We start from the raw sequence: 72,089 nt of genomic DNA on the forward strand, positions 1-72,089 counted from the left end.
ACCTGTGATGGAGTAGAAAACTCCTTTAGGAAGTCCTGCTCTGATACCAATTCAAAAAAAACAGGAGTATGAACTGCTATGATTAATAGCAGTTAACACGTCAAAATAATTACTCTTGATTCAGAACCTTTCAAACAAATCTTACAGACTTTGTTTGATCAGAATAACTCGCAGTCAACAACCTGACTCGACACTGACCGATTCTTAAATCTACCCAAAAGCTCACAATCTCTCAAGTTCTTTTTATGAACTTATACAATCACTCACCACAGTTACTGAATCTTACTCGAAACTACAGTGCTCTCTTTTGGCTCTATTGCGGCCAACCCTAATATTTTCTTCTTACTCCCTTATATATGTCTTTGCGGAAGATCTATTTGAGATATTACATGCCACTAATCGAATCTTGCATATCTTGCTTAGTTGATACTCTGGTTATATAGTTTCCACTTCTTGATCTTACAAGATCAAGCCACATCATCCAGCTTATTTCTCCTTTCTTCAATAGAATCGATTGTCCTCGTCTTAGTGAACTCTTTCCTCAAAACCTTGTGCTTACACATTGGACTGCAAAGTGAGTCTTGATCTTCAAAGATGACTCTTATTCTTTATTTCCGTCACTTTATTTGGGCACAAGATAAAGTGCATTATCCTGAGCCTTCTTGAACTTGTATTAGACTCAAAGTGGGCTTGATTGGATACTTATCATCACCAACCAAATTATGAATACTCTCCGTGTTCAAAACATTTTGAATCAGCCCGTTAAATGTCTCTTTAAACTGCTTAGTTTTTTTCTCTTGTGACTGGTCCAGCTGGTATGTACAATGCCTCCTCTTCATGATCTTTGCTGTTCATGATGTCCTCATCATTAAGATCGCTTAGTTTATGTGAACATCTTTATGCATATAAGCTAAATAAATGGTGTTCTAGGACTAAATTGAATTGTGATCCAAATTCTCGTTTAGTTTGGTTTTTATTTTTTAATGTAGGTTTGAAACACTGATTACACCCATTTTAGACAAGCTGATATTAAATTGTTTCGGTTCATGAATCTTGTAGCACATTTTTGTGTTCGAGCAAGGACGACTTACGTTTCATGGGTTTAACATAATTGTTTCATTCTTCAACAGTCGCGCAAACCAAAACAGCAAAACTCCATGTATATAATTTTTCTAAGCATAAATTAAGATAAAACATTTAATTTCTTAATACATCATGTGGAATATTCTTTGCATTTAGCTACTTAGCTTGCTAAAATAATGAATATAATTGCATCATGGACATTAAAATCTACTTTGCATGAATAATTTGGTAGTTGTTATTAGTGCTTGGTCAAGATCTTATCATGTGATCCATGAGACACACCGATCCATCTTCCTAATAGAAATATTATTATGTCTATAAATAATCAAAAATATCAACTTGACATTTAAGATTGTTCTAACGACACAATCGAAAAAGACAACACTAAGGAGAGGAAAAAGTTCCGCTCCACGGACCACCGCTACGTTCGCTCATCATGCCCACATCTTCTTAGAGATGTCAAACGGGCCAGCCCGCGTCCAAATAGCCCAATCCGATGCGGTTTTAATTTTTTATTGGGCTTTGCGGGCTGGCCCATCGCGGATTGCGGTCCTAGAATCTATTGTCCAAGTCCAACCCGCATATAATTTACGGGTTAGCGGGCTGGCCCGCGGATTCTTTGTATTTTCTCTTTATTTTCTCTTTATTTTCTTTTTATACAGCTCAATTTTTTCATTATAGTTTAGTTACTCGTGTCTAATTGTCTATGTTGTATAAAGTAATGATTTGAATTGAAACAACAAGCATCATTCAACTTAAAAGCAATATTTTGAAACTCTAACTGAAATTCAAACTAAATCACCAACAATCCAATAAAAAAAATTTCAAGAATCTGAGAAGCAAAAGAAGAATGAAATCTAAGAAAGTATGAAAGTAACATAAGTTAAAATCAGAGAAAGCAAGAAAAACAAAAATCCTAGAAGAAACGAAGTTCAAACTAACACTTTTAACTTAAATCTCAAATTCAAGAAGCAAAACCAAAATTAATAATTCTTCAATTTTTGTCTTCATCCTCAGTTTCATCTTCGTCCTCATCTTCATCATTGAGAATGGATTGGAAAGATGGTAGTGTCTTATCTTCACTATCAGATTCTTCCTCCTCTTCTGCATATATGATTAAATTAAGTTAGTGAACCTAATAAGTTATGATTAAGTAAGTGTAAAGATTATGACAAAAAAATTATTTACCATTTTCATATGCTTCAAATCCCTTTAACCAATTGCGACTACATATCAAAGCTTGCACGTTTTTGGGAAGAAGCCGGCTTCTGTATTTGTTCAAAACGCGAGCTCCAATGCTAAAAGAGGATTCCGAAGCTACTGTCGTAATGGGTATACTAAGCAGATCGCAAGCCATTAAAAAAAGCTCACCATATCTTTTTGAGTTAATTTTCCAATAATCCAGGATGTCGAGATCGATATCGTCTAATGCTGGTTCATCAAGATACAATTCCAGAGAAGTCTTCCCACTAACAGCAACACTTGACCTGCGAAAGGCAAAGAAATCCTGAAAGCAAAAAAAACAAAAAAAAAAACCATAACTACGTTTATATACGTGAAGAACAAAGGATTTTTGCTTCAAGTAAATTCATGAGACTGCAAAAAAAAAAAGACGAAAATCCACCCAGCTTGCAAACAAAGAATCATAACTACATTTATAAATCCTGAAAGCAAAAAAAATGTAAGGCAAAGAAATCCACCCAGCTTGTATTACGTTTGTATTACGTTTGAAATCCACCCAGCCTATATTACGTTTATATACGTAAATTCCACCCAGCTTGCAAACAAAAAGGCGAAAGAAATATTTAAAAAATGGAGCACACTTGCAAACGACGTTGTCTACTTGACATAATATTATAACGAAAAACAACAACTATAATGTGGAGCACACTTGCAAAAAACAAGCATCATTCAATGTAAAAGCCAAACGTGGAGCACACTTCCAACTCAACTATAATGTTATACTAGATCATAAGAGATAAAACTTGCAAACTTAATCTAGATAATAAGACACATAAATAACATAAGAAAATTACTTACATCGTAATTCATAAAGCTCCCAATTTGTGCACCATCTTTTGCATTAGTTTCTCGTGACTGTGTAGATGGTGATGGAGATTTCGTCTTTTTCTCATATGATTCATAAAGCACTCGCAGTTTTGTACGCAAGTTTTCCATCTTTGCTTGATAAGTTCTCATATCAAGCTTGGCAAAACAAAAGTCCACAAGTGTAAGCTTTAACCGTGGATCAAAGACGGTAGCCATTGCAAAAACATCACTAACTTCTTCCCAATACTTATCAAACTTCTCCTTCATTGGTATAATCATTTTTCTGATAATTTCATCTGGGTTTAATTCATTCACTGTCAACCAGTTTTGAATCGTCCAAACTTGCATAAAGTACAAGTTAGAAGTTGGATATGTCGAACCTGACATAAGCCGAGTGATCTCATTAAACGGCTTCAGAAAAACAGAAATCTCTTTTGCTCGATTCCATTCTTCATCTGTAGGAAAGAACTTGTAATTTTTCCCATCAATCCTTGCAAGGTGAGAAAAAGCAGCTTGGAACTCGATAGCCCTATCAAGCATTTGGTAAGTCGAATTCCATCTCGTTTGCACATCCAAAAGCAAACCTTTATTCTTGTCTAAACGCACAGCATCAACGCATTTTCCAAATAGTATCTCACGAGACTCGGATACAGTTACATACTTGATACTCTCCCTGATTTTATGCAAGGAATCACCAATAACTTTCAGCCCGTCTTGCACAATAAGGTTAAGTATGTGAGCTGCACATCTAACATGGAAAAATTCTCCTCCACACAGCAAATCATCTCGTATAACAAGCTGGGATTTCAAAATGTCTTGCATTGAATCGTTGCTAGTAGCGTTGTCTACTGTGATCGAAAAAACCTTTTTCTGAATTCCCCATTCTTCCCAAGACTCAAGAAGCTTCATTGCTAAATTGATACCTGTATGTGGTGGTGGGAGAGCACAAAATGCAAGGATTTTGTTGTTCAGCTTCCAGTTTCGGTCAATGTAATGTGCCGTGATACACATGTAGCCTTCATGCGTGATTGCAGACCACAAGTCAGTTGTAAAGCTGATTCGTCCAGGAAGACTAGCTAGTTCATTCTTTAACTTAGCTGTCTCATTCTCATAGAACCGATACACATCTTTTGCGGCTGTGTTGCGACTTATGAACTTAACATCAGCATTCAAATATCTCCAAACTTCTCTGACTCTTTCGTACTCAACATAAGCATACGGCAAATCATGCTGAATAATTGTCTTAGCTACCATCTCACGAAAAACAAAGTGATCAATCTTCCGTGCTTGTAATTTAGCGTTTGCAGTTATCAACATGTCACCAACGTCTTTAACTTTGGGCGTAAGGGTGCATTTTTTACTATGCCTTCTTAGAGTATTAGTACCACTTTTGTGAGAATCATGCTTATACTCCTTCTTACAATGTTTGCACTGTGCTTTTTGCTCACCATCTTTCTTAGTGAACACTACAAAATCATCCCACACCTCCGACCACTTCCTACTCTCTGTTTTTTTTTTCTGATTTGCTGAATTTCCTTTCTTATCATCACCTAATTCATCTTCAGAATCAGACTCAACAATCTTTTCCTTTCTCTGATTTTTCTCAGCCTCATACGCCCTTTTCCTCCTTTTATTCGCCCCAAATTCTTTGCCTTTGCCATCACTCACCTCAGCCGGATCTCTCTTCCTAGACTCAGGCGTGAGTTCTGTTTCAGCATCACAATTTTCAGTATCATCCAATTTTTTATTCGTGTTATTCAGTTGAGACAACTTACTTTTGCCACCATCAAGTGTTGCCTGAAACAGATTTTTCTTTCTTTTACTCGCCTGAGAAACACTGCCGCCTTTGCCAACATGATTCACGATGATCAAGATCTCAAAGTTTGAACTCTCTTTCTCAATCTCTAAAACACTTTGTCTGCGTCTCTCAAACTCTCTGTCTCAGCCGAATGAGTAAGCCGCTAAATTATGTTAATAATAGTAGGGTTTTAAGTTTAGATAAAAGTGACTCCAATTGGTGCAATTTGCAAAAGGTTTTAAGATATTATAAAATAAAATTTCAAATCTATACGTTGTCTATGTATTGATAAACGTAACATAAACGTTGTGAGCTTAGAGTATTCCACAAATAGTTTGGTTAACAGTTTCCAGTGCATTGATTTGCATAGAAATTAAAGCAAGTAAGGATTTTTACCTCCTTAACGATCTCTGAGACCTTGAACAAAAAAAGAGGAAGCAGATCAATCTTGCAACATATGTAAGGTAGAGTAGTAGAAGATTGCATAAATCAAGCATGGGAATTATTCTATCTATACGTACCCTTGTACACATGTTGCCTTTGAAAAAAATTCTGCTAAAGTTTCTACTGCAATGGCCAAAAGTCTGAAAAGAAAATCACTTTACAGCATTTTGCATAGTAGTGAACCTAAAGGAAGGATCAGGAAGCTATACCAGATATGAAAACAAAGTTCGGATCAAATTAGGTAGAGAGAAAGTTTCTGACTAAGAGCATTCAAGTAGTTACATGAGATCATACATTCCTTTCACTGTAAAGAGCAATTAGGTAGTATCATTACATGAATTCTGGTAAGTTTCAAATGTTGAACTTTCTTAAGCGCTGTGTATACAAAGTTGCACACCCAGAATCAATCTTCCCTCGGCCCAGATCCGAAGCCACGGAGAAGACGCCGACGCAGCGACGCTGAACTAAAGGTCGCGCTTTTTGATCAGCTTTCTTGTGAAAATCAAAACAGCTTCTCAAATCTCAAGGTTAAGCCATTGTGCTTTTCAAAAGTGAATATTCGACCATTGCAGCTCTCAAAGCTCAGTAAGCCAAAATGGGGACCAAGAACGAAATAAATTTGAAGAAAAAAGTTTACATTTCGAACAATTTTCTCTAAACAGATCGCAGATTCACACAAAAGAGATGAGAAACAAAATTTTGCGGTTCAACCCGCGAACCCGCAAAATCCGCTTCGGGTCAACCTGCATAGCCCAACTTCCGCACGGGTCAAACCCGCAAGGCCCGCTTTTTATTTGGACAGATATTTTTAGGCCCAGGCCCGCACCGCTTGTGTTTTACTTGGGCCGAGCCCGCGGAGATGATCTCCTCATTATTATTACTAGTGCTTTTCTGTACGGATCTATCTCTTTCCCATAATACTTTTTTTTTTGGTATGCGACGGGGAAAAATTGTCCCCCTTATTTATTGAAATTAATCAAACTACAAACAAATGTTTCGCGGGCACGCAAACCTTCTAGCATCCTCCAATAATACAGAACTCAAACAATCCGGACAAGAATCCAACAAAAACATGCCTAACGGCCGAGAAAATGCATTGTTAGCTAATCCATCCACAAGACGATTAGCCTCCAATACACATGTGTGATACAGACTATCCAGTCCTTCGAGAGAAAGACATAGCACAAACGTACTAGGAATGACAGGGGATGAGTATCACTGATCCCTGTCCTTAGAAAACCCACCACCATCTCTGAATCCACTTCCAACTCCACTCGAGTATACACTCTCTCCCAAGCGATGTATAACCCGTCGTATACCCCCTCCCCCCCCCCCCACAATTCCCTGAATGGTGCCGTGCACTTGGATCCATTGTCCCTCTCCATCTCGTAAGTCTCCTCCTACCGTTGCCAGCCCTGGGTTCCAATGAGAAGCCCCATCAGTGTTTAACCTAACCCAACCCTCCCTCGGACAAGTCCACACAATCAATCTTTCCACCCTTAACACCTCTTTAGGACCATCACCGGCTAGGAGTTTAGCCCTATAGACCTCCAACGCTAACTCCTTAACAAACCGAACTCTGTCTTGAAACTTTCTATTCTCTCCAAATACATTTCCACATCTCCATTTCCAACCCCACCATACCGCCATACCAAACAAAGTAGCCCACGGGCACGCAGTGCTCCCTGCAACATCTCCCAAATTCCCATATATCCATTCAAATAAGGTTTGATCAAAGAATAATCTGCGCTTACTTGGAGGAACAATGTGCTGCTAAATACCCTCCATCGCTGGACAATCTCTTAAAACGTGTAGGATTGTCTCCTCTCCGCTTTTACAAACTTGACAAAGATCTGAGTCACATAGATGCCTTCTCCTTCTTTCAGAATTAGTCATGATGACTCGATTCACCACCTGCCAGAGAAACACTCTCACCCTCTCCGGGACCATAGCCGTCCACACTCTACCAAACAAGGCCTCCATATTAGGTTTTGGAGACGCATCCCCTGTTAAATAAGCAAATGCTGATTTCACAGAAAATCGACCAGTCGGGTCTACTCTCCACGAGAGCTTATCCTTTGCTCCTGTTACCGTATCCACCACCATAGCCGCAAGATTCAACACAACAAATTGAGGAACAAAGGGCTCAATACGTGTCAGGACCTGTCCCCTCAATCCATAAATCCCGTACTTTCAAATCGATTAACTCCAAGGGTAAATCACTAGTAGTCAATTCCATGATCGGCCCATTCAGTAACCATTTATCCTTCCAAAAATTGATCGATCTTCCATCCCCAAGGACCCAACCTATACCCGGGATCACCACTTCCCTTAAACCCACACCAACACTCCGCCAAGTTGAGGACCAATTGTTCTTCACCAAGGTCCATGAATTTTCGTGAATGTCCCCTACCTTATATTTACTCCTCACCACTCGTGCCCACAAACTTGTAGTATCATGAAGCACTCGCCATCCAATCTTTGCTAACAAAACTTTGTTCATTTCCTTCGCTGGTCTAATCCCAAGCCCTCCTTTGCCTTTTGGCAGACAAATTCTCTTCCAAGACATAAGGTGTTGCTTTCGCTTTTCTGATGTACTGCCCCATACATACATTCTGGAGATTTTGTCCAGTCTAGCCAGAGTTGATTTTGGCAGACAAATAGTACTCATGAAGTGAACTGCTATAGATGAAAGTACTGATTTCGTTAGAGTATTATTCTCCCTGCCAAACTCAGAACTCGGCCCTTCCATATAGCTAACCGTGAAGAAACCCTTTCTAAATTTTCTCCATATGTATCCTTATTCAATCGTTTGTGTAATATAGGCATACCAAAATATTTGCCTAGATCACATGTTGCTCCAATATCTTACTTCTGTTTGTATTGAAACATTTCTTTCATTTAGATATTACCAATATCTTACTTCTTATCTTTTCATTATATTCAATAGCAAAAATAACATTGTTGACAGATAAAAGAAAAAGAAAAAAAATAAAACAAAATATTTAGAAGGAGATGCTCTTAGGGATACTTAAGTGAATAACTAAATCTCAATAAAGTGTGAAGAATATAGCCATGGATATACAAAAATTAAGAAAATAACAAATGACCAGTTTTTTGGACGATTTTATCCTCTTTAACACATATATAGAAAGTCTATCTACAATACATATTGTTACCCCATAAATTTTTTTTTTCTGTTAGAAACATCCTATTAATTAATTCAATTTTGTATATATACAAAAAAAACTGATATATTTTCATGTCTAACATGATTGGATTTTTTAAAAACTAACAAAAATTTCTTTCCATACGTGAATAGTATCACCAGTAACATAACAAGTCTATTTTTTATCAATAACAAATCTATTTTTTTTATCAGAAAACCACAATGAAAAAAGTTCTTCTGTTATAAATCAGTATCTGAAAACAAAATAATAGATATTCTATACAAATCGACAATCTATAGACATTATATACACTACAAGAAAACATGTCATATTCGTACGAAACTTCCTATGAAAATATTTGGTAAGAATATTTTTAACCAATTTCTTACGCAATTATGACAAAAAATAGAAATAGTAGGAAATATGTAAGGAATTTCCTACGAAATAAAATGCTAAAAAGTGGTAGGATATATCCAACCAATAACCTACCAAATTTCTATTCGTAGAAACTAAAGTCAAAATTTGGTAAGAAAGTGGTAGGATCCAATTGACTGTTATGTTGGTGGAAATTTTATAGGAAATTGTCCTACGGATTTTCTACAAAGTATTTTTTGTAGAAAAATTGTAGGAGTCTTGTAGGAAACTATGTCTTCTGGTTTGTCCTACATCGAAAAGCTAAAAAAATTTAGATGAAGAAATTGCACTATAAATAGAGCAAAATTAAAATTTTCTACGGATTTCTTACGAAATATTGTTTGTAAAACAATTGTAGGAATTCCGTAGGAAAAAATATGTCTTTTAGTTTTTCACACATCGACAAACTAAGATAATTTAGTTGAAAAAATTGCACTATAAATAAGAGTCCTCACCTTCTCTTTCTCTCTAATTAACAACTACTCAATTAAGTTATAGGTTCATAGTAATTGATGAACTTATTTTGTTTATATATATTTTATTAATCAAATTTATAATTATATTTTAATTTAAATTAAATTTCTGATATTAATTCTATTTTTTATTTTATAAAATCATTTTTATTATATTGGTAGGCAATTGGTAGAAAATATTAGTAGGAAATAGGTAGGTAATGTTTCGTAGAAAATTGGAAGGAACACAAATCGAGAGAAAATTGTAGTAATTTGGTAGGAAAATTTCTGCCAAAATCCTACCAAAATTTCCGTCGAAATTTTTTTACCAACATTTTCGTAGGAAATTTTCTACCATTTTCCTACCTTTTATAATTTCGACAGCCGATTTCCTATGAAAAAATTTTGTAGGAATTTGGTAAGAAAAGACAGTTTCTTACGATTTTCCGATGATATTTTCTGTAGGTTTTCCATAGATTCTTGTAGTGATATGAATCTGGGTACTCGTTGATATGGTCCCTGATGTGGGCAGCAAGCTCCCATTGGCTAATTTCTGGTGAGAATTCATGTGCGAGAGAGACTGTAGCGGACTGGTGGTATTGAGTCGGGGAGAGGCTGCGGCGGGGAAGAAGATTGCATGAGCAGGTTATCGACAACAACATGGTGTAACAATGGTGAAGAAGGTGGAGCATGACATGACTTTTGATAATCAATTGAAATTGAAATTCAGATATAAAAAACAATCAGTTAAGATTCCAAAGCAAAAGAGAAGACATATAAATTAATCAAATATATTGAAATGAATTTAAAATTATAAAACTTATGTAAATTATGTGAAAGAAAATTAAAATTAGTATCAGAGATTAGAGCAGCAGGTGCAAGCCAGAGCAGGAAGGAGAAAAGGAAAGTTGAAGGAGAAGACAGTGGTTGGAGCGGCAGATACAAGATGGCAAAGAGAGGAGCACTGCGTGAGAGAATGAGGGGAAGAGCAAAAGAGGGCAAAAATAAAAAGTAAAAATAAAAATAAAAAATAAAGAAAGGGTAAAAGTGTATTAATATTGTGTTACTATATTTTTTGGTTAGTTTGTGAATTATAGTTTATTTGATGGTTATTGAATGAAATTTCCCATGCTCTTAAGTCTAAACTCTTGAGGTTAGTTAAGATAAACAACAACAAAAAAAAAATTCTTTAGGCCGAAAAGAAATTAGCTGGTAAGCATGTAGCCGGTATCACAGTAACTAACCTATTAAATACTTTAAGTGTATTTAATATTACTTACATAGTATTTGAAAGTGGATGCATTTGCAGGGCATTTCTAACTGGTTGATAGCAATTACCGTAGTGGTTTAACATACAACTTATCAAACTATAAGTTTATATAAGAATAAAACTATATAAGTGTAATAAAAATAAAAAAATTAATTATGTATAAATCATATAACAACCAATGCAATATACATTTTAATTATTTCCTGGAAAAAGTTTTTGATTATAGCAATTGCAAACAGTACAATGCAATTTGTTTTTTACATACAGCCTAAGTTTTTAGAACGGTTTAGTAATCCAAACCGCTTGTACCAAGTTAACATACATAACATCATAAGGATAGATCCGTGCACTTCGTACCAAGTTGTCGGCCTTAATGTTCTTTGCGCGTGATATATGAGTTATCGAAAAATAGGTGAAAGCTTCCTTGTTCTTTGCAAACTCCTCCAAATATAATCCAAAAGCTGGCCATTTGCTCAGGTGTCGACACCATCTTCACCAATTTAGAACAGTCTGTTGCGAAAGCTACCTCCGTCTTCTGCTTCGCACTCATGCAAAGCATTGCCCAGATAAGAGCTTCTAGTTCTGCATGAAGTGGAGTTAAGCTACGCCGTACATTCCTTGCTCCTATTATATTTTCCTCAATTCCATCTTTAAAATAGTATCACTCTAGCCCGGATGTCTTGTCCATTGCTTTCCAAGATCCATCTATAACACCACCATCCCCCATAGTGGGGGCTCGTGGAGGGGATACTTCTTATTTGGAAATTTGTTTCCACCTCACTTTGTTGTGCCTCTTCCCAAAGTACTCCTTCCGTTTTCGCAATTCTTAATGTAACTTTGTGGATCTTTTTCCGTATTTAAGTATAATTTTATGTTCCCTGGTTTCCAAATATAACACACTATCCATGGAAAATGTGAATCTTTGTATTCTTTTGAGATTCTCCAAAAAAGATGCTCAAAATTTGTAAATACTGACATTGTTGAGAATACTCCTATAGGAGTAGGTATCTGTGATAGGGCCCATACATGTAATGGCGGTGGACATTCGAAAAGAGCATGATTAATTGTTTTCTCCTCTGCACCGGATCGAAAACATTGTGTATCGCATTGAATTCCACGTTTTTTAAAAAAATTTTGACATAGGCAAGCATCCTGTTATTGCTTTCCAAATAAAATGCCTCAGTTTCGGAGGACATCTCAGATTCCATGTATGTGCTTGTAGCTTTTTAATACCCGGTCCATAAGCCAGCTCTTTATCTGTTCGTAAATCTTGATTTTCCACTTGATAACCAGATCTTACCGTATATCGTCCAGATTTTATATAATGCCACCCGAGAAGGTCGGGTTTATACGTACTACTTATAGGTATACCACGAATTAGTTCTACATCGTCAGGCTCTATAATTGCGTTGATTAAGCCCAGATTCCATGTATTCATCGCTGGATCAATCAAGTGATTAACCTTTAAATTCGGGTAATAATTGTAACCCTTACATATGGCAGACCTCGGACAAGAAGAAGGTATCCAAGGATCATTCTATACAGAGGTGGATGTGCCTGAACCGACTCTTTTGATTAGCCATTTTTTAACCAGAGATCATGCCGAAAAAATGTTACACCATCCGTATGACGGAGAGTATAATTTACAATAATAACAAATGGAAATTAAAAAGTTATTTTGTTATCAGTCCTGCATGTATTAAATTTATAACTAGTTTGTAGAAAATTTTATTCATCTAATAAATCATATATTTTGGTGTTATAAATTTATTTAGTTTAAATTCTTTTCGTCCCATAGATTCTGCTATTTTGTTGTTGTCAAAAAAAAAAAAAAAGATTCTCAATGATTCTGTTATTCAGTTAATATATACTATGGACTGAGGGGAACAAGAGAACTCTTATTCAAAAATTCGGCTTTTTTATTTTATTAACGTCTAAAACGATAACAAATATTTTCAACACTTCAAAAATAATCCTCTTGTTATAACATATATCATATATGGACTCTTATACCGGCCCATTAGGCCCATCAGGGCATTGTACTTAACCTAGATTCCATATGTACTCTATATATACATTCCAGTGATTAATAAAGTTTCTAAGTTTTCACAACACGTTATCAGCACGATAAGACTCTCTGAGTGAAAAACCCTAATAAATCCGGCCACCACCAAAACCCTAAAAGCAAGTCGAAACTTAAAAAACGCATATCTTCCACACCGTGAAGAACCAGAAGACGATCTACATATCAAATCGAAGCCCTCGACGAGACGAATCTACTGGTGAAAACCGTTTGTCGATCCAACGTCGGACGCGCCCTCACGCACACTTACAGTACACGACGATCAACCAAAAAATAAAAAAAACCAGATCCGAGTTTTTCCTTCTTCAACCAGCAGCTTCTCCAGTTTTGGTGATCAATCCTTGGAATTTGTAGCGGCTAACTGAGGTCTATTAGCTCCCAGTTTCATTAGCCTGTCAGAAATCCAAAGGTGGAAAAGGTATCTTCTAAAACTGAGAGCCATAGAACCTGTTGTTTAAACACTTCAAAACCCTATAAAAAAAAAAAATCAATCTCTAATTGATTGAAAGTGTTTGATACTCTGATGATTGATTGATAACTTGTTGATTGATTGTTTAAATTACAAGTTTATGCATGTTCAAAGGTTTTAAACTCGTTTTATAAAACCCTAATCTACAAAAACCTAACAACCGTTTTTGGCCATGTTTATGGCATAAACCTATTCGATTTTCTTCATGTTTAATAAGTTTGTTGCAGCTTATTTGATTGTTGATTCTCTTGCTTGAAACACTTGATTGAATAAACTAAGAAAATCAACCCTAAATCCTAAGCTTGATTCACGATTTTGTAATCTTCAAAATCGTAAGTCATAATGCTTAAACCCTAGTCCTTTTCACGTGATTTCTTTGTTGTCCTTGTGAAATTATTAAAACCATCGACCACAGATCCTATAGATCTCGAAATCACATCCAAAATATGTTTTCCAAACCGTTAAAACCCTAGATAAAACCCTAATCATATTCGGCTCCCCTAGGGTTCCTCCTAAACCGCCTAAAACCGGCTAAACCTGGTTCTCATTAACCGAAATTATATTCGGCTTTAACCGATTAAATCACAGCTATTAAACCGACATCATGTTCGGGGTAACTAAAACCATACCCTTTAAAATTTACTATTTCCGAGAAAGTTCCCTCTAATAGAAAGTTTCCTCATATAAAAACTTTCCTCATATAGAAATTTTCCCGACATAGAAACTTTCCTCATTTAGAAAATTACCCAAATTAGAAACTTTCCAAATTTAGAAACTTTCCTAAAATAGAAATATTCTCAAAATAGAAAGTTTCATCATCAGCATTCAAAATTTTCTCAAAACAATCCCTAACAAAATCAATCTCATGTTTCAGATGTCAAACATTCAGAAATGTGAATTCGAGGCCCTTCACGTCTCCGGGGATAACTACCTCGAGTGGGCCCTAGACATGCGCTTGTTCCTTGCATCGAAAGAACTCGATGCGTGTATTACCGACGGTAACACCGCATCCCGTAAGGGACAGTCTCAGGCGATATGTCACATACGCCATCATCTGGCCCCGAGCCTTAAGCAGCAATATCTCACTCTTGAGAATCCACTTGAATTGTGGCAAGCGCTGAAAAAGCGATATGACCATCAGAAAATGGTCCAGTTGCCTCAGGCAGATTTTGACTGGAAGAACCTTCGGTTCCAGGACTACAAATCCGTAGATGATTACAACAACGAACTCTTTCGTATTGTTGCCATCCGGAAACTCTGTGGCGAGGATGTGACAGATAATGATCTCCTCGAGAAAACATTATCCACATTCAGCACAGAGAATGTTGTGCTCCAACAACAATACCGTGCAATGAAACACACATTGTACGAAGACTTGTTGTCCTGTCTTCTCCTCGCTGAGAAGAATAACCAGCTGCTTATGAGGAACAGCGCTATGAGGCCCCCGGGATCGGCTCCTGTCCCAGCTTCTCGTCAAGAGTCCTACCATGTTCAACCCGATAGATCCTCAGATCACCGCCGTGGACGTGGTAATGGACGTGGTAATGGCCGAGGACATGGACGTGGAAGACGTGGACGCGGACATGGTCGTGGCAACCGACCTAACCTCAGTTATGGTCCTGGTCGTGGTCGAGGCATCACCAAGCCGACCCGCCACACCAACCCCGATCACTCTGCTTGTACCAGATGTGGGATGTTCAACCACCCAACAAAGCAATGTCGCACCCCCAAGATCCACTGTGATCTATACCAGAAGTACGGAAAAGCTCCTGCTGAAGCCAACATGACTCAGCCAGTCGATGCTGCTAACCTGGAAGGTGACGACCTCCTTGATGATGAGAACACCACAAACGAGCAGACCGACCCCATGGACTATGAAACAGCTGATCTCCTCGATTAATTCAATCATCTGAAACTCTGATACAATTTGATTTTGTTCTTTATTTTTTTCATTTTGGGATTTGTTTCATTTTTTTTTTCCATTTGCCTTTATTCTCAGACACTGCTTTACTTTATGATTTATCACATTTTCTGAATTCCTCAATACTGAATTCTATCTTCTATTCATAATAAAGCACACCAGCAAATGGAAACCATAGTCGTAGATAGTGGATCCAGCCACACTATCTTAAGAAACAAAAGTTACTTCATAAACCTAACCTATCAAACCGCAAATATTAGCACCATCGCGGGTCCCTCAAACCTTATCGAAGGATATGGCCATGCCTATGTGTTGCTATCAAATGGCACACAACTTGAAATACCAGATGCTCTATATTCTCCTAGTTCGAAGAGAAATCTTCTGAGCTTCAAGGATATAAGACAGAATGGTTTCCACATAGAAACCCAAGGTCAAGGGAACAAAGAATCCCTCCTAGTCACTAAAACCGTAGACGGCCATAAACAAATCCTCGAAACCATACCCGCGCTCTCTACTGGACTTTACCATGCTTATGTCAGTATGATTGAAGCTAATACCACTCTCAAAGCCCGGTTTACTGATTATACTATTTGGCACGACCGGCTCGGTCATCCCGGTGCAAATATGATGCGTAAACTAATTCAAAACTCTCAAGGGCATACCCTCAAAGAAAACCGAGCTTATCCTCAACACCTCATGTGCACAGCTTGTTCTCAAGGCAAATTGATCACTCGGCCTTCACCAGTTAAAATCTCTAAACAAACACTTCATTTCCTAGAAAGAATCCAGGGCGATATCTGTGGACCTATACATCCATCTTCCGGACCATTCCGGTACTTCATGGTCCTTATAGACGCATCGACCCGTTGGTCATATGTTTGTCTCTTGTCCTCTCGGAACCAAGCCTTCGCTAGGTTCTTGGCCCAAATCATCAAATTGCGGGCCCATTTCCCTGACTTCCCACTAAAGACTATCCGCCTTGACAATGCTGGTGAATTTACCTCACAAGCGTTTAATGACTACCGTATGGCCATGGGGGTAACCGTGGAACATCCTGTAGCACATGTCCATACTCAAAATGGATTGGCTGAATCATTCATTAAACGCATTCAATGGATAGCCCGACCATTACTCATGAGATCAAAGCTCCCGGCCTCAGCATGGGGACATGCAGTATTACATGCTGCTGAACTCATACGCATCCGGCCATCTAGTGAACACAAATATTCCCCATCCCAACTACTCTCGGGTCATGAGCCAGACATCTCCCATCTCAAAACATTTGGGTGTTCAGTATATGTACCCATTGCTCCACCAAAATGGGACCTCAAAGAAGGATGGGAATATATGTTGGTTTTGACTCTCCCACCATCATAAGATATCTCGAGCCAACCACTGGAGATCTCTTCAAGGCCAGATATGCGGATTGCCAATTCGATGAATCGGTATATCCCTCTTTAGGTGGTGAGACAAACAAGCTGGTCAAAGATCTTTCATGGAATCAAACATCATTAAATTGGCAAGATCCTCGGACTCTAGAATGTGATTCAGAGATCCAAAAGATTATTCATTATCAAAAGCTAGCTAATCAATTGCCAGATTCCTTTGCTGACCCGACCAAAGTAACCAAATCGTACATCCCAGCTTGTAATGCACCAGTACGAATAGCTGTCCCAACGGGACAGACCCAAGTTGCTACAGAGTCTGCACCACGTCTCAAACGGGGCAGACCTCTCGGTTCCAAAGATAAGAATCCCCGGAAATCAAAGAAAGGTGCAATAACCGAAACCGGGATTCCTGCAATATCAGACATAGCCGCGGCTGAGACTCAATCTAATGAACCCTCAATGGAAGTTCGGGACGCCGAATCTCCAGGTTCAGAAGATAACAATGAGATCTCCATCAATTACAATATGTCCGGAATACAATGGAATCGAAAAGAAGTCGACTTAAATGCACTCTTTGCATACAAAGTAGCACTTGATGTTGCGCTCACGCAAGAGGATCTAGAACCCACGTCAATAACACAGTGTACACATCGAACAGATTGGCTAAAATGGAAAGAAGCCATAAACGTGGAGTTAAAGAGTCTCAAACTCAGAAACGTGTTCGGTCCGATCATCCGGACCCCATCACACATCAAGCCAGTGGGCCACAAATGGGTCTTTGTGCGCAAAAGGAACGAACTCGGTGAAGTCGTTCGATACAAAGCACGGCTTGTAGCATAAGGATTCTCACAGAGACCCGGAATCGATTATGAGGAGACTTATTCTCCAGTGGTGGATGCAACAACATTCCGATTCCTCATAAGTCTGGCCATAAGAGAAAATCTTGATCTGCGGTTAATGGATGTTGTAACCGCATATCTCTATGGGCCCTGGACAACGAAATATATATGAGACTCCCAGATGGCATTGAACTAAAAGACAAAAATGCATCTCGAGATCAATACTGCATCAGGCTGAACAAATCCTTGTATGGACTGAAACAAAGTGGGCGTATGTGGTACAACCGCCTCAGCGATTACCTCATCAAAGAAGGCTACAAAAATGACCCCATCAGTCCATGCATCTTCATCAAGAAGTACTCAAACAAAGGATTTGTAATCATAGCAGTATACGTGGATGATCTAAACATCCTCGGAACATCTGGTGAGATCTCCCAAACAGTCGACTGCTTAAAAGCAGAATTCGAAATGAAAGACCTAGGCAAAACAAAGTACTGTTTGGGATTACAACTTGAGTACATCAAGGAGGATCCTTGTGCATCAATCGGCTTATATCGAAAAGGTACTCAAGCGATTTAATATGGACCAAGCTCACCCATTGACCAGCCCAATGGTAGTTAGAAGCTTAAGTGATGACCCTCTTGGTCCCAAAAAGGATGATGAAGAAATCCTTGGTCCTGAAAAGCCATACCTCAATGCTGTAGGAGCGTTAATGTACCTGGCTAGTCACACTAGAGCAGACATATGTTTCGCCGTGAACCTCCTCGCTCGATATAGTTCATCTCCAACTCAGAGGCACTGGAACGGTATAAAACATCTCCTAAGATACCTTCGAGGTACTCAAGACTTAGGACTCTTCTATACTAACCAAAATAAAGATGGGTTAGTCGGCTTCGCCGATGCAGGATATCTATCAGATCCGCACACTGCCAAGTCTCAAACTGGCTACGTTTTTACGCATGGAGGAACAGCCATCTCTTGGAGATCAATGAAGCAGACACTCACTGCCACTTCATCAAACCATGCTGAAATCCTAGCCATTCATGAGGCTAGTAGGGAATGCGTCTGGCTGCGCTCCATGACTCAGCACATCCGCAGAGATTGTGGTATGGACGAAGACACACAGCCCACGGTGATGTATGAAGACAACGCGGCATGCATAGCTCAGCTCAAGGAAGGATATATCAAAGGAGATCGGACGAAGCACATTCTACCGAAGTTCTTCTCAACCTCAGATTGGCAGAAGGACGGCACTCTCAGCGTTCAGCAGGTCCGATCCAGTGAGAATTCAGCTGACCTCTTCACCAAATCATTGCCTACTTCAACACACCGGAAGCTCGTCAAACAGATAGGAATGTATAGACTTAGAGATCTGCAGTGATGCTACAATCAGGGGGAGTAATGCGTGTTGTACTCTTTTTCCTTCACCATGGTTTTGTCCCACTGGGTTTTTCCTGGTAAGGTTTTAATGAGGCAACATTCCCCAGCGCATTATCGAGATCCCGATTGAGTAGCTGACCCGGTTCACTCGTCCAAGGGGGAGTGTTATAACATATATCATATATGGACTCTTATACCGGCCCATTAGGTCCATCAGGGCATTGTACTTAACCTAGATTCCCTATGTACTCTATATATACATTCCAGTGATTAATAAAGTTTCTAAGTTTTCACAACACCTCTCAATTACAAAATGACTCACTAGAAACATTTTACCTTATATTATGTTACTCTGGTTGCGGATCATAACATTTTCCACCACTAAAAAAGAAAAGAAATTCGTACAGAATTCACATTAATCATGAAACAATTCTGGTCTTCTGGATAATCACAATTGATAGTATTCTAATCGTTTTCTCTTTAACAACTTTCTTTTTTGTTTTTTGACAAAGAATTTCCTTTTTAACCACCACAATATTCTGTAACCGATCGGATCCCAATATTCTTTTGGCTTCCATATGTAGAAGTTTACTTAATTATTAACAAAACTAGGAATTAACCCGTGCACTGTGTGGTGGTAATGTTTTTTAAATTGTTTTTAAATTTAAATTTAATTTTTAGTTAAATGAAAATTAATGATAAAAATCCTTTACCAAAAAATATAAATAAAGAAAATTAGTGACAATTAGATATCAATATATATATAAATATCACACAATCCATATTTACTTGTATATATATGCATCGAATAAATATATATATATATATATATATATCCATCGAATATGATTTTGAGGTAGTTTTGTTATGCAGTTTAATTATTACTAATTTTTTAATGTGTGTGTGATATTATGTTAATATATATATATATACATATACTTATATACAAACTAACATGGATTAGAATCTAAATATATATATTCACAAAATAAAAATTTAATTGTGAAAATTTTATAAGAGATCAGACAATCAATTTTAGTTAATAAATTCTATAATATGTGTTAATTATATATATATATATATATATATATATATATATATAGGATTGTTAAAGTGAACAAACCCATCTACTTAATCTATTTTGTAATTTATTAAAATATTTTTTCGACTAACTCGTAAAAAATACAATTTAAAATTTGAAAACATATTTTTAAATTTTTTTATTAAAAAAATTGAATTAATTTTCAAAAATGATACAAATTAACTATGAAAATACAAATTAAAAATATTACAAAAATATAAATAGATTTTTTCATATATATATATATATATATATAGATTGATTATTATTTAAATAATAGAATATATTTTTAATAAGTACAAAAACTAAATATATTTTTAATTTTTATTCATATATATTCAAAAAAAATCTGTGAGCTTTATATATAACTATCTTTTACGGAAGAATATTTAATTAAATTTTTTATATTTGTAAAATTTATATATGTAATATTTTATAACAAAAGATTTATTTATGTATTATTTAATAAATTCTTATTTATTTATGTAAAATATTTTATAATATTTTATAAATAAAAATTTTATGTAAATATTTACTCAAATAATAATATAAAAATGTATTTTACAATATAAAAATATAAATAAAGGCGACCGACCGTTTCACCGCTCCTTTAGATATCCCACATATAGTTTTTCTTCTGAATACATAAACAAATCGAGAAAAGACATTACCGGAAGCTGAAGACGAACCAACACATCAAATCTTCATCTTCTACAATCGTCTCCATCTATGGATACAATCGTACACTCTTTCTACATATACTACTACCATCTGTAATTTCAAAGCTTCAAATTCAGAATGATCATCATAGTTGACACGAGCTTCTTGTTTCAAACCAGGTTCCCATTTTTTATTTTTTATTTTTTATTTTTAGAAAATTTTGATCTTAGTATTTGGAATTGTGGTGATTCTTAATGTTTTGTTTCTCTTGTCTTCTTATTTAAATTTGGATTTCAGATTTTAGATGATTGGGAGACTAACATGATGATGAGTAGTAGCAGTAGCAGTAGCAGTAGTAGTTATTCCGGAGTTAGAAAAACTATTAGTGAGGTATCAAAGGTTGGTGATCTTTTTCTTCTTGGTGTTCGTAAATTGTTAGCTTAACAAACGATAAAATGTGAAGAGATTTTATGTTTCTGCTGTGATCTTGAAAAAATAAATACTCCTAAGGTGTTACAATCAAATGCAATCTTCTTCAATTTCTTCCGGATTAAACTAAACAATTAATTTGGTTCTGAGATTGTTGGATATCTAGAAATTAAGATCCGTTATTATATTGTGAAATTGATACGTTTCATGATCTGATTGATGCAGGTGAAGAAATTGAAAGGTGGTGAAAAATGTGTTGTAAACCAAAAGGCGTTAAACAGAGAGAGGATCATTGCTCTGCAACAAGATGTAATGTTTTTTGACTTTTGTTTTCTTGGATTCAAGCTATACATTATAGAGCTATTAAGAGTGGATGTTATTCTTGTTTAAAGGTTGAAAAGCTAAGGAAGAAGCTTAGACTTGAAGAGAACATTCACCAAGCAATGGAAAGAGCCTTTAATAGACCGCTTGGAACACTTCCTCGTCTTCCTCCATTTCTCCCTCCACCGGTTAATAGCTAAGAAAAAAAAATATAGCTCTCTCAATTTTCTTAAAGTGAGATATTGATGTTGGTTATAATTGTAGATTTTGGAGCTACTTGCGGAAGTGGCTGTTCTTGAAGAAGAAATTGTTCGGTTAGAAGAACATATTGTACATTTTAAGCAGGGATTGTATGAAGAAGCAGCGTTTACATCTTCGTCGAAAACAAACTTAGAATGCTCGGCTGTTTTGCCTAAGTCCAAGTCAGCTTCCACTAATGCTAGAGAACCTGTATCACCTCTATCGGGGGAACTGGTATCTGTTTCAGGTGAGCTTTTTTAGGTTCAAGTCAGGGAAATTTTGAATGACTTGGTGTGGCCTAGACTGATTATATGCTTGTGTTCTCTTTGTAGAGTATCCAAGGGGTAAAAATAACAAGTTAAGTGCTAATTCTACGATCATGCGGTTGAAGAAAATACATTTTATGTTGAAATAAGCTTGAAGATAACTTAGTCATCAAGATATTAGGAAAGGAAATATTCTTAGGAGTTATCTAAGAATAGGAAATATATAATTCTATTAGGATTAGGAGTTATCTAATCTACTCACTATATAAGAGTTGCCAAAGTTGTGGTAAACCTTATGAGGTTGAGAGCTTTAGTTTTTAAGTTAGTTTTCTAAAGCAATAAGGGTCCAACTGGTGACCACAATTGAGGAAAGGAATGATTGGGAATATGGTATTCTTCTTCATTCCTAATTTTTTTTATCAGTTAGATGGAATATCTGTTACACATAATTCCTTTTCATTCCTTTTTATATGAGGAATTATAGAACAAATGTATTCCTCATCAAATTTGATAGGGAATAGAAAGAAAATAGTAAAAATTGGTAAAAATATATTGTTTTGTAAATATTTTAAAGTAAATTTATAGAAAATTGACATTTGACGTGAATCTTCCACACCTCGTCTTCTTCTACTTCTATATATGTGAGAGAACTTTTTTTCTTTCTCTAACCTAATACATCGACAAAGAAAGAAGAAAAGGTACATAATTTTAAAATAAGCTTATAGCAAAGAGCATGTGTTTAATGATGCTTGAAAATAACACATGTATCATATGAATTTGTTATAGGTATCATGTCAAGTTCAAGAAACAATAGTGGGACACGTCGCGGCGGACGTCAACCAAATGATGAGGCAAGAACAACTCGTGAAGGCCAGGTACTTGTTTTTAGATATCTTGTATTCTGCAAATTTATTGATTTAATAATATGAAACATATCAATTAACTGTTACAAAATATATACGTTAGTATGCTTGGAAGGATAAAAATTGTCAAGTTATGCTTGAACTTGTCATTGAGGAGTTAAAAGCAGATGATTATCGTAGTAGAATGCCAGATGTTGCTGCTAGAAGAAGAATTGAAAACAAATATTTTGAGTTGATGGGAGACAAGATTTCATGGGATCCAGAGATAAATAACAAAACTGGTTACTTGCGTAAGCTATGGGTTATTAATGGTCAGTTGATAAACCGCACTGGTGTTGCGGTTAATCCATCTACTGGACAAATAGATATGACGAAAATGTGGTGGACTGATCGGATTGCGGTAATTCTCTATCCATGTCTTTTTGATTATATAGGTTCTTGCTAACATATTTTTCTTGTGACTAATTTTTTATTACTATTCGCAGGAATATGGTAATAAAGGAAAATTTGTTCGTGTATTGCAAAAAAAGCCTATGCCGTTCAAAGACTTGTTGGACCAAATTTTTGGTGAACATGACGTTGATCAAGATGAACGGTATTCTCCCCATATGCTTAGCCAAAATCTCCTGCAGATTCAACCTACTTTACCCAGCAGTGATGGCATAATAATGGACCAGCAAGAAGTTCAAATTTCTGAACCAACTATGGCTGTGGCTAATGATCACGGAGCCCAACCGTCAATTCGAAACACGCCAGCCCGTTGTCCTCCAAGAAGAAGAGCTAACTTTGAAAAGCAGGTCCAGAGTGAGTTTCAACGTGTAATAGATACTCGTCAAGAGTTTTTGGAAGAATTACGCTCGCGAAAAGTTCAAAAGCTAACCTACGGTGATGCAACAGCTGTTCTAGAAAAACTTCCAATTGAACAACTTGGAATATTTTGGTGGGCAGCAAATAAGTTATTGAAGAGCGATGAGGATGTTCGTGAAGCCTTCATGAAATTAGAGAGTGAAGAAATTAAGATCAGATATCTGGAGAGTTTACTTGGGACTGATAGATACGGGCATCCATGCAATTTTGTCAATCTGACAAGTCCAAATCTCTTTCAAAATATTGGAATGATTGGAAGTAGTTCTATGGGGACTGAAATTGGTAGAACTGAATTCACAAAGTTGCTTGGGATACAATCCTCTGGATTAGAAGAATCAACAAAACAAGTACCAAATATCGTCAATATACTTGATGATGGAATGGATGGTGACAAGCTAGCTTGAGTGTTATGGGATTTTTTTATTTGTTAGGTCTTTAATTTAAGTACTTTGGAGTTTTGGTGTTTGCTCTAGTGTTTCCTAGATTTTTTTAATAATATTTACGTGCTTTAGAATTTTGGTGTTTTTTACTTCTACTTAAATTAATACAAGCTTGAAGTTATTTTCTACTTAAATTAATAATACTATGCATTCTAAAATTTTGCAGGAACTTCATATTATTGAATTAAGGTTACGTGGAGTTGAAAATCTAGATGAGGATGAGCTATCAGAGTTAATGTTATTGGAAGAAGATGAAATTTTTCAAAGGTACATACATCCTATATTAGAGTACTACCAAAAGATTTTTTTTAAGAAGCCAATGAACGTAGAGTGGGGAAATGGTTGGAAAATCATTCGGGGGCAAATCTACAACAACGAAAATTCTTGTCGTACTCTTATTCGCATGAGCTCAGAAGCATTCACCCGTTTATGTGAAGTTCTTCAGCAAAAGTATGGATTACAAGAGTCACATAATATGAAAGTCGATGAGAGTGTTGCAATATTCTTGATTCTTTGTGGCCAAAATGACACTCAGTATGACATCAGTTTAAGATTTGGCCATGCCCAAGAAACTATATATAGAAAATTCCATTGTGTTCTTGGGGCAATGGTACCATTGGCTGTTGACTATTTACGGCCAAGAACAGCTTATGAGTTAGAAGCAATATCCAATAGTTTAGAAGGAGATAGACGGTATTGGCCTTATTTCAGTGGATGTATCGGGGCTCTTGATGGGATACATATACCTGTTATGGTGACTCCAGGTCGAGATACATTACGGTTTGTGAACCGAAAAAGAACAGCAAGTCTTAACGTCCTAGGAATTTGTGATCACGATATGCTTTTTACGTATTGTTTTGTTGGAATGGCTGGATCAACACATGACTCACGAGTGCTGGAAACCGCTATACGAGATGATCCAATGTTTCCTAAACCTCCTGACAGAAAATATTATCTTGTAGATTCTGGCTATGCAAATAGACGTGGATATTTAGCTCCATATCGGAAAGAAAAAAAAGATGGTACTCGATATCATCTTCAAGATTTTATAAATAAGGAGCCTCCAAAAAATAATAAGGAAATGTTCAATAGATGGCATGCATCATTGCATTCAGTTATTGAACGAACTTTTGGTGTATGGAAGAAAAAGTGGAGGGTTATTAGAGAATTTCCAAGGTATAATATTTCGACGCAAAGAAATGTTATATTTGCAACAATGGGACTTCATAATTTTATTCGGTGGAACAAGATTAAAGATTTTGATTTTGAAGAAGCAGAAATGGGCGATGGTATGCATCAAAATGAGAACAATCTTTCAGATGATGAAGATGATGGACGAACAAATGAAGAAACATCAACAGAGGTTTATATGAAAATTGTTCGAGATCATATTGCCCAAGAATTGTGGTCCAACAAAAGACCTGCTTCTCGTCGTCGGTTATAGGTTTGTCTACTATTACTTTAACGTACACGTTATTTGATATATTGTCAATTCTCTATAAAAAAAACTTAATGCTAAGTTATTAGTTGGATGCTATTTTATGGATCAATAATGCAGATTCTTATGTTGTAGTTATTGAACGCATTGTGGAAAGAAAGGAGACGCTAAAGCCGTAGACAATCGACTCTATCAAGAAAAACATTTTTTCTTTTAAGTTATTAATTGTTGAAGATTTATTATTTTAAAATATTCATTCCTGTCTTTGGTTACCATTTATTGTGACAATTTGTTCCATTCTTTCTCTGTATTGATTCCTTTTAAATTTTTCCATATGATTCCTTTTATTTTTTTTCCTTATTATTCCTCTTATTCCTGATATTGTCACCAGTTGGACCCTAAGAGAATTATTCTTAATTACTTGAGTTCTTAATTCCTTAATCGATTACTACAAACTAGATTTGGTATCAGAGCTTAACAAAACCTAATCTAGCCGACAAACAAAGACGAAGATCATCCGATACAATATCTTGGGGGATATTGTAGATGTGATGGAAAAACCCAAGGAAGGAGGAGTATTTTCTTCGACGATTCAATGTCCACTGCTAAACAACACCAATTACACTGTATGGGCTAGACGAATGAGAGTCTGCCTCAAAGTAAACAAAGTTCTGGAAAACTATAGAGACAGGATCCACAGATGAAGAAAAGAACAATGTTGCGACAGCTCTCTTGTTTCAATCAATACCCGAGACACTAGTTCTACAGGTCGGTGAACTACAAACAGCGAAGAAGGTCTGGGAATCTATCAGGACGAGATACGTAGGAGCAGAAAGAGTAAAAAATGCTTAATTACAAACACTGATGACGGAGTTCGACCGGTTGAAGATGAAAGACTCCGAAAACATCGATGACTTCTTAGGCAAGCTATCGTAGATCTCGTCGAAATCAACGGCCCTTGGAGTAAACATTGAAGATTCTAAGCTAGTGAAGAAGTTCCTTAAGAGCCTACCTCGAAAATACATCCATATTGTGGCCTCCTTAGAACAAGTCTTGGACCTTAATAACACAAGCTTCGAAGATATTATAGGGAGGTTAAAGGCCTATGAGGAAAGGATCTTTGAGGACGATGAAGCACACGAAGATTCAACTAAACTCATGTATGCAAACTCAGAAGATCAAAAGGGCAGTCAAACCGCGATTACAATGGTAATTGGAATAATTGGAGAGGTCAAGGTCGCGGAGGACGACGAGGCAGGGGTCGAGGAAGAGGTTACGGAAGGAGAGACACATCATCAATCACGTGTTACCGATGTGATAAAGTTGTCCATTATGCCTCAGACTGCCCCGATCGACTTCTTAAACTTCAGGAAGCACAAGAATCTTCTTCAGCAAGTGAAACTAAAAGGTTGTAAAGCAATAAAAACTAAACGTTGGGCTTAAGGTTGTTTGCAGGGACTCATGAGATTTGATGGTACTTCTATAATTAGTCAACTGTTGTCATCACTCTAATCAACCAATCGATAAAGGTAATCTACTAGGGAGTTTCTGGAATTAGAATAGACACTGGTATGATTAGCCAATTGTTTTCATCCTAACCAACTAATCATTCAATCTTGACTAGTAGCTTTCGTCTCTGGCCGCGAGTGAGATAATGCATTAATTAAACAGAATTCATCTATGCTCACGATACTCTATAGATAGCTTTTGTCTCCTATAGTAATTTCGCTCGTTCGCTTCTAGGTAAGGTAAATCGATACAACATTGTCGTGGCTCCAATTAAACCTATGATCAGCTTCTAAGTAGCCAGAAAAGAAACATGTATTAAGAATAAGAATGAACAAAAGACTCCTAGAAGATTATGAATCCTAAATCTAACAATTCATCAAATCAAGACATGAAATTCTCTTTGAAAAATCTCTTTAAACCTAACTGGAAAACTACTCAGACATAACTGATTTCAACATCATAAAAGTATTTAAGTTTGCTGGATATTGAAATAAAGAAAATGAAAGAACAAAAAACAGTGGTGAAGATGAAGATCCGTTGGTGTCCTTTTCGGTGTCTCCTCCTCGAATTCTGCAACTCTCTAAGACTTATGATAAAATCGGTCACACCCTCTTTGAATGACCTAAAAGAGGTATATATAGTCTTTGGAGTATTTGAAAACGTCTTGGGTTTGCAGAATAAATGATGGGAATGACTTGGGCTTGAAAATGGGTTTCTAAGGCTTGGTAATAGGTCCACCACGGTTGCTGAAGTCGCACCCACGGAGAAACATTCCTGTCGCGGCTGAGAGCAATCTCACCCTCAAGGCTGTGTTTATATACTTTTAGTGCACTGGGAATATCTGGAGATCTAACCGTTGGATTGCATCCATTCGAATTGCATTCGAAAGCTGGTTGTTTTCTCTATCATGTGTCTAATTTTGGGGATGATCGGACGGTGATAAAATCTTTATTCGTTTCCAAACTTCTGACAATCTGAATTTATCCAAAATATATTCTGAAAACTCTTTTAAAATTTTAAACATGGAAATCACTTAAAAATTATTTTTTAAAAAATTAGAACACCTGCATAAAATTTTAAAATAAGTTATAAAATTGGTTAAAATATGGTGTTATCACTAGAGTGTGATCTTTGCTACACGCAGACATCATAAATAATTTTATAATTATATTTTACTGTCTAATGTTATTTTTTTTCTTGGTCTCGTAACTAATTGAAATGTCTGTCATATATATGTAGTCGGTCTGTTTTTATTTTGTTTCTTAAATTCATAATCATCTATGTATTTGCTTAGCGGTTCATATATATGTTTACCTTTTTAATGATCAGTCTTATGCAATTAGTTGGTACTGGCATCTTGAAGTTTTTGTTGTATGATTTTTTTTTGTTTCATGTAACTTTTTGTTAAAAGCCATATAGATATGTTTCTAATTTCTTTGATATCAACAAATTTAGGATTTATTTGACCTTTCTTTTGATCTCTTCTCATTCATAGCCTTGATCTTGTTGGTGACCGTCTGATAGTATTAGTTATAATACTTTCTTGTATGGTTGTCCTTTTTTGGGATAGAGAACTTCTGTATTCTATTGACTTCATGTATCAAAACCGTATTCCATCTTTTTGTGTTATAGTTTACTTGTTCTTATTTGTTATTCTTCAGTTGTTTGTTTTTTTAAACATATTATTTTAGTTTTAGCTTCATAACTTTTTTTTACTATTATGCATTTTTTATAATCTTAATAACATTTTTCATCCATTTTTTCAAGTTTTTTCTTTTAAATCCTCACATAACAATATTATTGAATTTTCTCAGTTTATCATTTTCATATTTTGTTATTACATATATTTCATTAAATTCATCATTCCAACTAGTATCTTTAAAATTTTGTATATTTGTTTGTTGCCATATTCTCTTTTTTTTGTCTTTTCTATCATTTTTTCTTTAATTTTGATCTTCTCTTATCTTCTTGATTATTTATAGAATTTTCTTTGTGTGTTGTAGTTTTATGATTTTTTTTTCGTATTCTTCAGTTTCTTGAAATTTTTTTGAACTATTATTTTGAAGCGTCCAACATGTATAAATCATATTAATTTTGTCATTCAAATCTATAAATTTGTTGTGAAAACTTAGAAACTTTATTAATCACTGGAATGTATATATAGAGTACATAGGGAATCTAGGTTAAGTACAATGCCCTGATGGGCCTAATGGGCCGGTATAAGAGTCCATATATGATATGTGTTATAACACTCCCCCTTGGACGAGTGAACCGGGTCAGCTACTCAATCGAGATCTCGATAATGCGATGGGGAATGTTGCCTCATTAAAACCTTACCAGGAAAAACCCAGTGGGACAAAACCATGGTGAAGGAAAAAGAGTACAACACGCATTACTCCCCCTGATTGTAGCATCACTGCAGATCTCTAAGTCTATACATTCCTATCTGTTTGACGAGCTTCCGGTGTGTTGAAGTAGACAATGATTTGGTGAAGAGGTCAGCTGAATTCTCACTGGATCGGACCTGCTGAACGCTGAGAGTGCCGTCCTTCTGCCAGTCTGAGGTTGAGAAGAACTTCGGTAGAATGTGCTTCGTCCGATCTCCTTTGATATATCCTTCCTTGAGCTGAGCTATGCATGCCGCGTTGTCTTCATACATCACCGTGGGCTGTGTGTCTTCGTCCATACCACAATCTCTGCGGATGTGCTGAGTCATGGAGTGCAGCCAGACGCATTCCCTACTAGCCTCATGAATGGCTAGGATTTCAGCATGGTTTGATGAAGTGGCAGTGAGTGTCTGCTTCATTGATCTCCAAGAGATGGCTGTTCCTCCATGCGTAAAAACGTAGCCAGTTTGAGACTTGGCAGTGTGCGGATCTGATAGATATCCTGCATCGGCGAAGCCGACTAACCCATCTTTATTTTGGTTAGTATAGAAGAGTCCTAAGTCTTGAGTACCTCGAAGGTATCTTAGGAGATGTTTTATACCGTTCCAGTGCCTCTGAGTTGGAGATGAACTATATCGAGCGAGGAGGTTCACGGCGAAACATATGTCTGCTCTAGTGTGACTAGCCAGGTACATTAACGCTCCTACAGCATTGAGGTATGGCTTTTCAGGACCAAGGATTTCTTCATCATCCTTTTTGGGACCAAGAGGGTCATCACTTAAGCTTCTAACTACCATTGGGCTGGTCAATGGGTGAGCTTGGTCCATATTAAATCGCTTGAGTACCTTTTCGATATAAGCCGATTGATGCACAAGGATTCCTCCTTTGATGTACTCAAGTTGTAATCCCAAACAGTACTTTGTTTTGCCTAGGTCTTTCATTTCGAATTCTGCTTTTAAGCAGTCGACTGTTTGGGAGATCTCACCAGATGTTCCGAGGATGTTTAGATCATCCACGTATACTGCTATGATTACAAATCCTTTGTTTGAGTACTTCTTGATGAAGATGCATGGACTGATGGGGTCATTTTTGTAGCCTTCTTTGATGAGGTAATCGCTGAGGCGGTTGTACCACATACGCCCACTTTGTTTCAGTCCATACAAGGATTTGTTCAGCCTGATGCAGTATTGATCTCGAGATGCATTTTTGTCTTTTAGTTCAATGCCATCTGGGAGTCTCATATATATTTCGTTGTCCAGGGCCCATAGAGATATGCGGTTACAACATCCATTAACCGCAGATCAAGATTTTCTCTTATGGCCAGACTTATGAGGAATCGGAATGTTGTTGCATCCACCACTGGAGAATAAGTCTCCTCATAATCGATTCCGGGTCTCTGTGAGAATCCTTATGCTACAAGCCGTGCTTTGTATCGAACGACTTCACCGAGTTCGTTCCTTTTGCGCACAAAGACCCATTTGTGGCCCACTGGCTTGATGTGTGATGGGGTCCGGATGATCGGACCGAACACGTTTCTGAGTTTGAGACTCTTTAACTCCACGTTTATGGCTTCTTTCCATTTTAGCCAATCTGTTCGATGTGTACACTGTGTTATTGACGTGGGTTCTAGATCCTCTTGCGTGAGCGCAACATCAAGTGCTACTTTGTATGCAAAGAGTGCATTTAAGTCGACTTCTTTTCGATTCCATTGTATTCCGGACATATTGTAATTGATGGAGATCTCATTGTTATCTTCTGAACCTGGAGATTCGGCGTCCCGAACTTCCATTGAGGGTTCATTAGATTGAGTCTCAGCCACGGCTATGTCTGATATTGCAGGAATCTCGGTTTCGGTTATTGCACCTTTCTTTGATTTCCGGGGATTCTTATCTTTGGAACCGAGAGGTCTGCCCCGTTTGAGAGGTGGTGCAGACTCTGTAGCAACTTGGGTCTGTCCCGTTGGGACAGCTATTCGTACTGGTGCATTACAAGCTGGGATGTACGATTTGGTTACTTTGGTCGGGTCAGCAAAGGAATCTGGCAATTGATTAGCTAGCTTTTGATAATGAATAATCTTTTGGATCTTTGAATCACATTCTAGAGTCCGAGGATCTTGCCAATTTAATGATGTTTGATTCCATGAAAGATCTTTGACCAGCTTGTTTGTCTCACCACCTAAAGAGGGATATACCGATTCATCGAATTGGCAATCCGCATATCTGGCCTTGAAGAGATCTCCAGTGGTTGGCTCGAGATATCTTATGATGGTGGGAGAGTCAAAACCAACATATATTCCCATCCTTCTTTGAGGTCCCATTTTGGTTCGATGTGGTGGAGCAATGGGTACATATACTGAACACCCAAATGTTTTGAGATGGGAGATGTCTGGCTCATGACCCGAGAGTAGTTGGGATGGGGAATATTTGTGTTCACTAGATGGCCGGATGCGTATGAGTTCAGCAGCATGTAATACTGCATATCCCCATGCTGAGGCCGGGAGCTTTGATCTCATGAGTAATGGTCGGGCTATCCATTGAATGCGTTTAATGAATGATTCAGCCAATCCATTTTGAGTATGGACATGTGCTACAGGATGTTCCACGGTTACCCCCATGGCCATACAGTAGTCATTAAACGCTTGTGAGGTAAATTCACCAGCATTGTCAAGGCGGATAGTCTTTAGTGGGAAGTCAGGGAAATGGGCCCGCAATTTTATGATTTGGGCCAAGAACCTAGCGAAGGCTTGGTTCCGAGAGGACAAGAGACAAACATATGACCAACGGGTCGATGCGTCTATAAGGACCATGAAGTACCGGAATGGTCCGGAAGATGGATGTATAGGTCCACAGATATCGCCCTGGATTCTTTCTAGGAAATGAAGTGTTTGTTTAGAGATTTTAACTGGTGAAGGCCGAGTGATCAATTTTGCCTTGAGAACAAGCTGTGCACATGAGGTGTTGAGGATAAGCTCGGTTTTCTTTGAGGGTATGCCCTTGAGAGTTTTGAATTAGTTTACGCATCATATTTGCACCGGGATGACCGAGCCGGTCGTGCCAAATAGTATAATCAGTAAACCGGGCTTTGAGAGTGGTATTAGCTTCAATCATACTGACTTTAGCATGGTAAAGTCCAGTAGAGAGCGCGGGTATGGTTTCGAGGATTTGTTTATGGCCGTCTACGGTTTTAGTGACTAGGAGGGATTCTTTGTTCCCTTGACCTTGGGTTTCTATGTGGAAACCATTATGTCTTATATCCTTGAAGCTCAGAAGATTTCTCTTCGAACTAGGAGAATATAGAGCATCTGGTATTTCAAGTTGTGTGCCATTTGATAGCAACACATAGGCATGGCCATATCCTTCGATAAGGTTTGAGGGACCCGCGATGATGCTAATATTTGCGGTTTGATAGGTTAGGTTTATGAAGTAACTTTTGTTTCTTAAGATAGTGTGGCTGGATCCACTATCTACGACTATGATTTCCATTTGCTGGTGTGCTTCATTATGAATAGAAGATAGAATTCAGTATTGAGGAATTCAGAAAATGTGATAAATCATAAAGTAAAGCAGTGTCTGAGAATAAAGGCAAATGGAAAAAAAAATGAAACAAATCCCAAAATGAAAAAAAAAATAAATAACAAAATCAAATTGTATCAGAGTTTCAGATGATTGAATTAATCGAGGAGATCAGCTGTTTCATAGTCCATGGGGTCGGTCTGCTCGTTTGTGGTGTTCTCATCATCAAGGAGGTCGTCACCTTCCAGGTTAGCAGCATCGACTGGCTGAGTCATGTTGGCTTCAGCAGGAGCTTTTCCGTACTTCTGGTATAGATCGCAGTGGATCTTGGGGGTGCGACATTGCTTTGTTGGGTGGTTGAACATCCCACATCTGGTACAAGCAGAGTGATCGGGGTTGGTGTGGCGGGTCGGCTTGGTGATGCCTCGACCACGACCAGGACCATAACTGAGGTTAGGTCGGTTGCCACGACCATGTCCGCGTCCACGTCTTCCACGTCCATGTCCTCGGCCATTACCACGTCCATTACCACGTCCACGGCGGTGATCTGAGGATCTATCGGGTTGAACATGGTAGGACTCTTGACGAGAAGCTGGGACAGGAGCCGATCCCGGGGGCCTCATAGCGCTGTTCCTCATAAGCAGCTGGTTATTCTTCTCAGCGAGGAGAAGACAGGACAACAAGTCTTCGTACAATGTGTGTTTCATTGCACGGTATTGTTGTTGGAGCACAACATTCTCTGTGCTGAATGTGGATAATGTTTTCTCGAGGAGATCATTATCTGTCACATCCTCGCCACAGAGTTTCCGGATGGCAACAATACGAAAGAGTTCGTTGTTGTAATCATCTACGGATTTGTAGTCCTGGAACCGAAGGTTCTTCCAGTCGAAATCTGCCTGAGGCAACTGGACCATTTTCTGATGGTCATATCGCTTTTTCAGCGCTTGCCACAATTCAAGTGGATTCTCAAGAGTGAGATATTGCTGCTTAAGGCTCGGGGCCAGATGATGGCGTATGTGACATATCGCCTGAGACTGTCCCTTACGGGATGCGGTGTTACCGTCGGTAATACACGCATCGAGTTCTTTCGATGCAAGGAACAAGCGCATGTCTAGGGCCCACTCGAGGTAGTTATCCCCGGAGACGTGAAGGGCCTCGAATTCACATTTCTGAATGTTTGACATCTGAAACATGAGATTGATTTTGTTAGGGATTGTTTTGAGAAAATTTTGAATGCTGATGATGAAACTTTCTATTTTGAGAATATTTCTATTTTAGGAAAGTTTCTGAATTTGGAAAGTTTCTAATTTGGGTAATTTTCTAAATGAGGAAAGTTTCTATGTCGGGAAAATTTCTATATGAGGAAAGTTTTTATATGAGGAAACTTTCTATTAGAGGGAACTTTCTCGGAAATAGTAAATTTTAAAGGGTATGGTTTTAGTTACCCCGAACATGATGTCGGTTTAATAGCTGTAATTTAATCGGTTAAAGCCGAATATAATTTCGGTTAATGAGAACCAGGTTTAGCCGGTTTTAGGCGGTTTAGGAGGAACCCTAGGGGAGCCGAATATGATTAGGGTTTTATCTAGGGTTTTAACGGTTTGGAAAACATATTTTGGATGTGATTTCGAGATCTATAGGATCTGTGGTCGATGGTTTTAATAATTTCACAAGGACAACAAAGAAATCACGTGAAAAGGACTAGGGTTTAAGCATTATGACTTACGATTTTGTATACGATTTTGAAGATTACAAAATCGTGAATCAAGCTTAGGATTTAGGGTTGATTTTCTTAGTTTATTCAATCAAGTGTTTCAAGCAAGAGAATCAACAATCAAATAAGCTGCAACAAGCTTATTAAACATGAAGAAAATCGAATAGGTTTATGCCATAAACATGGCCAAAAACGGTTGTTAGGTTTTTGTAGATTAGGGTTTTATAAAACGAGTTTAAAACCTTTGAACATGCATAAACTTGTAATTTAAACAATCAATCAACAAGTTATCAATCAATCATCAGAGTATCAAACACTTTCAATCAATTAGAGATTGATTTTTTTTTTTTTATAGGGTTTTGAAGTGTTTAAACAACAGGTTCTATGGCTCTCAGTTTTAGAAGATACCTTTTCCACCTTTGGATTTCTGACAGGCTAATGAAACTGGGAGCTAATAGACCTCAGTTAGCCGCTACAAATTCCAAGGATTGATCACCAAAACTGGAGAAGCTGCTGGTTGAAGAAGGAAAAACTCGGATCTGGTTTTTTTTATTTTTCGGTTGATCGTCGTGTACTGTAAGTGTGCGTGAGGGCGCGTCCGACGTTGGATCGACAAACGGTTTTCACCAGTAGATTCGTCTCGTCGAGGGCTTCGATTTGATATGTAGATCGTCTTCTGGTTCTTCACGGTGTGGAAGATATGCGTCTTTTAAGTTTCGACTTGCTTTTAGGGTTTTGGTGGTGGCCGGATTTATTCGGGTTTTTCACTCAGAGAGTCTTATCGTGCTGATAACGTGTTGTGAAAACTTAGAAACTTTATTAATCACTGGAATGTATATATAGAGTACATAGGGAATCTAGGTTAAGTACAATGCCCTGATGGGCCTAATGGGCCGGTATAAGAGTCCATATATGATATGTGTTATAACAAAATTAGAATTTTAAGAGAAATAGAGGATAAATCAATTTAAATGACAGTGTTGAATCAGAAACATATAACAAAACTCACTTAACCAAATACACATGCAATCGATGGTTTTCAGTATTTCAAAAAGACAATTCCTAATTTTTATTTCTAGAAATAGGCACCAGTATTAGATTTAAACTTTGATGCTATTGAATTTATTGAGATCCTTAGAAAATCATACGTAATACATATCACCTCATCATAACATTAGATCTAAGATTTCCACGATAGCAATTCACAGAGCCAGCCTTGAGTTTTAGAGGTCACTTTACCATATTAAATTTTTAAATTCATGACCTTCTAAATCATTTTAAAATATTAAAGAAAAAGTACATTTAGGAAATTGACCTCGGTGTTACGTGGTATATTACAATAAATGTCATTATATAAAAATATATCCCACGAACAAAAAAAAAACTCAAACCAAAGAGGATCCACATCCTTTATTTTGACCCGTTTAAAAGGACGCAAATCCTTTAATTTGACCCGTTTCTTATTACTTACAATTATTTATTTATTTCAATTCTTCAATAAAAACGTAATTTAAACAAAATATCCTATTATTACAGATAAACTAAAATTCGCAATAACTTTCGAACTCATTTGAATAGACTTGCAAGATTACGTATGCGTATTAAATCTACTTCAAATCCTGTTATGATATCTATTATTAATTATACCAATAATTATTGTTACAAATTACAACAATACGCACTATAATAGTGTAGACAATTCTAACCACTACCACATATCTCATTTGGGTTTAGTTCCCATATTTATTGAACACAATATATTCTCGTAAATATATGTTCCTTATCGTATTTCTTTAATTTCGAAATAATATACATAGGTGCTCATCTTTGAACTTCTACCATAAGATATTTCGAATTTATCCCGTTTATATCGCATCTCCGTGTATATAGACAATTACAACTATTTTACAAAAACAACGTTATTTGATATTTGGCATATCTATTTTAAAAATTTAAATTTCACGAATATTCTTGGCCGCCAATTTATGAACATTTAACGGCTTATCAAAAAACCTATATTTTATTATAAATATACAACTCCTTCTTCCAAAACACTCCTCATGAAGTTTCGTTTTCCTCTCTGTTTTTTTTTTGGTTTTTCATTGTTCTTATGGCTTCCACAACAAAGCTACCCCCTTTAGCTGACGTTAAGCCTTATAGGACTGGGTGGAAGGTTCAAGTGAAGGTGCTTCATACATGGAAACAATACCAAACCAAGAGTGGCGAGTCTTTGGAAATCATCCTGACCGATTAAATGGTACAATATATTATTAATCGACATTATTTTTTAATATTTTGATTGTTCTGTTTAATTTTGTAACTTCTTGATCATCCAGGGTACCAAAATCCACGCAACTGTCAAGAAAAAATTGCTGCATCGTTTTGAACGGATGATGGTTGTCGGTGAATGGAAGTTCATAGAGAACTTTTCATTGAATCAGGCTTCAGGACACTATCGGACCACCAGACATCAATTTAAGATGTCATTCACATCTTCTACAGTTGTCAGCAAAACTTCTAAACGGTCAGATAGTTTGTTTTTTTATTTCTCAGAGTTTGTTACAATATTGGATGATGTAACCTATACGAGTTTTTTTGGTTGGTAAGTTTATCCGTAATATTTTATTTAATTTGTTCATTCATATTAGTTTCAATAATTATCTGACGTTATTTCCTAAATAGATGTTATTGGACAAGTTGAAAGTGTATGTGAGTTGCAAACAATATTTGTTATGAATAAGGACACCACCAAACTCGAGTTCGCTCTACGAAATGCTAAGTGAGTATATATAAATAAATACAGACACTTTATTTATTTGTATTGTTTCCTTTCATCTGTTTTATGTGATATGTGTTATAGTGATGAACGTTTACCATGCACACTTTGGGGAAAGCTTGGTGAGGAAGTCTGTTCGGTTTGTCGGAGTGCGGGTGAAAGAAGTGTCATTCTTGTGATCCATTTTGGGAAAATAAACGTTTTCAAAGGTACATATTAATTTTTGTTTATTCATAAATTTGTTCTTTTCATACAACACCATTGTTTTTGTTTTGTTTTGTTTGTAAAATATTGTAGGTGATCGTCAAATAACAAGTAGTTGTCAAACAACGAAGGTTCTGATCGATTTGAATGATCCCGATGTCATTGTCTTCAAGAATAGGTAATTTGTCTATGTATATTATATATATATATATGTCTTATCATTACGATTACGAATACAACTAATACTATTATTATTAGTTTACCTGAGAATTGCGGACGTATTACGTTCTTGAGTACAAACCTCAACAAAGGGTTTCTTATGGTGATGAGATTCATTTTGATCAGTTTCCAATGGTCACTATTTCAGAATTGCGAGATTCTCTTGAGGTATATGTCATTTTAAAACTTTGCTAGAGAAAACGTCATAGATTATATAATTTTGACATTTGTATTTTTGTTTCTTTAGGTTGGGAAATGTAAGATCATGTGCACCATCTACGCGGTTGACACAGACTGGTCGTGGTTTTATTTGGTTTGCACTAGGTGTGGTAAAAAAGTGTACAAAATTCCAAAGAAGGAAGATCAAAAAACGACCAAGAAGAATAAGACCTTTTATTCATGTGAAACATGTGATGCAAAAGTGTCTTTTGTGAATGCGAGGTAAAATTTTTTACTATTTTTTAGTATTTGTCTTAATTATTTATCTAACCGTGCATTCAAGTATTTTAATAGAATCTTTATATATTGCTAGGTACAAACTTCATCTTTGCGTTATGGACGATACCAGCAAAATCAAGTGTTTTCTTTTTGATAGAAACGCGCAGGATATTTTAAATCAGAAAGCTGATGAAATTCTCAAGGGGAACTTCGATGAGGTATTAATTGTAAATCTTAATCTATGATACAATTTTAACCATATATATATAAAGACTTTGTTTGTTTAAAATGTCATGTACGTTATATACTTAGATACAAGAACCGGATGTCCTTCCTGATGCACTGCAAAACTTGATTGGGAAGATTTTTCAGTTTCTGATTTGTGTTGAGAAAAAAAAATCTATACGGTGGTAGTAATACATACAAAGTCGGGAAGGTTTGGAAAGGAAATGATGTTTTATCTGCTGATGAGGTGAATGAATTTGAAAATATGGGTGATCAGAGTTTGCTATTGTCTGGTAATAAGGTATAATTTTGAAATTTATTAGTTTGGGTTGCATATAATAAATTGTATATATTAATACACGTTATTTGGCCTTTTATGTTTATATTTATATGTAAACCTTGTAGGAGTCGCTGATAAACACGCTGAGGCAAGAGCCTTCTTATGAGATGGAAATTTGATAAGGGACTCGCTCGTGCACATGGATCTGGAAAAGTTATGGGCGTGATATAGCAAAAAATATGGTTATTTGAATTTATATCTTCTCATGTTATTTCACTATTGTTGTTCAACTTTTTGTGGAAGTTTGTTCGGATGATACTCATGCATTTGTTCTTGAACTTTAATAATTTATTCTTTTAATTTAACCATTACTACGTGTACATTATTTTACAAATTTCGTGTGTATCGTGTTAATTTTATTGGGCCGAAATTAATATTGCCTAACGTTTTGCAGTGACATATTTGAGTAATTACTATAGTATATGTATGATGAAGAAATTTTAGATGAATCATACACTTACTTCGGAGTACATACCTTATTTTATATTTTTCAATATTTTTTCCAATATTTATAGAAGATATATTCATTTATTTGTAAATGCTATTCTATGTAAATTTGTGATAATTGAGTCAACTGTATCTTAATTAGTCAACTGTATCTTAATATGTTTTAATTAAAGCAGACTTTTGGGGAATATAAAACACACAGATGAAATGTGAGTAGTCACCTTACTTTTACGACTATAAATAAAAGTAGAAGGGAACTTTCTTCACTCAAATACAATTATCTACAACTATTCCTCTCATGTAGTCCACAGATAGACGTACAAAAAATATATTTACATCCAAGAAAAAAAATATTTCTCTAGTAAATAATTTTTGTACATCTGTCAAAGATCACATCAGAAAGAATTAGTTTATTTACATTTCCTAATTTATAACTAAGTAAATTAATAATTTAAATCTCAATTCATTTTTTTTATGTAGATGTTTGTGGAATGGATTGTAACAAAAAATGATATTTTATATAGTGAGAAATTCGATTGCATATATAATATATAATCATATTGAGTGAATATGTGAATTACCTAATTATATATTGTCTTAACGATTTACAGTATGCAATTAATAAATTATAATATTTTGCAAATATACAGCGTAAAATTGTAATGGCAATGTTTTTAAGATGCTTCATATCTATGGCAAGTAACAATAATTGTTATGTACATAATTCGATTTATGGTATATTATTCATATATGTGAATGGTAATTTCATATAAATATATTTAAATTGGTTATGTTCATTTATCAATTTGTATTTTGAAATAAAAAAATCTTTACATATCATAACTGATTAATAGATAATGTTAAGATTCAATTGTAGGATTTGCGGCCGTAAATTTAACCTAAACTCTTTTGTTTTATTCTTAGTCTATCTTCTCTCCCTAATCCCACCGTTTTTGCTATATTTTGATCTTAACGAGGAGGTTTTATGAGATGTTAAATTATGCCTAGGATTAAACATGTTGATCGGAAGAATAAACAGAAGACTTTGTTGTCTGGTTGGAGCAGCCAAGTTAATAATTCAGGATCATCATCTACCAATTCGTTTACTCAGAAATCAGATATAGTGGATAATCATTTTGAAAACGAGATCAAAGTTCATTTTCTATTTCCACAAATTTTGGTAGACAGAACTAATACTGAATCCATAACTAGAACGCATAATCAATTTTCTCCTACCTTATGTGATGGACTGGAAAACTGTAAGTATTCTTAAATTGATGTTTAGAAACTATTTTCTTTAAATCGTATATTATTATCGTTAACAAAATGGTTATAAATCATTAAACTTTAGTATGCGACATTATTCTTTCAATAATTCAGCTTTACATACTCAAACAAATTATACTAGGAAAGAGAATTCTTTCACATTAGAAAAGAGAAAGCGGAAGCAACCAGAATCACTATCTTCATGTGAGTTATATATGTTTGGCATATTATGGTCCTTTATATATAATGTACCTTGATAAGTATTGGTTTTTGTAATCTTCTTTTTTATTTATATAGCAACATATCCCAGTTGACATCGACGAAGTTAACTAATTGTGGGTCAAGTAACAAGTCAACCAAGTTTGTTTTCTTAAAAAATGGAGATTCATCTTGTATACGGAATACAGATTCTATATCTTCTTATGAATATTATAAATGTAAACAGGAGATTGGTCAGAACTACAACGAGAATATTTTCGACCATCAACATCGTGAAGATAAGTATTTATATTGCAACTAATTTTGTGCCCAGAAAATATCGTTTACTTGCATTTCGTATTGTTTTACATTCGTCTGTCAGGACATGTTGATTATAGTAGTCTTGGTGTTGATGATACCAAAGATATGTATGATGATGTCGTCTTCCCAAACAAATACTGGGATTCAGAAAGTAATATTTACCTTCACGCTGTATTGACTTAATGTGCAATTATATACACTTATACCTTTTTAACTAATAACAATTATATATTTTATAGATGAGTATGATTATGAACAGCGGTTTGACTGTAGCAGTCTTGATGGTTCGTCCGATGAGGAAAACTATATTATGGATGAAGCTGGCGAATAAACTTCATCTGACAATGAGGAACCTGAAGACTATGTTTATGATGTCAAGAGTTTAGCTACTATGTTGCAGAAAGCGTTTTCTGTAGGACTCTCCAATAATAATAATCCTTTCAGTGAATATAAAGGTATTTATTTCCAACGCTAAATCTTATGTTATGTGATTCACATATTAATTTATTATAATGTCGGACTACTTTTATATTCAGAATATAAAGATGATAGCTATCCTTCATATGAGTGTAATTATTGTGGTGCAATTTTCTGGTATGGTGAACGTTTAAACAAAAGAAGAAAAGCAAAGAGTCCTATATTTTCTTTGTGCTGTTCGCAAGGTCAAGTAAAGCTATCATACCTTCGAGATTCTCCAGAGGAATTAATGCATATTTTTACATCTGCTGATGATCTAAGCAAACATTTTCGCGAGAATGTTAGAGCCTACAATATGCTATTTTCAATGACTTCTATTGGAGGTAAAGTAGATAGGTCTATCAAAAAGGGACGTGGACCATCAATGTTCCAGCTTAACGGAGAGAATTATCATCTGATGGGAAGTATGCTCCCTAAATCTGGTGATGTTGCAAAGTTTTATCAGTTATTTATTGTGGACACCAATGAAGAAGTACAAAAATGTTCGACCATTATGAGGTAAAAGTAATGATTGAATTCATATTTATTATTACTTTATTTTAATAATAATATCTTTTGCTTGCAGCAAAAGTAAAAATTCTATGAAGATGTCTAAACGTAAACAATTCAGGAATGAATTAATTAATAAGCTGATTAAGATGTTAGATAAGGTGAACCCTTACGTGAAGAATTTTCGAGCTGCTAGAGACAGATTGAAAATGGATCCCAACGAGGAGCTTCATATGAGACTTATAAATGATCGCCAGAAAGACTCAAGGATATATAATATGCCTACTGCGTCTGAAGTGGCTGCGCTGATCTCGGGTGATCTGAATGAGGATATGTGTAAGCGTGATATAATATTGCAGAAACAATGCGGCAAGCTGATAAGGATTAGTGAAATTCATCCTTCATACATTGCTCTACAGTATCCTTTGATATTTCCGTATGGTGAAGACGGTTTCCATATTCGCATTGAAAAATGCTTTGCAAAGACTGGGAAGAAAAAACGGAAACGAGAATATATTAGTATGAGACAGTTTTTTGCATTTCGTATACAGGAGAGAAATAATGAATGTCACACTTTGCTGCGGGCTAAGAGGTTATTACAGCAGTTTCTGGTAGATGTTTTTACTATGATAGAGGCAAATCGTGTCGGCTATCTTGACAAAAACCAGACATCACTCAGATCTGAAAATCTTGATTCAATAGAAGATGCATCAAATAAAGGTAAAAAGAATTTGCGTGATCAAGGTAGAAAAACGTATTTGCCTCCTTCATTCACTGGTGGACCTTGATATATGACTCAATGCTACTTGGATGCAATGTCTATATGTAAACATTTTGGGTACCTTGATCTTTTCATCACCTTTACATGTAATCCAAAGTGGCCAGAAATCACGAGGTATGTGAACGAGCGGAAGCTCAGTTTTGATGATAGACCAGATATAATTTGTCGGGTGTTCAGAATGAAGCTAGCTTCTATGATGATGGATTTTGCTGATAACAGACTCGGTATAGGAAAAGTTGTTTCTGGTTAGTAACTTTGACATTCATTAATTGTGACATTTGTAATATCAATATTATACAGTTTATTCATTGATATATATTTTCGTAATTTCAGCCATGTACACCATAGAATTTCTGAAGAGGGGTCTACCGCATGCACATATTCTATTGTTTTTAGATCCAACTTCAAAAATTCCTCCTGAAAAAATCGACAATGTTATATCAGCTAAGATACCCGACCGATATGAAGAGTCAGAGCTTTATGGAATTGTTTCAGAAATGATGATTTATGGTCCATGCGGTGATATTAATCCAAGATCACCATGCATGTCGCAAGGGAGTTGTACAAAAATGTATCCTAAACAGCATGTTGAGACGACAACTATTTTAAAGAAGGTTTTCTTTTGTATAGGAGGAGGTCACAGCTCAAGGATTACGTTGACAAAAATGGATACAAATATGATAATAGATTTGTGATACCCTATAACAGAAAGTTGTCTCTTCGTTATCGAGCTTATATCAATGTTGACTGGTGCAACCAAGCTTCTTCCATTAAATACTTATTTAAGTATATAAATAAAGGGTTTGATCGTGTTACGTTTGTGATTGAGCCTTCGCAAGCACATAATGTGAAAGCTGATGGAGGAGATAACAGTCATTGTGATTCCACACATGAATGTCAAGCAAAGAAGAAAAATGAGATTAAAGACTTCTTCGAATGCAGGTTCGTTGTAAACATTTATATTTGAACTACTATCAGAATAAAAACTATATATTTAATTGAACATCGTTAGTTGTTTACTTCTAACATACTATTATATTATACAGATATGTATCTGCGTGTGAATCTGCATGGCGAATCTTAAAAAAACCAATCCACAATTGTACAACCCCCGTTGAACACCTTTCATTTCACTTACCAGGCAAACAGTTGGTATATTTCAAGGGTGATGAGATGGTAGAAACGGTTATCCATAAGGAAGCTGTAAAGAACACAAAGATGACGGCTTGGTTTGAGTTGAACAAAAAAGGCGGTAAATGTAAAACACTCACGTATATATGGAGAAATCCCTATTTACTATACGTAGGATAAATCACTTCGGATGTTTAAACCAAGGAAAAGATGTTTTGCTATTGGAATGATTACTTATGTTCCACGTAAACTAGAAGAAGCTTATTATTTGAGGATTCTTCTTAATGTTGTCAGGTGTCCAGAATCTTTTTATGATATCAAATCCTACAATGATGTGGTATACCCTTCTTTCAAGGAAGCATGTTATGCTAGAGGGTTGTTAGAAGATGACCAGGAGTATATTACTGATATTATTAGAATGAGTTTTACTGCTACAGGGTCATTTTTAAGACGACTATTTGTTATAAGACTTGTATCTGGTAGTTTGTCTCGGCCTGAATATATTTGGGAACAAACCTGGGAAGTTTTTTCAGAAGATATTAAATACATGCGGCGACAGCATTGTATTCGGTCAGGTTTGTTAAATTCCCTACCGTTTTCTTATTTATTTTATTGCATCTTTAACGGTATTGTGTTAAACCATAATGCATTTTTTAATTTGTAACTGATTAGTAAACTCATTATACATATAATTTACATGTTTTGCAGGTCTTATATTGGATGATGCTGATAAGAAAAAGTTTGCCCTTTTGGAGATTGAGAAGATCTTTAAATTTCACAATAGTTCTTTGCAATTCTATACATCAATGCCTAAGCCTCCAAAAGATGGGCTTAACAATGGTAATGTCTTAATAATTGATGAAAACAATTATGATAGACAGGCATTAAAAGAAATGCATGATAGAGACATTGTGAAGCTTACCACTGAGCAAAGGAAGATTTATGATGAGATTATTGAAGCAGTTGATAACAAAAAATGAAGCATTTTTTTGTATATGGATTTGGAGGTATTGGCAAAACTTTCCTTTGGTCTCTTTTGTCTGCTGCAATAAGATGTAAGGGTGATATTGTGCTAAACGTTGCATCAAGTGGAATCGCATCTTTGTTGTTATAAGGAGGTCGGACAGCTCATTCGCGGTTTGGTATACCTATTAACCTAGAAAAAATACTACATGTTCAATAAAACGTGGTTCAGAAGTTGCAAATTTGATAGAAGAAGCATCTCTTATTATTTGGGATGAAGCACCTATGATGAGTAAATACTGCTTTGAATCGTTAGATAAAAATTTATCTGACATCATGCAGAATGACGAAGGAGGTGTTTTCGGTGGGAAAGTTGTTGTATTTGGTGGAGATTTCAGTCAGATTCTACCTGTAATGCATGGTGCTTCAAGGGGAGATGTTGCTAATGCTGCATTGAATGCATCCTATATCTGGGATTATTGCAAAGTTATAAAGCTAACGAAAAACATGAGGTTACTGGCAAGTGACTTGAGTGTTGAGGAAGCAAATGAATTAAAGGAATTTTCTGAACGGATTTGAGATGTTGGCGAAGGTAAAATTGCTGAGCCAAATGATGGTGAAGCAATGATTGATATTCCTGAGGAGTTCCTTGTAACGGACGTACATGATCCAATTGAAGCAATATGTACACAAATTTACGGAGAAAAAAACATCGTTTCAGGAGGAAAAAGAGGCCAAATTTTGGCAAGAAAAAGCAAACTTTGTCCAACCAATGAAGATGTGAACAATATAAATGAACATATGTTGTCGAAGATGACTGGTAAGTACAATATGTTCATCTTATATGATTGTGTTTATAGATTTTTTTTTTGGAATTTTATTCTTACTTATATCAATATTTTGAACTACTTAACACAGGTGAGTCAAAAGTATATCTGAGTTCTGATACTATAGATCCTGCTGACTCTGGAGCATTGCAAAATCCCGCTTTTACTCCTGAGTTTTTAAACAGTATAAAAGTTGCTGGACTTTCCAATCATTGTATTACATTGAAAATAGGGTGTCATGTGATGCTGCTTAGGAATATTGACCCTAAAGCGGGATTGATGAATGGAACAAGACTTCAGATTACTCAAATGACGGATTTCATGATAGAAGCAAGAATTATTACCAGAGATAAAGCTGGAGACAAATTTATTATTCCACGATTGCTGATCACTTCATCTGATGCAAGATTGCCTTTTAATTAAGACGTAGACAGTTACCGTTGGCAGTTGCATTCGCTATAACCATCAACAAAAATCAGGGACAGTCGTTATCAAAAGTAGGTTTGTATTTACCTTGTCCTGTGTTTTCTCATGGGCAGCTATATGTTGCAATATCTCAGGTAACATCGATGAAAGACTTGAAAATATTGATAGTAGATAGAGATGGCATTCCACAAAGGCAAACAATGAATGTTATATTCAAAAAAGTATTCCGGAATTTAGGAAATGATCGTGATGATTAAAAATGTATGTTTTTCATTTTCGTATTCGTTCCGTTAATAATATAATGCATTCATTATGTAAAAGTTTTTGTTTTTATGTTTTATGTAGGGGTGAATGCATCATTGTATTCCTATAGTTATTATGTGATTCGGCTTGGTGTTGTTTATCGTTTGACGTTGTTATATTTTTCAATTGAACAATATATGTCGAACCAATTGCAGTATTATTTATTTTTTGAAATACAATGTCATTTGGTTAATTGTTTTGAGTTTTTATGTCGAAGTGTAATTTTTGATATGGCCCATTTATGATAAATACTAGATAGAAGATTTTATTTTGTTACAATGTCCGTTTCTATTTGCAACTTTGTATGTTTGTATTTATTTCGATCGAGTATAAACCGACCAATTTTTACATTTATATATATCGAACTGGTAGTTTACGGTGACGTATATATAACAGGTGTTAATAATTATAATTTATGTTAAATTAATTTTCTTTACCTTAACGTATATAGAACAGGTGTTAATAAGTTGCATGCTACGGAATAAACTGTTATAATGTCAACTTTTTAATTTCTCAATACTAATGATTATCGTCTCGGTAATTGATTGGAGTTGCATGCAACGAAACTATATAATAAATCGAATCAATATGATTTATAATTGGATGATGATAACCAGTCATTGTTATTATCTTCAATAAACTGTCATAATGTTGGCTTTTTAACTTTTTAATTTTTTTTATAGATTGATATTCTTTGATTATGTAGAAATGTTTAATTTATATGTGAATAATTTTTGTTGTTTTAAAGTATAACAACTTAGTCTGTTTTTCGTATTTAATAGTTAATAAACAAACTTATAGACATATTCTATAACTGATGCTACATAGATATGTGAGATACAAGACACTTTATTTTCTTCATGGTAATCATTACCCTTAAGAATAATACATTTTATGTTTCAATTTAAGATAACCAATAGACTAAATCAATCTTCGCCATTTAAGATAATTTTATATTGCTAAGTGTGAAACGGTTATTATATAACATATAAACTAAAAACGGTAATCATAAACTACTTGCACATTTATGAAATAAAAATTGTAATGTCTAACAAGTTTTTTTGAAGTGTATATTTTTGAAATACCCTAATAAAATGTGTCATATATAAACATATGCAAGTTGCATAAAAAAACTAGAGACAATCGAGATTGAACCTACATGACATTTGGTCTTCTAACTAGCTATATATCAATCAATATTTACCAAATCGGATTTTATGATTTTTGTCAAAACAATTTGATTTTTATTATATATGTTTAATAGATACGAAAGATACCAACCACATTAAATTAATAGAAACTAAATTAAATTTTTAATTCAATTAAGTGTATTAATTAAAAGGTATTGCATTAAATTATACAAAATATTTAAATTTAGTGAATTTTCCAAAGTATTACTTCCGAATAGGTGAGATATATCCTCTGTTTTCTGATTTTACTCCCTTGGCAACTATCCAGGCAATAAAAACCAATCTCATAATTTTGCACACCCAGAAACGATTAATTTTTTTTTTCTTCAAAATGGTTTACTACAACTTAGTTAGTCACTTACACCCTTGGAGAAAACACTGGACTATACGTGTTTTAGTTTATAAGAAATGGATGGAGTTTGACAACAATGATAGACCGCATTTGGAGTTCATCTTTGTCGACGAAGAGGTTTTATTAACAACATCTGTGCAAATTTTTTATTTTATTTTATCATATAATTTACTTTTAAATTTTAACGGAAAATGTTTCAGGGTTTCAAAATACATGCAACGGCGAATAATTTCGTTGAAGCGTTCTTTCATCGAGAAATGAATGAAGGAAATTGGAAAGAAATTAGTGGGTTTGTAGTTACAAACTCCGACTTGAATAACTGGAACGAGAGACCAACGAATCACTTCTACAACATTATTTTGACCTGTGAGACTTCCGTTGCAACTCTTGTCAATAATCCCCCAACTTGCATGTTTTTGAATTTGATTGATTTCAAATCAATTAAAGATGGAATGATTGATCCTACTTATCCTATAGGTAATGTGTTTATCATTTATATTAGTTATAATTTTTTTTCACATAATATCTTATTGGTTTGAAATACTTATATTTTATAAAATTGAAGTCTTGCTAATTACATTTTATTGATCATTTTAAACAGACTTACTTGGGGTGATTGATTACGTTGGAACTATTCAAACCGGTGTACAAGGATCATCGGTGTACAAGGATCATCGAGTTCAACCTTCCGGTGTATTGAATTCCATATTAGAAATTTGAAGTAAGTGTAGATTTTTATTTATGTATAGACCGGTATATACTCTTTATATGTTTTTGATATCATTATTTAAAATTTTCAGTGATGTTGTTCTTAAGTGTTTTGCTTATAAAGGTAAAAAGTAGAACAACTAATTTGGTGTTTTGTCTACTCAGCGAGTGGAAGCTCAGCAAAAATAAAGGTAAAAAGTTACAAATTTAGAGAAGAATAAAAAGACCTATGATTTTTCATTCATTTATTATAAAATTGGATTGACATTGTGTTGTATTTTATTATAGAACACGGTCAGTTTATTCGAAACAGCGAAGGTATATCTCGATTCAGATTCAATCCTGATTTTAAGGAAGTTCAAGATTTTCGAAACAAGTAAGTTGGATTGTAAATCTAATATTCTATTTAACATTTAATAGTAATAAATATGTGTAACATTTGTCTATAATTGTATAGGTTCCAAATTGCAGGGTAATCTTCAAAGATCAATTCCTAGACGAACTATTTAGGTTGATACATGTATCTTACTATTTTGTGTTTTACTCTTTTTAAAACATTCCATTTATCTTATCTGAATAGGAGTGATGTTCTCCTTAATTATGTTATGTAATAAAAATTAGAATTCCTTTTCGTTTTACATATTATGCTATTACCATAATGACTTTTCAAGTACAATATGCTTTTTGTTTCGTTCGTAGTCTAAAGTACCATATTTTACACTTACATTTTTAGGTGAATTTTCATATTATGATATTAACAGTATATTGTTCAAAGCTCTAACATGTGATATTATATCCCAAAATCGTTGATCGATTCATTTAAATCATGAATGTATTCTCCCCGGTTTGATTTGTTATTTTTAAAAATTCTATTTAGATAATTTTAATTAAACGATCTACTTTGTGTAATATTAAAGAAAATATTGTTTACACAATAATATTGTTATTAAATAAGTCAGAGAAATTACTCATTCGAAAAAATTAATTTACGGACATGCATTGAATCTTCCTCACATTTTCCAAAGAAGCATGTCATAAAAAGTAATTCATCTTTATCTCTATTAACTTTTTCTCTGAACTCACAATTTCATTTTCATCTCAGAAAATGGATTTTTCAAGAGTTGCTCGAGATGAATTGGAAGATTTGCGTGCAATGGGTCATTGTTGGGCGATCGATGTCAAAATCTTGAGTATATGGAGGAAACCATCTTCTTACGGTGATAGTATTGAGATGATACTCATGGATAATAAGGTACTTATTCAAAATTCCTTATTCGCACTTAAACTACCTTATGTGATAATATTTAAAAACCTTTACATATTCGGACGTTTATATTCTTTTATTATACTCTATAGTTTTAACAACTTAAATTTTTATTCTATTTTGCATTTATTTGTAAATACTCTAAGGGTTTGAAGATATCCGCTAAAATAGAACCAAGTGATGTGCATCATCATGAAGATAAACTTAGACAAGGCGATTGGAAGCTTATTTGGGGCTTCAAAGTATTTGTAAATAATGATGTTTGAAGACTTACACGCAATATCTACTATATTCTATTGAAGAACTCCACCATTATCGAAAATATTCAGGCCAAGACAGATAGGTTTTTTTTGGATGCTACAAAATTCATAGATATTCTGAGAAGAAAGGCAGACCTTTCTGTTTTGACAGGTATAAACTATTGTATTTTTAACTATTTATTATTGATTTCTCTTAATCAAACGTTCAATTAACATATTCCTTTTGCATGTATATCCATACATAGAATTAGTTGGAACTGTCTCTGCCGTAGGCGAACTCTTAAACGAACGAGGACAATATATATTAAATTTTGATCTGGAGAACACAGAGTAAGTTTTATTTCATCTTCATATTATTTAGGGGACATATTATTTAGTTTCTTTACTCGACTTTGTACTTTAGCTTATCAAATATTTACTTGACAATATTGAAGCGCATGTATTATGGGCTGTGTTGCAGTTGGTGATATTGCGAGAGATTTCAAGTATGAGTGGATCCATAGTGGAACTTATCGTTCTGTATGTGTTCTCCGTTTTTGAGAAATTAAAGAAGAAAGAGGTTAGTAAAAATATTATTTAGTATTAAATCTCATATATACCATAGTGTTTGTATACAACATGTACGTAAGTTAGATTGCTAAAAAACAGTTTTTAATGTAGATCACGATGTTGGGCGGATGTGTGTTCATTCTGTTATGGGTTGTTCATAGTTTTTAATAGACCCACATATACAATAAGCCATTGAATTCAAAAAGAAGTAAGTTAATATTGATATATATATATATATATTTGATCATATTTTAGTATATATTATAATACTAATCAAGGTGTATTCACATTTATATATTAGGTATCAATCGGAGATGGGGTTTTGAGCAATTTTTGCTTAGTAATCACATTTGTGTAAGATGATATTTTTTTCCGAACGATGTTAAGAGATTTATAGTAATTTTTATGCTATGTTTAGTTATCCATTGATTTTGTAACAAAAGACATAATCTGTTTTGAGGTATAATTTATGTCTTTGAATACATATAATAATTAGTTTGAAATATGAGGATAACTTTGTGTCTTTCACGGAATGTTTAATATCACTAACTAAAATAGGTTTTAAGGATTTGCATAATCAAACCTGCAATTTTAGTTGGTAATATACAAAACATCAAAATTTAAAAATTATATTGTAGTTTGTAAATGAAAACAATTAAAATTAAAATGGGCTGGACCTGTCAGATACATAAGTAGAATCAATATATATCTGTACTCTATATTATCTACTCAAAAACATCAAATGCAAAGACAGTATTGATCAACCTATACTGGGCTGGCCCAAAATGGTTTCCCTTTGTGAAAAAAAATATTTTTTTCTTTTATATAAATTTAACATCATTTAATGGTTTTGGTTTTTTAATACTGAAGTTTTCCAATATATATTGTAGTGAATCTTAATTAAGGAAAAAAAATATATCTTTTACTATTTATTTAGTTCAAATATTTAATATTGTATAAGAACATTTTTATGAACACAAATTTAGACTCTTAGGCCGTTGCATTTCTACCCATCCATATTGGGCTGTCCATTTGAGATTTATATATCCATAATATAAATTTATATCTCTACATAATAAAATTCAGACTCATCGATGTTTAAACTCCACATATTATTTCGTGCATAACATAAAACTTCATATCTATTATATTAAAACAGATCAGCATTTTTAGTACTTGCTTCCAAACACTCCCAAAATTTTTTTATGATATATTATTTTATATTTATATTTAATTTCCGAAAATTAGTTATTAATTTAGATATTTTAAGGTTTCCTAAAATCTAGGTCATCTTTAACTTAAATTTCAAATTATTGGGAATTTATGATAATTAAATTTAATTACAAAAATCTGTATTTAAATTAATTTAAATTAAAAAAAATCAACAAAAAAATATAATTAAATTTTATTACAAATAATTATAATAATTTAGAATTCCTTAAATACAGGTTAGATTTAATTTTAAATTTTAAATTTAAATAATATTTTTATAAAACTGCATAGTAAATAAATATTTTATTGTATTTTATCATAATCAGTCGGTCTAAAATATCAAATATTTTAGATTAATAAATATTTATATTATACAATAATATGATCGAGCTGATTAGAGTTATATATATATATATCTATATATACTTAATGTCTATGAGTTAATTTATAAAAACATGTAAGATATTAAGATGATTTGAGACAATTAAACTAACAGGTTAGCCAGTTTATATATATATATATATATATATACATTTTTGTAATAGCATAAATAGTAAATAAATATTTTATTATATTTTTCATAATCAATTGGTCCAAATATTCAATATTAGTAAATATTTATAGGGTTATACATTTATAATTATAGTCTTATACAGTTTAGTTTGTCAAAACATGTAAGATATTAAAAATGATTTTAGACAACTAAACGGACGGGTTAGCAAATTCATAGATATATAGATTATCTATATGTAAATCTAAATTCACATAATAACAAAGTTTATAATTAACATTAGATCAATGTATACTTAATTAACGCATACTTTTATTCTACTAATATACAAATTTTTACTGTTTAAAATTAAAACATGATAACAATTTTTTTATTTAAAAAAATAAATAACAAAAACTAATTATATCTAAACAAAAAAATTAATGCAACTTATATTAGAAATAAAAAATTCTCGTGCGGACGCACGGGTATAAAATCTAGTCTTTAATTAAACATTATATTCAACATCTACTTTCTTTTTCGTAAAAAATATTAAAACAATAAAAATTATGAGAATCTAGTGTTTTTTATAACTGTAATACTACCACCAGATTAATTTTTTTTTTTTTTTGAAAGTTGAATGCCGAAATTTTTGTTTCGAAAAAAGTCGGTCGCAAATATATAGGTTTGCTGTTTTTGGGCTAAGGGTATCTCCAACGCGGATTCTAGAGGGATTTATAGGTGGGATTCGTTAGGTTTTTTGTATATTTTTAAATGGAAAAAGCCCATTTTGTAGAAGGATTGGTTCGTTAGGATTAGGAAAGACCCGAAAAACCTTTGAGGAGCAGGTTCATCACGCACGTGTCTCAATTTGATTGGCCGCTGGATTAGTGATTTCGTAGACAAAATTTCTCGACCATTTTTTCTTCTCATCTGTTTTTCACCGCCGATACTTTCCACAGCAAATCGGAGACACCTGAGGCCATAATCTAGACTGCTTTCTCCGATCGCTAAGCAAAGTATGAAGTCCCGATCGTTTTATTTGATGATTTTTACGTATGTTCGCTTATTTTGATTGGACTCATTTGGGGAAAATTTCAGGTTCTGAGATGGAGATGATGACGAGGACAACGTTTGTGTCCGAAGACGTGGCTCTCTAATTTATTCTGGTATTGATTCCAGTAACAATTGTACTTCTGTAGCTGAAGAAACCAACAGAGAAATTAAAAATCCAGGTATATTAGTTCAAAATTTCTTGTCTTTCGATGTTCTCTTACGACTGCTGAAAGTCCACGATTGTTGAAGCTCTTAGTAGCGGATCGAAGAATTCTCTGCTAATTCCTGGTTGTACTCATGTTCAGCTGGTTGGGAACTGGTTGTGAGACATGACGAGGAGGAGAAATCATCGATATATCGCCATGAAATGGAGCTTAAGGTGATGATCACTAGCCCAGATGGTAACGTATCTAATAGTTCCCACCGTAAGACGCAGTCAAAGCGAGATTTTGCTTATTTGGAGAAGGAGAAAATCACCAGTGTCAGCTCTTGGGAGTCTCTCAAGGCCATCCTCTCTGATCCTGTCACGTAAGTTTTAGCTCTGCTTCTTGTGAATCGCCGGAGAATTTGAACATGGTTGCAAACTAAGATCAGTTTATTCTGCGTCAATGTCAAGCCTTGATTATAATTTTGGTATGACGAAATGTGTATCTTCTAGAGAGACAGGTGAAAAAAAACAGGTAGTATAAATGTTAAGTCTTGATAACATTCACAGAGATGATTTCTCTGCTTTGCTTTGGACAGAGGAGCCTTGATGAATGATGCTACGATCCTGCCTTGTGGACATTCTTTTGGAGCCGGGGGATTAAAACAAGTTAAAAGAATGGTAAATGTTTCTTAACCAATCCGCTTAAGATCTCTTTGCTTTGCTTTTCTCATATGTGAATCTGCTTAGATGCTAAAGCTCTTGCAACAAAATGGATTTCTATTTCAGGTATGTTGTCAAGACAGTGGATAATGCAGAGTCTATTAAGTTGCAACATTGCTTACTTGCCAAGATCCCAGACAATTCACCTTCTACGGTAACAGTGGCTGAAATGGCACCGTTTTGGCTGTCTAGTTCATAGAAATCAGCTTCAGCTCTGAGAGCTGAACAAACCGTCTTGGCTCTCTAGTTCATTGTAAAGACAAATTTGGCATTTCTCACTCTAGACTTGGTTAAATTGATGGTGGTGATGCTTTCTTTGTTGATTAACTTAGGTTTCTCCAGATATGAAACTTTAAGAGCCTCCATGCTTGTCTTTGATAGAGTATGTTGCCTGTTAATAAAATGAAAGGCCTATATTTGATCTTTGTCTATTAGTTCAGCTAAGTGACTCGTAAGCATTTGTAGAAGCTGTGACAAAAGAAACTAGAGTTCAACGTTTGAAATTTTTTTATAACATTCGCCAATGAGATGTTGAAGTTGCTCTATTTTGAGATATTTAAGAATGCACTGCTAGTTCATAGTTTTAAAACTCTGCAATGTTTTGGGCTCTCTTGTGGAAAGCTATGCTAAGTTTTCTAGTTTAGGCGAAACCTCTCAAGTCATCGTGTTAATGGCAAACGTTACATCATTAGTTCTTGTAAAACAGCTACTCCTTTCATTTTTATGACGAGCTTAATGATCCAAATGTTCTTTTTTGTTTATTTTGCTTCAGTGATTGCAGGTGACCAAGCTTTAAATACAGGACATGCCGATTTGCTCTTGTATTTGTTTTTTTTTTTTTGAAACATGTGGGTCAACGAAACAAGATTGTTCAAAAAGAATTATTTTCCTATATAACCATAATCTCTAGTATACATCCAAAATCATCAAATCAGTATTTGAAAACGTAGATGCAGAGCTCAAGTGTAATCAGTTTGCAGGGTCAAGTCTTGTAGATGCAGAAAACAGATGATGAACCTCTAAGAGGTTCAGGGATGGAGGAGAAAAAAAACATGGATTCTTCACTATTCATTACTCAAAAAATATCATTTATATAATGTTAAGATCTCCAACCAGAGGTTCAGGTTGGAGATAACCTAAGGGGCAGCGAAAATTCATATGAATCATGCTAATCTATTATTATTATTATTATTTTTGCCTATGCTCCGGAAGCTTTTGGTTGAAGTAACTCACTGGCAAATCTCTCTTTTTTAGAAAAATCCATCAACTAGTTTTGTAGAGTAATTATTTATTCTAACGAAATGATTAATTACCATTTAATTAAATTTGACAACAGAAAATGGACTTCAAAAAGAAAAGCGTAACAACAATTAATTAGACCTGAGAAAGAAGATACTAAGCTCTGTGCCCTGACCACTACCATCAGGATTAATCATATACAATGCTTCAGAGTCCTTTGAACCAATAACTCTGTCAAATCGAGCTCTCATGTAAGTCATTTCTCCTGCTGTCTCTTGCTCGTATTGGTTCTTACATGGTAAAACTCCAGCTCCCATTGAAACACCTCTTAATGCATCAATTACATACATCTCCTCTTCACTCATGTTCTTTCTCCTAATCGAATACCCGATTTTCCGTCCGTTACAGTAAATCCCCCACACATACTCCTCCAACACCTTCTTCCTAGACGTCCTTGTCTCGCTTTCTAGCGCAATTCTCACGGTCTCCGAGGCCATCTCCTTCTGGAGCGCCGAGGTCAGCATAGGGAGCTCGATGATGAACGTTGGCATGCAATGAGGATCTTCTTGTATTGCAAGAAAGACTCTTCCTTTGCGAAACCCAAATATCGTTCCAGTAGTTGCAAAGTCTTTAAGTAAAGGTTTTCGATGGCCTCGACTTAACAAGTTCACCACCTTGCAACCAGATGATAGCATTGGCAAAAGCTTGAACATTTTGAGTACCCCGCCACCGATGCTTCCAGAAGATTTCTTTGAGTGTTTAGAATCCATGGAATTGCCTGTGTGCCGCAAGAGCGAGAGTATAGCCGAGCTCTCCATATGGAAGAAGTGGCTAGATCGGATCGGCATATCTTTTACTTGTTTATCCTTCTTGTAGACACCTTTTCTTGGTTTTACTATGGATTATATGTGTATTTTGAAGATGATTATTAGGTAAATATATAAAGATATATCTTCGTAGGTGGGGGGGGGGGGGGGCGTAGTCGAGTACTAAGTTAGGAGGATAGTTTGCGTTTGGTTTCGGAAACTTTTTAAAAAGGTGAAACCAAATTGGAGAAACCACCATTTCACATCGTCTCTTTTTCTGGTTGATCAATTTTGGGAAAGTGGTTTAGTGCAAAGTTAAATAACAGTTATGGAATTGTGACTAATTTCTTATAACTATCACTAGTTGAATATTATTACGGGGTCTACCGTAAACTAGATTTACTTTAAAAAATCTTGGCAGTATTATATATATATATATTTAAAATCGATTTTAGACTAATAAAATGTTTCATTCTTGCATTTTTCAGCAAAGCCGACTCCGAGTCTTTAAACAAAAGAATGTACTCCCTCCGTTTCATAATAAGTGTCATTCTGACACATTTCACACAGATTAAGAAATTAATAAAATATACAAATATACCCCTAATTAATATATTTTTATAACATTTAATTACAAAGACTATTATCTTTAAATGAGGGATAAAAAAGGAAATAAGAGTAAAAAGTTACATTGAAAATACACACTTTTTTTAAAACAAAAAAAAATCTAAAACGACACTTATTATGAAACGGAGGGAGTATTATACATATATTAAGTACCTGATAATTATCAAAATTGGCATAAACTGTTTTCTTTATTTATTTATTTGTTTTTGTTTTATTTTTAAAATTATCATATGTTCTAATATCTCAAGTTTAGTATTATGTTTGTTTGCACAAAATATATATTCTAATGGTTTATGTTAATATCATCACCGCATCACTATATGTTTCTAAACTCGCATAATACTTGTTCTTTTTGATTTTCTAAAACTATGTTTTTCCTTTTTTTCTAGTGTTTCAATGTGTGATGAATTCACTTGCAAAATAAAGATAAGGGACAATGACTATAAAATACTAAAAATTTCATTTTATTAGTAGAAAATATCTAAAATTTGAAAAGTGACTAGAATGTTTTTGGAGGACAAAATATCCAAAAGACTCTTATCTGTCTGTTGTACCAAAAATGAAATATCGAAATTGTCATTAATTTTTTATTAGATCAAAGTATTTATATACGAAACTGCCACCGCGTTTGTAGTGAGAGTTGACTTACGAAAATGGTAGACATGTTTTCATATTATATGAACAGATCGACTTAATAAACAGACATATTTGTAGACAATGCAGACTTGTCAGATTTGGCGATCTACGTTTACGTAAACTTCTAATTACGGTAGACTTGTTCAAAGACATTACTTGAAGGTAGACTTTTTACACAGACATATCCACATATGGTGCAGAGTTACTGACTTTTAGGAATTCAAGTAGTGGTGGACTTGATTAGTCGGTAGACTTGTTTGTGTATATACGAATAGGTAGACTTGATGGGCAGACTTATTGTTTACCAGTGCAGACTTATCAGATTTGACGAGTTACAATTAGGTAGACTTATGACGAAAGTAGATTTGATTGAAGACATTATTTGAAGGTAGACTTGCAGCGTAGACATGTCCTCAAAGGGTGCAGAGTTACTGATTTGGTGAAGTGATTTGGAGAAGTTTATGTAGCAGTCGACTTGATTAGTTTGTAGACTTGTTTGTGTATTTTACGAACTGGTCGACTTAATGTGCAGATTTATTGTTAGACACTGTAGACTTATCAGAATTTGGTGATCTACGTTAGGTAGACTTGTTATGATGGTAGACTTGTTTGAAGACTTTACTCGAAGGTAGACTTACTGTGCAAACATATCAACAGAGGGTGTAGAGTTACTGATTATGAGGAGTTTGCGAAGGGGTTGACTTGATATTTTGGTAGACTTATAGTTGTGTATATACGAGTGAGTAAACTTAAATAGACTCATATAGCAGACTTATTGTTTTGACAGTGTAGACTAAGCAGATTTTGTTATCTGGGTGTAGTAGACTTGTGCTGACAGTAGATTTTTTTGATGTAATCACTTCAACGCAGACTAATTATGCTGACATATTCACATTGGGTGCAGAGATACTGATTTTTAGGAGTTTGCGAAGGGGTTGACTTGATATTTTGGTAGACTTGTAGTTGTATATATACGAGTGAGTAGACTTAATTAGCACACTTATTGTAACGTCGTGCAGACTTATCCGAATTAACGATTGATAACACCGGATTTTGACCATTTTTATGGATCATTTTAATATCTTTTACAGGTGTTTTTACTCCATTTTCAAAGGTTTTCAAAGGATTTCTATGTTTCCGGATTTTAAAAGACTTTTCAGGTAATTTGGGATAAAGAGGCATAAAATGGAACAAAAAGACTCTTTTGGATAAATGCAGACCGTCAGAACTCTCATGGAGAGACGAAGACCTTCTCACCGTCTGATCACCCTCAAAATTGGACAACTTATAGAAGAATCAACCAACTTTCAAATGCACTTGGTTTGGAGACATTCCAACGGTTGGATCTCAAGATATTCCATTAGCCCCGAAGCCACGCGGAGTCAGCCAGCAGTTCACGCGACCGCGGCCAACAAGCTATTTGCCGCGGTCAGAAGCTTCCCGACCGCGGCAAACAAGCCAATTGCCGCGGTCACAGCACTCCCGACCGCGGCATTCAAGCTCCGACTTAAAGCCCACTTATCTGAAGCCCAAAGTCATTCCCAGCCTCAATTCTGGAACCCTAGAGACCATGGAGTATTGGAAACTATAAATACATGTCATTTAGGTCGTTTTTAGGAGAGCTTTTTGATACTTTACAGAAACCCTTTTCTTTTAGCCGTTTTTATGAGATTTTTGTAGAAGATTGTTCAAGTCCGAGTTCTTCAATAGAGAAGCTTTCTTTATCTCTTTTCTTTACTGGTTTTCATTACTTTTATTAAAACCAATGATGATGTCGAACTCAGCCATGTCTGAGTAGATCCCGAGTTGGGCTTAGGGTTCCCGAAAGGGGCTCTCATAATCGATTAAGACATCTAGGTTTATAGATCTGGGATTTCGACCTGTTCTCTGTTTATTCTTGTTCTTATTGCATGTATGCTTGATTGATCACCTAGTATCTGATCTAGATAGTTAGTGTTGCGAAAGTTTTCATTAAGTATCAGCCCTAGAATGAAACAGGCGATTTTTCCGTAGGAGTGGAAACCTACCTGCGGCGAGATCGTGAGTATTGACGAGTCTTATGCAGCTCTTGCGTTCTCTCCCTTCCAGGGCCAGAGTGGAAACCTACTGGTCAGGGTTGCGAGAAACAGTTGGTTATGATCACGACAGTGACGTAGTCATACCGCCGTACTCTAGCTCTAGAACCCATATATTGTTATCCGTCAATCCCAATCTATCTACCTTAATGTTAAAACCGATTATGATCCCTTAGAGTTCCCAAAAGCTCAGCGTTTTTAGCCATAGTTTACAATTTCCATCGATTTTTACTTGCTCTTTTAGACCTGCATTTTAATTTCCTTAGTTCGTTATTTACTTGCTTTATTTACCTTTCATGCGATATTTTACTTGCCTTATCTTTGTTTAGTTTGATATTTTACTTGTTCTACTGCCTTTCATTCGATTTCTTTACTTGCCTTTTAGGATAGATTTATTTGCTTTATTTTCCTTTAGTTTAATTCAAGAAAAACAACCAACCTTTAAAACCAATTTAGTCTCGACATAAAGTTAAAAACCGTAGAAGACTACCAGGCACACAAATCTCTGTGGATTCGATCCCTAAATACTACAACAGATTAGCTGTGCACTTGCGGCTTTCTTTTGTTTTGTTAAGGGTAAAACTTGTTCCCTCACGTAGTTGACCGACACACCAACCCCATCAAGTTTTTGGCGCCGTTGCCGGGGATTTGTTTCGCTGCCTTTTGCTATTTTTCTTGTTTTAACTTCTGTTCTAGACACCTGATCTCTAGTTCTTTCTTAAAGTTTTTATGAACTATCTTTCCCTTCTTTTGTCTTTCTCTGAATTGCATGAATACCAGGCGTAGACCTGCAGGAGACATTCCAATTCTAGACGAGATAGACAGACACGAAAGAGAACTTCGAAGACTTAGACGAACGCAAGGAATAGCCAACGACGACCAGCCTGGAGATCCTATTAATCGAAATTTCAATATTGACCAAGACGGGTCCGAACATGGAGAAAACGAAGAGAATGATCACATAGAAGGTGATCATGCTCGACAAGATGGAGAGGAGGATGAGGTTCTTCCAAGAAACCACCAGAACCGAGAGAGAGAAGGACGTGAAGACCTTGATCCACCCATCAATGTAGCCGATGGTGACCACCCAGCAATGCAGCCGAATGAACGCATTCACCGCCCCATTCCGCCAGCAAATCAACACCGAAGACAAGCCAGGAACCATCGCATAGCTGATTTTGATGCACCTACTCAAAATTTTCAGAATCGATCTGCGATTCAAGTACCATTTCCAAACCGGAATGAGTTTGAAGTCAAGCCTCAAATCATCTCATTGGTGAAGCAAAACCAGTTCCATGGAGTTCCTTCTGAGCACCCAATGGACCATATCGAGCTTTTTGAAGAAATTTGCAGCATGATGAGAACAAACCAAGTTCCACCTGACTATTTAAAGTGTAAGTTGTTCCCTTTTTCATTAGCAGATAAAGCTCACCGTTGGTTGAAGTCTTTGCCTGCAGGATCGATTACTAATTGGGAAGAATGTAGAACTGCTTTCCTGAACCACTTCTACACTAAGTCAAGGTCGAACAATCTGAGAACGAAGATCTCAACCTTTCAACAAGGGCCAACTGAATCTTTCTATGAAGCTTGGGAACGTTTTAAAGAGTATGAACGTGATTGCCCTCATCATGGATTTCATGGATCAAGCCTGCTGAGCACATTTTATCGAGGTTTGAAACCAAAATACAAACTTTCACTTGATACAGCTAGCAATGGAGATTTTGGGCAAAAGACGATAACCCAAGGAAGAGCTCTCATCGAAAATTTGGCTCAAGCCAATAGCAATGACTGTCCTGAATATGATCGATCAATGAAGCAAGCCGGAACAGACAACAAGGAGATAACCGAGTTGAAGAACATGGTGAGCCAGCTTCTGAAGAGCAACAATCGCCCGATCCATGCCTGTGAAACCAACAATGGCGCAGAAGATGAAGTACCTAGTGATATCGATCACATTAATCAAGCATTTTAAGAAGAAGATGTGAACTACGTAGGAGCACTGGTGCCATACCAAAATCGCTCCAACAACAACTTCAACAACAACTTCCGGAATGCAAATTACAACAATCTCTCTTACCGCAATCCTAATGTGGAGAATCCTCAAGATCAGTACTATCCACCTCAGCAAAAATCATTCCAAAACAAGTTTCAAGGCGTAAAACTTTGGAGGAATAGTACCATATCAACCACGACAGCCATATAACTACCAATGTACGAATTTTAATAATCAATTTGTACAACAGCAGGGAGTCACGACGAACCAGCTAGCTTCACAAATCGGTAGACTTGAACAGTCAATCCAACAACTCATTATGACAAACGAAAAGGCATCTAAAGACGTGAACGTGAAAGTGGACTGCATGTACAATGATCTGAATGGTAAGTCTGAATCCTTATCTTCGCACGTAAAAAAGTTAGATGTGCAAGTCGCCTAGACAGCCGACTCTATGAAGAGGCAAAGTGGAGTTCTTCCGGGAAGAGTTGAAGATAACCCTAAGAAGTTTTGCAACGCCATAACCACATTGCCCGAAGAAGAGTCCGGAACCGATGGAAAGAAAGAAGAAACCCCAATCTTTGTACCTCTGTACAAGGATATCGATCCCAAGCAGCCACCGTTTAAGGTACCCGAACTATCACCGTTTCAAAGGCTTACCAAAGCCGATGATCCGGGACGTTTTGTTTTCCAGTGTTTCATTTCAGGAATCAAGTTTACAGACTGCTTATGCGATTCCGGAGCCAATGTCAACATCATGTCTAAGACATTTGCCGAAAAATTGGGCATAAAAACCTTAAGGACATCGACGGTTAAGGTTATCTTTGGAGATTCATCTCAAAAAGATACTGAAGGGGCGATTCATGATCTACAAATTCTAGTGGGAGATAAGATTGTTCCTGCAGATTTCCAAATCCTGGAGATGGATAAAGACAAGGAGAGGCCACTCATTTTCGGGAGGCCATTCCTAGCTACAGTAGGAGAAATAATCGATCACGCAAACCGGCGTGCTGTTTTCCTCAATGAGGACAGAAAAAGGTACTATCCTACTATCTTAGATGAATTTCCAAGCAAAGGAAACAGGCCAAAAGAGAAAGAAAAGGAGAAGCCGAAAGCTTTTGCAAAGATCAAAATCATCATTCCACCAGATGCAACAGAAACTAGTGAGGACCAAATCCAGGAGCTGATCGAAAACACAAAAAGGGTTCTGAACAACATTAAGGTCCGAAAGAAGATTAAAGGTAAGAAGATTTCTCTTCAAGGGGAAGAAGTAAAACCTCCACCAACCGGAAGTGATAAAGGCACATCAAGTGGAGTGCCATTCAAATCAGCCTGATTCATCATGCTTACGTCGAGCTAAACGACTTAAAACAAAAGCGCTTAATGGGAGGCAACCCATTTAGGTACTCTTTCTTTTAATTTTCTTTTCCATTTTAGAATTTATGCTTTCTTTTTCTTTTTAAGTTTTAGGTATTTTATAAAACAAAAACACAAAAAAATCAGAAAATTAGAAAAACCAAGAAGAAAAAGGTAGGTCTTTAGCTGCTCGGCCCGGCAAAGACGAGAAGATTGGACAATAGGCCGCAGGAGGAAGACCCGCGGTCGCAACTGACGGGACCGCGGCAAACGGTGCATCGACCGCGGCACCGTGAATGCGACCGCGGCCGAGCCTTCATCCACCGCGGCCGTTGGTCGTTGAGGTTGTGTCGCGGATTTGTGACGTTTTTCGGTGATTCCCGGTGTTTCCGGAAATGTTCCCGATAAAACCCGAAAAGATCCTCCGTAAGTTTTAAACATTCCTAATGTGTAAACAAGAAAAGGTAAGTTCCCGTAAACTTAAAAATTTCCAAAAATTTCCCGTTTTTGTTTCAAAAACGCTTTTTAAAGAAAAGAAACAAAATTTTTGGATCAAAACTCTTTCTTCTCTTCTTCTCCAAAAAACTTAGAGATTTAGGAGAAAGAACACATTTTTCAATTCTTAAGCTTTTTAAGAGATTTTTGGCTCAAACCTCACTTTTTTTCGAAGCTGATTTCAATTCTGCCATCAATTCTCTCTTTCCAGCAAGGTATGAACCTCAAACTCACCATTCTTACTCGATTTTGAACTTATGGTTTTCTTTAAAAACCCAAAATCTTGGTCTATTGATGGTGGAAATAGCTTAAGGATGATAGATTATCCATTTAGGTTATCTAAAAATCGATTTTAGCACCTAGCTTTCGAGGAATTGAGATTTTTGAAAGTTGGATTCTTCATGCTTCATAAAAATCGAATTTGGAACAGCAAAATTGATTAATTTGATTTAATCTTGTGTGATTAGTGATTAGTATTGGGTAATCTTTAGAATTCACATGGAAATTGCTCATAAAAACTGATTTTTAGAAGATTTCTATGTTGAGGACATCAAAAATCCGAATTTAAGTCATAAACTACTTGATTTCTCTGATTTAATATCAATTTAGTTTGCTATTAGTTTTAATTAATCTCTTTATACTAGCATTAGAATAACAGATCTTAATGTGTTAAAATTAGCATCCCAAATTCACTCTTTTTCCAAGAATCATTTCATTTTGCAGAAAATGGATGAGTGATTGATCAGCACTTCACTACCATCACGGTTCTATCATCATTTTCTTTTCTTTTATCTTATTTTATCTTATTTTGCTTTTATTCACCATCTTCTCACCAACTTTTTCACACTGGGGACAGTGTGATTTAAGTCTGGGGGAGGATGTCTATCCGTACTGATTATTTTGTTTTTAAATTTCAAGTACTTTTTAAATTTTAATATGTAACCTATTCGACATTAAGTATTTTTCAAGAATGTTTGACGCAAAACTATGATGATTTAGACCTGCACACTTCTACACTATGCATGATAGCTCATTTGTGGTTAGCACTAGACTAGGCGGTAGCTAGAGTACTTGCACCACGAACTCCCACCAGAAGACTTCTATTCATGGAGATTCTTTCTGACAGGATATACTAGCTCACTATATTTGGACTTAATATTGATATCTAATTTTCTCATCATTGATTTTAGACAGGCATCGACATACACATCTAGGACGTCCTTTACCATCACTTTTACCACTCTTTGTCGTCCTAGATGACCAGTTTATCTTTATCTGGTACCTTACCCTAAACCCAAAACCTTTGTTTTCAATCCTCATGCATTCTCTCTTTAGTTTATATCAGCAAATATGTGCAAAAACGTCGAAGAGAAGAGGAGCGACGCAGTTTTCAGTCACTCGCAAAAGAGACTGAATGGAATTGGGAAGGAAGAGTATCAGAAACATAATAAAGCTTTACAAGACAGATATTAACTGGTAAATTCGTGCTCTCTAAGACTCTATATCTAAAGGTGTTCCCTTTTCTCTAAAAAAAAAAAAAAAAAAAACGTGAAAAGAGAAAGGCAAACAAAAAGCCTAATGAGTCTTAGATTGTCAAAATTTATGGAGCAATGAGCAACCACTATTCGTTTAAGGAGCTATTGTTTTGAAAGGTTTACAAAAATCTAAGTCTGGGGGAGTTTGGAGAGAACCTGAGGAAGAAGACCATGAATCTATGTCAAGAAAAAGTGACTGAAAACTGTGGATACCAACAGCTTCACTCTCTCTTGCGGTTTTGCATAATGTCCTGCACCCTCCAGATCTTCAGGTAACCCTTAAACACTTTAAGCCATACCCCCAAAATAATCATTCTTTAAACCTAGCCTAGATTGCCTTGTCTAGATTTTCTTTGATGAGAACCACCGAGATTTTTAATGAATGTTAAGAGCTAGTTGACTGGAAGTTAGATCTTAGTGCATAGATTTCTACATGACGGATTAGCGGACTAGTTATGCCTGTATTGCTAGTGAGAATTTTCTAGGCTATTCCCGATTGATGCATACTGATTGATATTGGTCTAGAAGTTTGGTCTCTGAGATTTTGTTTAGTTCCTGCATTTTCAAACCTCTCGCCGAGATTTAGCCTTTGTTTTGTTTGAGGACAAACAAAAGACTAAGTCTGGGGGAGTTGATAACACCGGATTTTGACCATTTTTATGGATAATTTTAATATCTTTTACAGGTGTTTTTACTCCATTTTCAAAGGTTTTCAATGGATTTCTATGTTTCCGGATTTTAAAAGACTTTTCAGGTAATTTGGGATAAAGAGGCATAAAATGGAACAAAAAGACTATTTTGGATAAATGCAGACCGTCAGAACTCTCATGGAGAGACGAAGACCTTCTCACCGTCTGATCACCCTCAAAATTGGACAACTTATAGAAGAATCAACCAACTTTCAAATGCACTTGGTTTGGAGACATTCCAACGGTTGGATCTCAAGATATTCCATTAGCCCCGAAGCCACGCGGAGTCAGCCAGCAGTTCACGCGACCGCGGCCAACAAGCTATTTGCCGCGGTCAGAAGCTTCCCGACCGCGGGAAACAAGTCAATTGCCGCGGTCACAGCACTCTCGACCGCGGCATTCAAGCTCCGACTTAAAGCCCACTTATCTGAAGCCCAAAGTCATTCCCAGTCTCAATTCCGGAACCCTAGAGACCATGGAGTATTGGAGACTATAAATACATGTCATTTAGGTCGTTTTTAGGAGAGCTTTTTGATACTTTACAGAAACCCTTTTCCTTTAGCCGTTTTTATGAGATTTTTGTAGAAGATTGTTCAAGTCCGAGTTCTTCAATAGAGAAGCTTTCTTTATCTCTTTTCTTTACTGTTTTTCATTACTTTTATTAAAACCAATGATGATGTCGAACTCAGCCATGTCTGAGTAGATCCCGAGTTGGGCTTAGGATTCCCGAAAAGGGCTCTCATAATCGATTAAGACATCTAGGTTTATAGATCTGGGATTTCGACTTGTTCTCTGTTTATTCTTGTTCTTATTGCATGTATGCTTGATTGATCACCTAGTATCTGATCTAGATAGTTAGTGTTGCGAAAGTTTTCATTAAGTATCAGCCCTAGAATGAAACAGGCGATTTTTCCGTAGGAGTGGAAACCTACCTGCGGCGAGATCGTGAGTATTGACGAGTCTTATGCAGCTCTTGCGTTCTCTCCCTTCCAGGGCCAGAGTGGAAACCTACTGGTCAGGGTTGCGAGAAACAGTTGGTTATGATCACGACAGTGACGTAGTCATACCGCCGTACTCTAGCTCTAGAACCCATATATTGTTATCCATCAATCCCAATCTATCTACCTTAATGTTAAAACCGATTATGATCCCTTAGAGTTCCCAAAAGCTCAGCGTTTTTAGCCATAGTTTACAATTTCCATCGATTTTTACTTGCTCTTTTAGACCTGCATTTTAATTTCCTTAGTTCATTATTTACTTGCTTTATTTACCTTTCATGCGATATTTTACTTGCCTTATCTTTGTTTAGTTCGATATTTTACTTGTTCTACTGCCTTTCATTCGATTTTTTTACTTGCCTTTTAGGATAGATTTATTTGCTTTATTTTCCTTTAGTTTAATTCAAGAAAAACAACCAACCTTTAAAACCAATTTAGTCTAGACATAAAGTTAAAAACCGTAGAAGAATACCAGGCACACAAATCTCTGTGGATTCGATCCCTAAATACTACAACAGATTAGCTGTGCACTTGCGGCTTTCTTTTGTTTTGTTAAGGGTAAAACTTGTTCCCTCACGTAGTTGACCGACACACCAACCCCATCAACGATCTACGGTTAGGTAGACTTATGCATGAAGTAGACTTGATTGAAGTTCATTACTTCAAAGTAGACTAATATAGCAGACTTATTGTTTTGACAGTGTAGACTAAGCAGATTTTATTATCTGGGTGAAGTAGACTTGTGTTGACAGTTGACTTGTTTGACGTAATCACTTCAACGCAGACTTATTACGCTGACATATTCACATTGGGTTCAGAGATACTGATTTTTAGGAGTTTGCAAAGGGGTTAACTTGATATTTTGGTAGACTTGTAGTTGTGTATATACGAGTGAGTAGACTTAATTTGCAGACGTATTGTTACATCGTGCAGACTTATCTGAATTAACGATCTACGATTAGGTAGACTTATGTTTGAAGTAGAATTGATTGAAGTTCATTCTTCAAGGTAGACTAATAAAGTAGAATTATTGTTATCTGGGTGTAGTAGACGTGTGATGACAGTTGACTTGCTTGAAGTAATCACTTCAACGCAGACTTATTACACTGACATATTCATATTGGATGCAGAGTTACTGATTTTTAGGAGTTTACGTAGGGGTTGACTTGATATTTTGGTAGACTTGTAGTTGTGTATATACGAGTGGGTAGACTTAAATAGCAAACTTATTGTTACGTAGTGCAGACTTTTCCAAATTAACGATCTACGGTTAGGTAGATTTATGTTTGAAGTAGACTTGATTGAAGTTCATTACTTCAAAGTAGAATAGTATAGCAGATTTATTGTTATTTGGGTGTAGGCTAAGCAGATTTTGTTATCTGGGTGTAGTAGACTTGTGTTGCCAGTAGACTTGTTTGACGTAATCACTTCAAAGCAGACTTATTACGCTGATATATTCACATTGGGTGCAGAGTTACTGATTTTTTAGGACTTTGCGTAGATTTGTTTACAACATATTTAAATGTCGTAGTTGGTAGTTGGGGATTTGCGCGTTCTTTATGACCCTAATTATGACAGCCAGTTGGACAGAGCTAAACCATTTTCTGCATAGTTTTTGTTGATGTTGTTGTAGAATCCCGTTCTCCTCGCGATGCAGCAATTAATCCTCGTTTGTGGAGATTGGAGTTACCAGAAGAACCGATGGTTGTTTTTTGTCGATTTTAAAAGGGGAAGTTGAGTTATTCTTGCAGAGCGTGGAATGACATTTACAGATTTTGTTTCCATGGTGTATGAAGATTTCGGGTTTGACAAAAGCTACAAAGAGATTGAGTTGAGTTACATTCTTCCGAAGAAGGTTTTGTTGCACTTACCACAAGATACTCCATGCGTAGTTGTCGGAAACTGTAGAAATTCCCAATAGTATTTGGATCAGTGCAAGGAAACTGTTGTTCGCTTATGTGTGACAGTTAAAAAAAGAACGAAGGTTGACAGCAATGAGGGTTAACAACGAACGAAATGTGAAGAAGATGCAGAAGGTGACGATGAAGAAGACGATGATGACGAACGAGATATATTTGACTGCTGCGACGACTCTGATGGAGCTTCAGAGGGGGATGATGATTACTCTGTTTTTGGAAAGACCACAAGAAAGGAAAAAAAAGAGAAGCAAAGTCCAACGGCTATAAGCAAAGCTACAGAGAAGAAATCGAATATACCAGATGAGTATCAGTTAGTTGAAATGTCTGCATTGAATGTTGCTGTTGGACATAGATACGAAAACAAAGAGGCATTGGAGACAAGGCTCAAGATTCTGTCTGTTATACATCATTTTGATTTTGATGGGGACAAATCAACACCAAAGTTGTATACGGTGAAATGTTGGGTGGAGAATTGTTTTTGGAGGCTAAGAGCATCAACGATTGGAGAAAGCAAAAGCTTTTATATTCGGATCTATGTTGGAGATCATACATGTTCGGTAACTGAGCGGTCTAAACGTACACGACATGCTACTCACCAAATTCTAGATGTTCTGTATAAGGATTTTGTAGGTGGTGTGGGACCAACCGTATTGCCGAGTCATGTCTCTTATGCTTTACAGAAATGATTCCGACTAAAGGTATTCGCGTCGATTACTTCTCAGCTGACTTACTGTGATCTGTGATAGTCGTCTAAGGATGCCTTATATATGTCATGTTTACAAGGAAGATCGAGTACTGGAAGGCTCATCGTGCTTTGAGACATACACGAGACTTGGTTTGGCGAACCCGGAGAGTACATATGAAGAGCTTCTGACATATCTTTACTAGATTTGGCAAGCTAACCCGGAGAGTACATACAAGGGTTCAAGTTGACGAGAACTACAGGTTTAAGTACATGTTTATAGTTTTTGGTGCAAGTATTAGTGGGTTTCAGTACATGAGGAAAGTCATTGTTGTTGATGGAACACATTTGCAAGGAAAATACAAGGGTACTCTCTTGCTAGCAACTGCACAGGATGGGACTTTGGTATATTTCCAATTACTTTCGGCGTTGTAGATTCAGAAAATGATGAATCTTAGGAGTGGTTCTTTAAACAGTTAAACTATGTCATATCTGATGACAGAGGACTTGCCATAATCTCGGATATGCATATAGCAATTGGAAACGCTATAAGAAAGGTGTACCCTCTAGCAACTCGCGAAATTTTCACCTACCATCTTTACAAGAATATTCTCCAACGGTTTAGAGGTGGTGAATCTTTCAAGCTTGTTAAAAAAGCAGCAAAGGCTTATCGAGTCTATGAATTTAACGCCATTTTTGAAGTGATCGGTCGAGTGAATCCTGGTCTTCACGCATATTTGCAAAAGGCTGGTGTACAATGCTGGGCACGAGTTTATTTTCAAGGAGATAGGTACAACTTCACGACAACAAACATAGCTGAGTCGATCAAAAAAGTACTTTCTGAGGCTAGGAGCTTGCCAGTTATGCAGCTTATAGATGCAATAAGGTCAATGTTGAATCGATGGTTTGCAGAACGGCATAATGATGCAGGAGTAATGAAAACCGTTTTAACACAGGGCATTGAAAAGTTGCTTGCGGTAAATTTCTCATCACAATGTCGTTGTCTTCTTACTTCTGTTGATCAATATATGATTTATCACATTGAACCTTTTGCACAGGGTCAAGTGGAAAGGTGTAAGGATCTAACAATACAAGAGATTGACGCCCACCAATTTGAAGTTGGTGTTGGAGGATACGTTAATGTCGTCAATTTGACGCAAAAGAAATGTACATGTCGTATGTTGGACTTGTAAAAAATACCTTGTGCACACGCAATTGCGGCCGCAGACGCAAAAAGAGTTTCAACCATTCGGCTATTTTTGTAATGCATATGCTGCATCCATCAGCCCCAGAGATAGACAGTCACCCGTTCTCGCAGAGGTAGAAGCGAAAGTATGTCTAACTCCGCAGATACGCCAACCTCCAGGAAGACCAAAGAAATGCAGGTTTAAATCAGCAACGAAAATTGCAATGACGAAAAAAGTTCCCAGAAAAGTTCCTACATGCTCAAAATGTGGCCAAACAGACCATAATTCGAGGACTTGCTCTTCGTGAAGTTGTCGAGTTACAGAGGTGCTCTTGTTTCTCAAACATATTTTCTTTTTTGTTTTCTGATTTATTGCGTCGCATCGTAGACAAATATAATATGTCTATAAATGTAATATGTCTACATTATAATATGTCTACATAGGTAATATGTCTGCGCTCAAAATTGAATTAAGTCTACCATAATCTATAATACTATGAGAAGTATGATTAAGTCTATGCATATAATTATAAGTCTTTGAACACCATAAGTCTATGATAATTGAAATAAGGTAAATACTCCAAAAAGTCTGCTTACTGACAGATAAAAGTCTGCTGATACATGGCAGTGAATAAATATTTTCATTCTTTTAAGAATACCTTAAGTCTACGATAACTGAAAGGGAATACGGAAAGTACTACAATAAGTCTACGTCAAAGCCGATAATAAGTCTACTCATATAATTAAAAAGTCTACATAAATGCAACGTACATACGCAGCCTGAGATTCAATGCAGCCGTTAAGTTAACAACAAGATTAGAGTATGTAGAGAGGTTCTTCGCCATACAAGAGTAGGCGTTACTTATACAGAAATGTTATTGCAGCAAACACAACGAACAAGGCAAGAAGAACGACATCTGAACCTTGGTTCGCCAAAGGCTGATTCAACCGATAAATTTCTACCTGACACTCGAGTAAAAGGAGTTTGATGTCAGAAATGTCGTCACCGTTGCCCTCCATTATCATCCACATTATATCCATACGACCCTCCATACGAGGATCTTAACCATGGCGAAGCTCAACCAGGTTCAAGCTACGTATCCTCTTGGTTTGTTCTTGAAAGCACAATCCTAAGATCGTTAGTTTCTCTGTAACTCCTTCATCCCACCATTTGAATATGTGTTCATCATCAACACTCTCCTAGAAAGAAATGTATATTGTCACTAAAACGATGTGCCGCCATTAATTTTAGAAATATAATGTTGAAAGACTATAGCAAACTGTGGAATAACGTACCTCCCCTTCAACCATCAGACAAGCATAGTACATTTTTCCAAGCGTCGTTGTAGCAGTTGATTCTTCCAGGAGAAAAGGAAGACCACAAAAACACCAAACCGGTATTCCAAAATTAGCTTCCGGGCGAGCATAGATACCGTGACAAGTCGCTTTGGTTGATGAGCTCTCTATGTAGCTGATCGGCATTGTCGAAGGACAGTCGTCAGTTTCTGATTTAGTGAAGTCGGAAAACGGCAAAGAAGCAAACCCTAAAAATCGATTAGCCCCAAATTGTTAACTGCGGCAGAGAA

At 35.7% G+C, this 72,089-nt stretch overlaps 5 protein-coding genes and 1 non-coding gene across 7 annotated transcripts; 4 read left to right on the top strand and 2 right to left on the bottom strand.

The window, feature by feature from the left end:
• Positions 1–20,486: 20,486 nt before the first annotated feature.
• LOC112087569 lies at positions 20,487–23,913 on the top strand. Of its 2 annotated transcripts, XM_024157507.1 has the most exons (7): positions 20,487–20,680; positions 20,799–20,900; positions 21,156–21,239; positions 21,323–21,439; positions 21,516–21,738; positions 21,824–23,020; positions 23,106–23,913. In XM_024157507.1, the coding sequence occupies exons 2-6, from the start codon at positions 20,823–20,825 to the stop codon at positions 21,904–21,906; spliced, it is 585 nt and encodes a 194-aa protein (XP_024013275.1). In that variant the 5' UTR covers positions 20,487–20,680; positions 20,799–20,822; the 3' UTR covers positions 21,907–23,020; positions 23,106–23,913. The 2 variants fall into 2 exon arrangements, with proteins under 2 accessions (XP_024013275.1, XP_024013274.1); XM_024157506.1 differs by lacking the exons at positions 20,487–20,680; positions 20,799–20,900; positions 21,156–21,239; positions 21,323–21,439; positions 21,516–21,738 and having other exon boundaries at positions 21,975–22,632; positions 22,724–23,020.
• A 333-nt stretch (positions 23,914–24,246) lies between these two features.
• LOC112087527 lies at positions 24,247–41,252 on the top strand. The gene is made up of 11 exons (XM_024157436.1): positions 24,247–24,649; positions 24,725–24,949; positions 26,411–26,773; positions 37,170–37,266; positions 37,348–37,472; positions 37,561–37,645; positions 37,726–37,854; positions 37,934–38,015; positions 40,848–40,893; positions 40,983–41,072; positions 41,161–41,252. The coding sequence occupies exons 1-11, from the start codon at positions 24,247–24,249 to the stop codon at positions 41,250–41,252; spliced, it is 1,737 nt and encodes a 578-aa protein (XP_024013204.1).
• A 3,846-nt stretch (positions 41,253–45,098) lies between these two features.
• LOC18020629 (U-box domain-containing protein 63) lies at positions 45,099–54,693 on the top strand. The gene is made up of 6 exons (XM_024157437.1): positions 45,099–45,285; positions 45,355–45,447; positions 53,459–53,578; positions 53,705–53,927; positions 54,144–54,225; positions 54,334–54,693. The coding sequence occupies exons 1-6, from the start codon at positions 45,099–45,101 to the stop codon at positions 54,355–54,357; spliced, it is 729 nt and encodes a 242-aa protein (XP_024013205.1). The 3' UTR covers positions 54,358–54,693.
• Positions 54,694–55,617: 924 nt separating this feature from the next.
• LOC18020630 (protein MIZU-KUSSEI 1) lies at positions 55,618–56,409 on the bottom strand. The gene has a single exon (XM_006403301.2). The coding sequence runs from the start codon at positions 56,352–56,354 to the stop codon at positions 55,638–55,640; it is 717 nt and encodes a 238-aa protein (XP_006403364.1). The 5' UTR covers positions 56,355–56,409; the 3' UTR covers positions 55,618–55,637.
• A 4,769-nt stretch (positions 56,410–61,178) lies between these two features.
• LOC112087672 lies at positions 61,179–61,285 on the bottom strand. Its single transcript, XR_002900218.1, has one exon. It is a non-coding gene; the product is annotated as a small nucleolar RNA R71 (small nucleolar RNA).
• Positions 61,286–69,590: 8,305 nt separating this feature from the next.
• LOC112087528 lies at positions 69,591–70,510 on the top strand. The gene is made up of 3 exons (XM_024157438.1): positions 69,591–69,722; positions 69,794–70,294; positions 70,376–70,510. Exons 1-3 carry the CDS (start codon positions 69,591–69,593, stop codon positions 70,508–70,510), a joined length of 768 nt encoding a protein of 255 aa, XP_024013206.1.
• Positions 70,511–72,089: the final 1,579 nt, after the last annotated feature.

Source organism: Eutrema salsugineum, unplaced genomic scaffold (genome assembly GCF_000478725.1).
Source record: "Eutrema salsugineum unplaced genomic scaffold, Eutsalg1_0 scaffold_17, whole genome shotgun sequence".
Classification (NCBI taxonomy): domain Eukaryota; kingdom Viridiplantae; phylum Streptophyta; class Magnoliopsida; order Brassicales; family Brassicaceae; genus Eutrema; species Eutrema salsugineum.

Coding starts and splice junctions, on each gene's coding strand:
- LOC18020630 (XM_006403301.2), bottom strand. CDS start 56,354: ATGCCGATCCGATCTAGCCACTTCTTCCATATGGAGAGCTCGGCTATA.
- LOC112087528 (XM_024157438.1), top strand. CDS start 69,591: ATGTTTATAGTTTTTGGTGCAAGTATTAGTGGGTTTCAGTACATGAGG. Junction 69,723..69,793: donor CTGCACAGGATGGGACTTTG/GTATATTTCCAA, acceptor TTCTTTAAACAG/TTAAACTATGTCATATCTGA. Junction 70,295..70,375: donor GCATTGAAAAGTTGCTTGCG/GTAAATTTCTCA, acceptor CCTTTTGCACAG/GGTCAAGTGGAAAGGTGTAA.
- LOC112087569 (XM_024157506.1), top strand. CDS start 22,549: ATGTCAAGTTCAAGAAACAATAGTGGGACACGTCGCGGCGGACGTCAA. Junction 22,633..22,723: donor GAACAACTCGTGAAGGCCAG/GTACTTGTTTTT, acceptor TATATACGTTAG/TATGCTTGGAAGGATAAAAA. Junction 23,021..23,105: donor GGTGGACTGATCGGATTGCG/GTAATTCTCTAT, acceptor TACTATTCGCAG/GAATATGGTAATAAAGGAAA.
- LOC18020629 (XM_024157437.1), top strand. CDS start 45,099: ATGCAGAATGACGAAGGAGGTGTTTTCGGTGGGAAAGTTGTTGTATTT. Junction 45,448..53,458: donor TGATCCAATTGAAGCAATAT/GTACACAAATTT, acceptor TCTGAGATGGAG/ATGATGACGAGGACAACGTT. Junction 53,579..53,704: donor CAGAGAAATTAAAAATCCAG/GTATATTAGTTC, acceptor ACTCATGTTCAG/CTGGTTGGGAACTGGTTGTG.
- LOC112087527 (XM_024157436.1), top strand. CDS start 24,247: ATGAACGTAGAGTGGGGAAATGGTTGGAAAATCATTCGGGGGCAAATC. Junction 24,650..24,724: donor TTATTTCAGTGGATGTATCG/GGGCTCTTGATG, acceptor TGAACCGAAAAA/GAACAGCAAGTCTTAACGTC. Junction 41,073..41,160: donor CAAATACTGGGATTCAGAAA/GTAATATTTACC, acceptor TATATTTTATAG/ATGAGTATGATTATGAACAG.